This window comes from Tympanuchus pallidicinctus, unplaced genomic scaffold, assembly GCF_026119805.1.
Source record: "Tympanuchus pallidicinctus isolate F22 unplaced genomic scaffold, pur_lepc_1.0 scaffold5, whole genome shotgun sequence".
Lineage (NCBI taxonomy): Eukaryota > Metazoa > Chordata > Aves > Galliformes > Phasianidae > Tympanuchus > Tympanuchus pallidicinctus.
In genome coordinates, this window is record NW_026294769.1 from 34144044 (window position 1) to 34212323 (window position 68280).

The window sequence follows — 68280 nt, forward strand, 5'->3', positions numbered from 1 at the left end:
CCTTCTGGAAGTCCCTTATCTCAGCCCGCCTCCACTCCTTGTCCTGCTTCAACTTATCCCTCATATAAGGAGCTCCGAGTGTCCTAAGTCTCTCTTTAACTATGCTCCACCTCCTTATTTCCACCTGATTGATATGTACTCCTACATAAACACTAGACAGAAGTTGCCCATACACCCTCTTCTTCCTTTTCCTTCTGAAGTTCCATGTTTTATGTGAGCTGTTTCTAGAAGGCAATCCAGAAGTTCAGTTGTTCATTTTCAAGTAATTATTTGTAGCAACTTGAAAGAGTACAGAACAGCTTTTCCTTTTCATACAGTAGTAAGTATAAACAACATAGATTAGCTATGTTACTGTTCAATGCAATATGCAATATGAAGAGGTCAGGTTGGTTTGGTTGGACATGTATGTATCTTTATCCAGGGATGGTGACTCTTTGGTTGAAGGCAAGCAGTCAGTATGCAGGGAAGAGCCTTGTGGCAGCACAGCAGGGCTGTGGTTAGAGGGTGAGGTTCACTCCAGGAGTGTGTAGCTCCAGGTCTTGTCATAGTACAGCCCACATGACAAACAGAGGAAGAATCTCAGAAAAAAACACAAAAGAACAAAACAAACGAAAATAGAAAACACCACTACAACAAAACACCATTTATTAACAGTTCAAAAGAAAACTTACTTGATAGCTGGGGAAGGACAGCTAAATCCAAGAATCATACATTTGGTTCCATGTACGTAAAATAATCTCTATCAGATTAAAGAGTATGAGCCTTTATAGTGCAATTGTTCCTTTGCAAAACGTCTGTCTTCTTTCCTACAAATTACCTGTCTAACATGTTTAAACACTGGCAGAAGGAAAAGGAACAGTTTATTCTCAGGGAAATTTTACCTGTGTGGAGATAACTGCAGTTGCTACTACCCCAGCACTGAATTGGCTCTGACAGCAAAAACAAAAATCAGCCCTATTTATCTCAGAGGTTCAGCTTTCCTCTGCTGCAGCTAGAGGGAATCATTGCTGTTTGCCCCCACTCTGAGAGGCTGAGCTGAGCAGCCTGATCTCACCCAGCTGAAGGCAAACCTCTGCATAACTCACTGAGTTGGCTAACAGGCAGGACACAGACTAAAAACACTGCAACTCTAATATGTTGCTTCAGAATGCTGATGTCCACAGAACCCGATTGTTCAATTCCTTTTGTGGATTTTGCACTGGGATCAGCTCAGTGTGCTGTCATAGTCAGATACAGGTAACTGGTTTCTTACCTTCTTTAGGAAAGGTTTCCCTAAATTTCCCAGCTAAGAGCACTATCTAAACAATTGGAGCAGACGGTGTGTCCAAAAATTCATAACCCTGAATGAACTCTCTGCTGTTTCTCCACATCTTGTGGTATCTCCTTACAGTGAAGCAGATAAAGTGACCACAGAATGAAGAATGGAGCACGGACCTGACTGCAAATGCACTGCGTTAGACACAGAGCCATTTGTCTTCTCTTTAACTAAGTGGAAGAAGAATGAAAAAATGTATTTGTTCTGCAAACACCAATTTAAATTTTTAAAAATCCAGAGAGCTGAAAACTAAAGGCTTTGGTTCATGGGACTGTAGCTCAAAATTAATTGCTAACGCTGCTACCACAATAAGATCAGTTAATTGAGCTGCCTGGTTCCTTGAGCACTAGAGGACACAATAATCTGAATTTGCTGTTTGTGTACCACAGCGTACTGAAAATAGAAAATAAAAGTTACACATGGCAAAGTATTGATTAATTGTCTCCAAAAAACAAAAAGACAAAATGGCATTAGCCAATTATACACACCTCTAAAAGACAAACTCGGGGAAAACTGCATTTCCTTCTGTTGCAATTTCATTTGGAACAGCAGGCTGTGCTCCTGAATTAATTTTACAGCTGAGACACAGCTAATCCACAAATAAGCCTGTTACAGTTGGTGGGCATAACGAAAGAAGTGCTTGCCAATAAGCGCACATGACATCTGGAGCTTGAAGGCGTTTTCATGAGGAAAGGCTGTTTGTTAATACATTAAAACTTTGTGACAAAGTCCCACATAAAAATGTATCCACAGAAATTCCATAACTGGTGTAGGTTACTGTGAAAAGCACACATTCAGAGAGCATCTGAAAGTGTGGGAAAAGCTATTTTTATGATTCACACTACTAACATCGCATATAAAAAGCAGAAAACACTGTAAGTGATTCCTTCCATATAGAGGACTGAAATTGAGATAATAATTTACTAATTTTGATTTCAAAGTGCTAATACTGGAATCAGTTCTCAATACTTGAGCGTGGTAGATTTTCCTTTTAATCAGAACTGAATGTAGAACAGAGAGATTCTGGCGTTTTGGAGTCATTATCTGTAGGGATAACCACAAGTTTGCACTGGGACTAGAAAGCTGTCCTTATACGTAACTCAAGATGTTGTTAAAGCTAGAGGGGATGGGTGTAAGAATTTACTCTGGAACACCAGAAGTATTTAATTTCCAAGAAATAAGTGCAGTTCCACATCTGAAAAAGGAAAAGTAGCTCTATTCTAGGGATAGTTCTCTTCAGCATTCTATTAATGACTTCAGTGCCTCCTTAACAAATCTGTTTATGGCACTAAACTGTCTCATCTGGCTGTTCTATTCTATTCTCTCATTGTCTGATAAATACAGTGCAAACTAGGAGAACAAACATACTGTTATCACATATTATGACAGATATCAAACAGCAGACAATATCAAATTATTTTTGAGATCCATAGGCCAATTCAATGCAATGTCCTTAGTGTAGAGATGAGGAAGAAACAAGGAGCCAGTACCAAGGAAATGTGTATCTGTTTCCCAGGTCTTGTACATACCATTCTCCTAATTAAAATGCCATCCAGATAAACAGTTGAGCACATGCTAATTTACATAATGAGTTTAATAGAATGATTCTCATGCTTAAAAATTGTAAGCAGTAGTAGTGAATGTAGTGAAACATTTTGAGATAAATCCAGTATTCAAAGGAAGCAGGAGGTGATTTTAAGAAGTCAGTGATTATTAGTTTCTTCAAGAAGAAGATTTCTGTGTTGGTCAAACTGTGTAGTTATAAATCCTTAGAAAAAAATAATTCTCAATCTGTGTAACTATATTTGAGCCATATGAGAGTGGCTAATTAGAGTCTTGATGAAACTATGTTCCACATCATTTAAGAAAAAATATAAAAAGATACCAGTATCATGAAATTTAATGACAAGAAGGAAATTCCCATCTTATATGAAAACGAATTGCCAATACCTGTCTGTAATAAGGCTTTTAATGTGAATAAATTGGCAGTTTAATATTAATTATTTAATTATGCTCTATACCGTTAAACACAACAGCATGTAAGTGAAAAATTAGAACTTGAAGTGTGCTGACTTTTGACCAATAGTCTGCAAAATGCAGTGCTCTGCCTAGATGAAACCGTGACCCGACTGTGTAGGATGTTTTGATACTCTATCATAAACAGTTATGACTATTATAATCAGTTCAAGTAGCTGGGCTATCATTTTTGCAATGTCAGAATAGAAGGAGTTCAAACATTATAAGGGCTCTATGTGCACCATAAGCTGGGCTGGACTCAATCTGTTATGGCACCAGTACTTCAGCACATAGAAACTGGAGAGCAATTTGGGATCTGTATTTGTATGCTCCCTATTTAATTCAGAAAGGATATTAGGAACTTCCCAGCTATTTATTGAATCTGAAGGTTTCTAACAAATGCTACCTCATTTCCAAAGGCCAAAAGAAAAGAACAACACTGTCAGAAAAGTGTTCCATGATTTTCTTTAAGTTTACAGTCACCAACATATCGTTTTACTAGCCTTCTATTGAAAAGCCTCAGATTTTTATTGTCTGAAACTTGGAAAAAAGACAAATTATAGTATTTGACACATCATAGAAATAACTGCCTTATCAATGAGATTTAAAAAAAATGCTAGACACATTCAAATTCATTGAATGACTTTATCATAGAATCCAGAGGAACCGTTGTTGCTCTAGTTTCTGTTTTTGCATAAGGAAAAATGGTTTTGCTATTCTCCTTTACTTCCAGTCTCTATTTCAGAGGTCAGCAGTGCTGACTTTTTGCTATCTCAACTGCTTTAAATTGTGATTCTACCCATAATATTTCCTTTCATTTTTTAAAGAAACTGAAGAAAAACAATTACTTTCACTATCAGGATCAAGCTAAATAAAAAGTCTCATTAATAGATCATTTGCCAATTAACTGCCAAAAAGCATTGGTACACATTTTACAATTCCTCAGCTTTAAACTGCAAATGGAGGCACTCTTAAAATTCTGGGTTTCTGCCACCAAAGGGAGCACTAAACCCATCTGGTCATCCAGAGTACCTCAGCGTATCAGGAGACCTCCAACCATCCTTCTGGAAAACTGAAACTATTTGGAGAACATAAAGTTCTTGGAAGAAAAACGGTACAAGCTCATCATACCTTAACAGCTATTTAGACCATTAGATTATCATCATTTAACTCACATCATTTCATTATCACCATTTAGCTTACTAAGAAACACTTGGATATTTAAAAACAAAACAAAACAAAACAAAAACAACAACCATGAATGAAGACAAACTAATACTTAGGAAACATAATTTAATAGCTCCTCCCTCTGTTTTCTGGCTGGAATCTTCTCAGGCATCTCTCAGTTTGCACAAGCAACTACACAACTAAATTCAGCTTCAAGAGTTTCTACGTATCCTTTTCCTTTTCAGGTGAACTCTGTCAGAACTGTTGCATGTAAAGAGCAGACAGTATTGCTACAGGTTATAGAATTTCTTCCCTGAGGAAATCAAGTGCTTTCTCTTCTCTTGCACAGATTTCTCAAACAAACTGTCTTCTCCAAAATACTCTATCTCCAGGATTTATGAAGCCATAAAGTCCACCAGGCTGAACTCCAGAGGTTTTCTCCTCCTTAGACTGCCAGAGCAGTTAGCTACAGATTTTTTTGGAGCACACAGTTATCTCCTTGTCTTCTTATCCACACAACTAAAATGCATCACAGCAACCAAAGCCTTATTGTAGTCATAAAATTAAGTAGCACGCAAATATTGAGGGAGAAAACAGAATGTAGGCAGCAAGTGATTTTTGACATTTATTCTTTGAAGAATTGCATAGGACAGATTTCAAATGGAGAAGGTAAGCGCACAAATTGTGCTTTTCTAAGTCCAAACTAAGCAGTACGTTCTCCTCAGGAAAGCAATTGTAGGATTATGAACATCTCCAAAAACAGATTTAAAGACGGCATCCTGTTTGCTATTCATTATGCTAATCCTTCTGTTTTCTGTATTTAAATTCACATTTTAAATTTTATTCCTGTCAGTCTGATTTGGGAGTTCACTGTATAAGCACAAAAAGTCCATCCAGTGAAGCTATTTGCATACCAGAATTGTAGACTGAGCACAAAACTCAAACGCTGAATTTTGATCTAGAGGAATATAAAATGCATCAGCAAGGAGTGAGATAAGGTTAAATTCAGTTTTGGCCACCACTGAGAAATATCTATAATAAATAAACGTAAGATTATTTGCCTGCAAGAAATTGCACCTCTGACTAATCAGAGTATAGGAATTTTTTAGAATTTAGTTTTGTTTAGAATTAGTACGTAGTTTATTACTCAATGCTGTAACCTTTTACCTGATGAAAGAAAACTGTGTGATATGTTCAATAAGAGATACAGGATCAACATTTCTGTTCAAACATGGTACCACTGCCTGCATATACACACCCTCAAGAGGCAGTACTCAGTGCTTTTCTTATTTTAAATTAATTTGTAGTTTTGCATAACATTGGTTTAATTAGTACAAATGCCAGTAAGTCAAACAACTGTAATGGGTAATTATGCAATTACACATAATTACTTCACTGAGCTGAGTTGTAATGCAAACGTTATTATTATCTCTAAAGCCAGAAGGAAAGCAATGCATACAAGCACTGACCTGGTCTTATGCAGCCATAAGATGGCATAACATGATTGCGTTATGGCCATACATGAAGACAGAGCAAGTAACTGCGTGTCAGTTTAGAAGCATGTGCAGAGAGATTATTTCAATATCTCAGAGGCATAGTGAAATTTTTAAAGAGTCCTGGTGGCTGTTTCTCTCTGTTAGAGTACAGAGACAAAAGGAGAACCAAAATGGTCCCTATCTTGGTGCCCACTTTCATGAAAGAACGCAAGTGCCAAGAATTGGTACCACCTTCTGTCAATAGAAAGTCAATCAAGATTAACTCCCTTTCAGTAATACACTGCTAAATTCAAGCATTTCTCTCTAGCATAAGTGACCTCAGCCTGGCATAATTGCTCTACTCGTCTCAGAAAACATTGCAGTCTAACAACAACAAAAAAAAAGGTACAAATTCCATTGCATTAGAGAATACAGCAAGTTACATTAAATTATTTAAAACTGATACTGTGCTGATATGAAAGATCATTGGAAATGCCTTTTTTTTTATGGTTAAATGTAGGGTTTGCCTTTCTGAGAGGAAAGTTCAGTGTCCCATTTTGGAAAAAAATCAAAGCCTCATTCCACTTAAGAGACAGTTATGAAATGGCCTCTACACAGATTTTTTTTTTTTTTTTTTTTTTAGCCAAATTCCTGTTTATTGAGAAAAGAGGAGCTCATGAGAAAAAAGGTACTGATTTCTAATTTAACAATTACAGCAGTGTAACAGTCTTGGCTGCAACACACATATTGGTTTAAGTCCACAGATTGCACTAGAAGGGAGGAAGACCCTGGAGATCTTTATTGAAATAGCCCATACAATAAGATTTGAGGTGATGGCTAAACAGAAGTGGGAACTGCTGTTTTCTTCCTGGTCTAACTTGAGAACGTGCATCTTCAGTATGAAGATGGAATAACAGGACCACAAGCTTAACTTAATACAAATGGAGGAATTGCAGTCTTCTGGCTCTGCGTGGAGTTATTCCCTTTGCTTCCAAACCAGAGCACTAGCCGTTAGAAGGGGGAAATAAATGATGCTACAACACCACACTGAACGTAAGAAAATAGAACCCTGGATCTGGTCCCTTCTGCCAGCTCAGGCTGCAGGTGGTAACTGAAATAAGATCTGAGAGTGATGAACAATAACTTCTTCAGCTCTCTTAGATCATCCTGGAAGAGCTTGCTACGGTTCTTAGTTTGCATCTCTCTGTGAATACAGTGAGGAAGAAAACTGATGTTTTTCCTCTTCATCTTCCACACCAAATCACAATTCAATACAACATAGTGCCTTTAAAATATAGCGTCTCAAAGTCTTCAAAATATTCCTGTCAGATTACTTTGGATCAATCTAACTCCACTCAAAGTTCCCAGTTATAATTCTCTCCTATAAAGTACATGTAAAAATTACCGAAGCCCACTGAAGAATGGATTTTAAAACGCGTCGAAGTAACATCATGTAATAACAAAGCACAACCACTGGGTGGAGAAATAAGCCCCTCAGAAACACCACTGGCGCTGCCATGCCAATTCCAAGAGCTCGGCATGGAAAACAGAATGCAATCTTTCAGTGAAGCAGAAAAAACTGAGTGGAGGACTCTGATATCTCTTTTCAGAATTTCAGTTTACTACTAAAGAATTTGATTTCATGGTTTATGGATAAACAGGGACACATACGATTACATATCCAAGCTTGATTATCGGTGGAATCTACTGCTGCCTTTCTTCATTTTCATTTCCTACTTAGGTAAGGACAAAGAGAGAAGTAGCTGAACATTATTTCTTGCTGGGCAAACCAACAGCATCTAATGCAGCTTATAAAATGCACATTGTAAGTGACAAATATCTTAAAGTGAAAACAATTTCATGAAATATAGCAGGAAAAAAAAATGTTGCATAGAAATTAATGCAGCTGAGCTCCAGCTGGCTTTGTTGTGCTTAATGTCTAATATTTTACTGATAATGATCAGTTAAGCTGGCAGGAAAAGAAGGCTATTTCAGATTAGGAGGATTCATAAGAATATTAGATAAATGTTCCTTGGCTGACTCTAGGAAAAGTCCACTGGAATCAATGTAAATATTCATACTGATCATTGGATAAGGTCTGTTTCAGATCTTAATGAATTGGTTCATTTTATTGCAACAGAGCTTTGGATAAAAGACTTCTATATCTTTTTAATAACTGAACAGAAGACTCAAACTAATCCTTGGCTTAGATAAAACTGAAATACATACTGATTTGTGTTTTAGCCCTGTCCTCGTTATATATTTTGCTTTTGACTAAAGACAGGCATAGCTAATTCTGATCTGTGATTCTCAAGATAAGAAGCTACCTCTTGATGAATTCCTCTTTCCATCTGAGCATATACAGAATATATGCTTAACATAGCACAAGGCAAAGATCATCAGTAGAGCAGGTCATACAGATTTTGCAGAACACGAGTTACAGTCATGAGCTAATCAGCCTAAATATACCTCTCTTAGGCCCTGCAGTATTATTCCCATATGGCAATACACAAGTGGCTATTCCGGCAGACTCAAGCTCTCAGAACTGGCTGCTTGTATTCTACACAACACAAAGTGTGTCAGTGTTGCCTCCGAACATGAAAATAACTTCATTAAACTTATCTGAGATTAAAAGCTTCACTGGAATATTAAATACAAAGGGCAAAACTCAGCAACTATTTCTTTACCTTCTGTTCACATTCCGCATGGGTCTCCAGTTCTTTCTGCAGCAATGAAAACAAAATGTGTTGCTTTCCAGCTGCCTACGTAGCTTAGACTTCAACAAATTTTGGTACTTTTTCTTGAAAGGAAAAAATTATTCAGTCTATGAAAAAAAATGTAAAACTTTAAGAGAACAAATCATCTAGATGCATCTAGCTAATTAAGTGCCCAAGCCTCATTTACAGTCAATATTTTTCTAAACAACACATACAACACTAAGGAGAGATGTTTTATACTAATTTAAATGTAATCATCAGCAGTGATATATTTAGAGGAGGAACATGTACTCAATTACAATTGAATTGGTGTTAATCTAGGATAAGAAAGCATTGCGGATCATTTTAGGCAAGTTTAATTTACCACAGAAAAGTAACTTTAAATTTCCACCCTTCAGAGCAGACACAGGGAAAGCACCAGACCTCTCAAAGAGGTATGCAGGCTCTACAACAGAACTTCCTGAACTTAAGGCTTTTCTGTGCACTTGGATGAACTCTGTCTTTCAGGTAGAGAAGTTGCACACACAGCAAAAAGTATTCTCACAAGCAAAAAATAATTCAGGAATGGTCTCTGTAGAAGATATTTTCAAATATATAAGCTTAATATTAAACCAGTTCATTCTTCTTCCCTCTTACTCTTTATTGCAACTTCTAAAATTCCTTGGCACATGTGCAAAGTTCTAGTACTTCTGAGATACTCGTAGGTGCTGTTTTCCATGATACTGTCAGCCAGTTTGTTGGGTGAAGCTCATGAGAGCCCTACTGCAGTGATGTTAAATTAACCAACTGAAGAGAATGCAGGGAAATATAAAACAGAGAAGTCAAATCAAAGGAGAAAGGAATTATTTTCACAGTAGAATCACTCACGTTGGAAGTCCAACTCCTGTCTCCACACAGGGCCACTCAAAAAAAAATAAAATCAGACCCCATGACAGAGCACTGTCCAAACACTCCTTGAACTCCCTGGGGAGCATGTTCCAGTGCCTGACTCCCATCTGGTGAAGAACTTTTTTCTGATATCCAACCTGAAGTCAGTGACAATCAACAAAGGCAGAGCGAGAGAAGTATGCAGGTTCAAAATCCAGGATATCTGAACATGTTTATAGGAAAATGTGGATCCATACACTGAAAGGAACGCTACTTTCCTTGAAGGATCTGTCTTCATTGCTAGACAATGCTTTATCGCTACAGGTAGTACCCAAAAATTTCAACACAAGTCTTCAAAACCAAAAATTGGTGTACTGCAGAAATACACATAGATGTATTGCTTCCTAATCATGAAAAAGTGAGTGGTTAACATAATTTGTTGAAAGTTTCAAGATCAACATTGCATTTATCAGCAAATTCGCTCTGTCATTCTGAAAACTGATGAGAACTATCAGGTAAAATACATGTTCTTCATCACTTCTGGGTTACAAAGATTTCAAGGAACACAAGTTCTATGTTCATTTATTAATACAATACAGATGTGTAAGAAGTCTAAATCAGAATGAACTGGAAATCAAAGTAGTTTAAATCTTCTTGGTGACTAGCATTAAAAGTGTCAAAACCTGACACAATTCTTTAATATGATAAATGAGTCATAGAATTAATAAGTCTGCATCCAGAGCCCTCTAAACTTTATTCAAATTAAATCTTATCTAGAGACAGTGAAATTAATGACAAGAACAATGTCTTCTGACAATAGCTAAATACTAACTTGGCAAGTAAAACAGCAGTAACTATTGCTGCCCCTGCTTCCCTTGTGAGCATGCTTATACATGCCTTATTTTAGTCTATGGAAATCACCATACATTAGTTAATGTAAATTAGGACTGCGTTATTTTTGGCTGATAAATTTCTGTCCTTCCTCTCAAAATCATGAACATAATGATATAAAAAAAAAAAAAATCACTGAATATATTAAATCAAAAAAGTATAATTCCCACTTTACTCAGGTTTAACACCAAGTCCCAGATTCACACTCTGACCTTGATTATCTTTTAATAAACAAATGAATCAGATTTTCTTTCCCCATGAGGTCCTTGATTTTCAAACCTGAATGGAGAAGTAGACTTCTGAATATCTTTATTGCAATCAACTGAGATAATGTTTACAAAAAGTGACCCTGAAGACTCACAGGAGAATGGAAGCAGTATGGAATGTTTCTATTTCCAACACTGAAGTCCTCAAGAAAAGAGAAAAAAGCTAATAAAAATCTAAACAGCAAGAAAAAGATCCTAGGACTCTTCCTGTTGTTAATTCAATACTTCTTAGAAACATTATTTTCCTTCTTTGTGCAGCTTCATTTCTCTGCATTTGCAGGATGATTTGCCAGTCGCTCTGGTGGTCAATGACATTTGATGTAGTTATTTTAAAAGTTAATTTATGAATGTTGTTATTGAAAAACAGAACATCCTTTGAAGACTCTTCGGACATTGTTTCAAATGAGCACTGTTCTCTAAAAAGTTCTTGGCCAAGCAAAGCAAATCTCTGATGACCCTCACCCTTTCGTTGCTATCAGATGATAACAAAGGTCTACAAAGAAGATGACAGTGCTCTACTTCCTCTCAGTGGTCCTTTCCTTTTGTGACCTTAATGCAAATTATATACTGAAGCAGGAGAGGAAGCTTTACGAAGTGGTATTATATACCACACAGAGTACAGGGAACAAAACATTTGCTGAAAGAAAAAAAAATTATTTCGATTTCAGTGACCAACCCTATTGAGATTGTAGACAGAAATAATAAACAAACAACACACAGCTTCAGTTCTGTTAACATAGCTGAAACTCCTCATCTACATGATGTGCACCAGGTGAAAGAGGCAAGATTTGAAGAATGTAAAACTGATGCTACTTATCATACATAATAAGGAACACAATCTCGTGAGTCCTACTAGAGAAAGGCAAATCTCCCAATTGTGGGAACTTTCTCCTGGAGTCACTTCAGTGCACCTTCCCTATACCTCTGCAAAAGTTCTGAATCCAGAAGATAGAGAGCAAGTAGGGAGTGTATCATGTCAGATCAGCAGAATGAAACCGTGCTCTTTACAATAGAGCCCTTAAGTTACTGCTAACAATGTAAAGAAAATACCTTGTTATCAGACTTGTTGTGATGCATTAAGGGTCCAAAGGCTGTTTGTTTCCTTGTCTGAGAAAGAATCCCCCCATGCTGTCTGACACCAACACCTCACTTGCCTCAGCCAACAATGCTTCCTCTCACTGTTCATTTCCCTCCTGATAGAAAAATCTCCAAGGCCTGGGGAGATTCTCACTGTGAAAGCTGATGTCCTTGCCTCCAGAAGCAACTCTCAGACTTGAATGTTTACTAATTTAATCAAGCAAGATATGTAACCGTGCTTACTGTCCACAGTGCACTGGGGAAAGCACTCTTATGACTCTATTTTGCTAACACAAACACGTTCTTTGATACCACTATGAAGTTGCATTTTAGAGGCTCTGTGAAGACTCATACTTGATAGAGACTGAAATGCCTGAAGTAATTCCTCAGCAGACTCTGATCTGCAGATTCTTTTGAACAATTTCAAGGCTTGAAGAAACAAAAAACAAAAAGATCTTATTTTCCTTCAGCATCAATGACACTGACAAGTAAGGAACGGATGGCAGTGATTTGCTTTAAGTGAGAATTCACTGCCACTAGGTATGATACTTAGCATGATAAGTGCTATGATGTTAAAATCAAAGAACACGTCCCTTGCTTCCAGGCATGCATATTCTACCAGAAGACTTACTTGTGAATGTATAATTTCCCACAAGTTTGTCCTTGCAGATACATAGATTTTTAAAGTTACTTTCAAAAAGTTTTGCTTTCAGTATATTCTGAAACTTGAGCCTGTTGCCCAAATGTTACACTGCCAGCATTCATCATATAGCAAAACAGTGAGAAGTGACAGAGCCATTTAAGTACAGCAGTACTGAGGGATGACAGATGTTATTTGCCTGGATTTACAAACATTTACTGCTAGTAAAAGAAGAGGCCGTATTTCAAGCCAAGAATATGTTTATTGTGGGATAAAACTATTATACATATGTGTATATATATGCAAAACAAAACATGCATTGCAATTGCTTATCATCTACTGACCAATGCCCGACCAGCCCCCAAGCAGTGGCAGCTCCCCATCTCACCCCATCAACTCTCCCCTAGTTTTATAGTTTTTCCATATGGTGTCACATGGAATGGGATGTTCCTTTGGCTGTCCTGGTTCTACCCCCTCCCAGCTCCTTGTGGATCCCCAGCTCCTCACTGTAGGGACAGCACTGTGCAGCACTGCTCTCTGACTTTCCTGGAAGCTGTCCTAAATAACAGCTACTCAGGTGTGAACTGAAGGTCATAAATAACAGTCTTAATTGAACATGTCAATTATTTTAAAAATCCATCATAGTTCTCTGTGTCTCTTTCAAACCATGCAAACCATTTCATGGCTGAAACAGAAACAAAATACTCTGTATTACTCTCAGTTATGAAACCTGGGAATAAAAGAATAGCAATATATACACTTGCAGGATTCTTACTGCCATCATTTTAAATACTGGAGATTACTCTTTTCTCAGTAACATTATTACATGCATCTCAGTGCTGCATGACCAGATATATAGTGTTACAATTTGTGATACATCTGCTATCAAAATATATAGAGTTTAATAAGTATATAAATGATTCTTAGATAATAAAATGAGAAGCACATATAGAAGCTATTTTCACAACTCACTGGCAAGTTTTCTGCTTTTGGGGTAACTTCTACTCTGTGTAGGAGAGGGAGTGGGAAGGATGGAAAAAAAAGAGAACAAATTTTCTTGTTCAACTTATTCAAACCATGAGAAAAGACAAATCTGCTAGCATTGAATCCTGTTCTATGAATAACTCGATTCATATCGTGTGTACCTTAAAGCCACACAATAAAACAGAAAATGCGTCAATCTGATCAGGCCACAAGTACACTCAGATCATTTTTGTCTGAATTTTTATCAGTCTGTGAAATGCACTTACCAGATCTGCAGCTATCTCTGCACAGCTCCACTCCAGATGCAGGGTCACACCATCAACAGTTTTTTAGCACAAAGTCATCACACCTGCAGGACACTCCAGTAACTGAACTCAGCCTACTTTGTGACAGCCAGGCTTATTCTCCCTTCTCTCCTGGAGGAGAGGAATGCTAAGCTGACTCTGAATTATTTGTTTCCCCACACCCTTTTCTTTCGGGTGGGACACAGACTCTTGGCTTCATAAGGTTACTCGTAAGGCAGCTAAACCTTACCAGCTGTGGTGATTTGAGCACTCTCCAGAGGAGATGAAGACCTGTGTTTATTACGAAAGTCTCATGTAAAGAACCACAATTTTTTTTCCTCAAACACATTTCCTATGAATTACTCAACCTCAGTGTTCCAGGGTGGCTTAGTAAAATCTCTTTGCTCACAAAGTGAACTGTCTTGAATCAACCTGAATGGTTCCTTCTCTCTCCTCTTTGGCACACAGATACTTTGACTCAGTTAATCTCTATAAAATGAAGCCTGCCTTACCACAGAAAATCTGCTCTCTCCTACTTCCTTACCAGATGTTATGGTAGACATTGTTATCTTCTCAGATTAGAGCTACTACTTCATAAGAAGAGCTTGGCAGTACCCAGCCACTCACTTTGAAGGAATTCTGTAGAATTTATATGGGGCAATGAAAGACAAAGATGCACTTGTGTTGGTTTGATAATTCACCTGGCTGTGTTAACTTCACTTTTACACCTTTTGCTGGGCAGCACAGCAAATACAATAGAAATGACGAGACTTTCTATGTTCCTTGTCAGCTACCTCTCTTTCGAAAAATTCCAATTAGCTGTTCTACCAGCTGTGTATTTTTAAGATCAAAGTATCCTATGGAAGGCCATCAACATCGATTAAATTCACAGGCAATTTACCAATAAAAAGAGTTCATTCCAAACATATCTTATGCTCCACCTTCTTTCTTGGCAATGTACTTGGCAGGGTAATGAATTTTTGAGTCTGGAAGATTTCTGACTTCTTTTCAGGCAAACCAACCATTTGAAATATCTTGAACTTGAAGCCCAAATACTCCTTAGTCCCCAGCTCCATGAAAGCCAAGCACTTTTATTGTAGTGGGAATTACACAGTTATTGGGAATATATTCTGGGAAACCACCATGAGGGGAAATTAACATTCTCTGGCTGATCCTAGTTGTTCCATTTTTCACTTTCATGATGTGAAAATCTGCTCTTGAATAAACCATTCATCAACCTCTTACATATTAATGTTAAGTATCAAGCTATGAGCTGTTTCAAACAACCTAGCAAAATGCTACAGAGGTAGATGGGTTGTTTTCATGCTCAGTAACATATTTAAATGTAAAGTAGTTAAATAAAAATGGAAGTCAGAAAACTGAAATTGCTCTTCATTTGAGCAAAGTTCATTAAGGACATATTGGACATACTGTGAGGGAATGTTTACCAGAAGGAAGAATTTGGACAACCAGCTAAATACAATTAGTAGGAAAATGTGGTACAGTTTGATTTATACACGAATATCCCAAAGTGGAGAGGTTATTCATGGCTGCTAACCTGGTTAGCAGGTTTCAATGAGTATCGAAGGGATTTTCTTTCATTCTTTGGGAAAAAAAAAAAAATTACAAGTTTGACCATATAAATGAATCAGTAGCATCTAAATTTAATGGATGTTTTAAAACCCTGATGAAAATTTATATACAAATGATGAGACAACTTAACTGGGGAAGGATCTCTCTTACTGTTGTCACGACACCAATTTACTCTGTGTTTGGAATTCAGAAGAGTTGTGACAAAGTCAGAAAAATCTCTGCAGTGTTAATATCTTTCCCAAAAACACATCACCTGTAAATAGCAAACCTGAGCAAAAAAAAAAAAAAAAACAACAAAAAACTGAAAATGTCAAAATATTTTGGAAGTTCTTTTCATATCTGAAATATACTTCCATTCTGACACAAATGCACTGTTTCTCCTTGAGATCTGCTTTTTTTCTTCAGTGATTTTTAGTTTAGTTTTTTTTAGCTGGGTACTGCCAAGCTCTTACCTTTTCTATACAGACATCACCAGAATTTCATGGGAAAAAATGGACAAAACCTGTACTTAACTGAGATAGATTACATAAATACAGTTCTTCAGTGCTGAATAAACCCAATTTAACATGTTGTAAATCCAGCTTAATAACTTGACCAGAACCTTCCAATGATTAAAAGTCAGCTGAGAGCTTACCAAACCGGAAAACAATGTATCTTCCACAACTCAGATGCAGAATGTTTGTCCTTTTCCAGACTTCCAAGACCCTCCCTGTCTCCTTTAGTTATATTCACTATGGAAACTTTCACTGGGAAGATTCTTAGGCTGCACAGTGATATAACGAAGGGAAAAAAACATTTTTATAATGTATGCCAAAATATGGCTGTGTTATGTCAGACAGCACGGTCTGTACAAGAAAAATATATTTCCTTCACTTGTTTTTCTGGTTGGTTTTTTTTGTTGTTTTTTTTTGTTTGTTTGTTTTTCTTAAATCCTAACCTATAGATACCAAAAAAATGGCAGCAGCAAAACTTGCATTTGGGCCAGCATAGCAGTCTTCCTGCAAAGAGTGAGTTGCAAAGAGCAAGAGCACAGATGTAGGTATGGAGTTGATACTGGAAAGAAGCAGAACAAACCAGCCTCTATTCAGCAGGAGTGGGCTGGACCAGGCTAAAAAGTAAAATAGATGCCAACAGTATGTCTTCTGGGAAGTCACTATGTCTTGTGGTTTGGTTAACACTTTGGTTTATGGATTTGTGATATAGGATTTTTGTGAGAGTGCTGTTTTTCAGGATTTGCCATGCGAGCACTGTGGGAGCATAAAGCATGGCAAGGTGACCAGCTGGCAGAGCAAGTAAATCCACCAGTAAAGTCCACATTGGGAGCAGACTTTGCAATGTCACTGCTGCAAGGTGCAAACTGCCATACAGTTCTACTACCACAGATATTCTGGCTCAGGACAGTGACTATTGTAGGAAAAAAAAAAAGAGGAAAAATCCATTGCACTCAAGACTGGACCTTAATATCACACATACAGGTAAGAACTGAAGCGAATAAAATATGTTGGGAAGAGCAATTAAAGATATGTCACCTGCATCAGACTTAGCAGAACAACTCCCAGCACCTTCACTCTGGACCAAACAGCAAAAGGCAGTTTACTGCTGGTCAGACAAAAAAAAGCTGCTTGAATCCCAGCGATAGTGAGCTGCAGTGAGTGAACCACGGACTGAGCAGTGATTAAAAAGAAAAGCTTTTTTAAACTGTGGATTTAGCTAGCATTTTTAAAACAACATAGTTGCCTTCATTGTGCATTTCTGTATGACAGCCAGTATGCCGTCTGTGACCACAGCCCATGGAGAAGTTGTCTGTGTTCATGCATGCAGAATTGGAAAAATCACCTGTCAAAAAGATACGATTTCCCTCAAACAGCAGGTGATCAGCATTCAGCAACAACCCTGCCTCGGCATGAAGCCTGGTAGGAAGTAAGAGTGTCATAGCAGAGAAATAAGATAATTGAAAAGCAAAATGTTCCAGCACTCAGGACTCCTTCTGCCAGTCTCTCTGAACTAAACCTCAACAACTGACTGGCAGACGGTGTCTGCCAGTGTCTCTCTGTGAATGGAATAGGTTGGCCCTGACTCTCTTCAGAAAGTGAGACACATCAAACAAAAGACAACAAGACTTATCCTCATTTCAGCTCACAGCTATTAATTTTACGCTGTGACTCCTCTGAATAACAGATGCATAGCCAGAACTATTCCCGGATTCCAAGTGATGGGTGACCAGTTTCCAGCACCTTGACTACTCTAATTACACTGACAAGCCTCCTGAAATCTCTACTGTGCTCCTTCAAGTGAAACAAAAATGCAGATGATCCTTAATAGTGTCTGCTGAGCTGTGAGGAACGAGAGGATTAATTAGTTGCAGTTCATAAGACAATAATATTAAAATCCATGAGTAACTGCAGAGTGCAATTGGCATTAATGATGCAATCACTGCAGCACACAAAGAACAGGATTGGTCTCATCTATTTCACATCTGGAATGAAATGTATTTGTTGTATGTAGATGTTGGGTCACAGGTTGGATGGATCGTATCTCCGCTGCCCTGTGCAGCCACCTGCTTCACCTGTGCATTGCCATACTGGTAGAGGAGCATCACTTTCACATCTCTGGGGCGCTCCAGCCACTTGCAGGTCTGACCTGGAGCATCCTTCCTCTCACTGGGAAGGATTATGTCTCACTCTGCTCTTTGGGCTTGTGAAGTGTCCTGTGGAGGAGAGGTGTACAGTAGACGGAGCAGGTTTAAGCCTTCCCTTCCTCAGCCCACCCTGGCCTTGTGCAGGGTCTCTACCATCAGATGCAATGCAGTCACACAGCTGCTTCCCCACAGTCTGACCAAACTTTGGCACTCACTGGCCATTGCCCAAGGACAAAGGGTTTGCCACCAACTAAAGGGTGCAAAATACTCTTATGATTTCAGAATAATTGAGAAAATCCAAGCCTCACACCTCAATTTGCTGTATTGAACAGTTTTGACATTTTCAACAATGCTTTTGTCCCCCAAACCATTCTTTGATTTGAGCTCTTTCCCATGCACAACAGGAAGCAATTCCCAGCCCCAAACTCACCATCCACTGTAAGACCAATCTACTGCAAGAGATAAATACAGAGGGGGAGCAGAATACCGCAATCATGGAGAGCATGTGCACAGATTTCCAGTCATCACTGACAGATTGACAGTGCTCAGTCCAGGACTACAAGCTCTGCCTTGCTGTCCTCAGCTCAGCCAGATGAGCTCCCCTTGAGCAGTCCCTCAGCCCTTTAATCCAAACAAAGAAGGAATTCACACTTGCTTTCAGTACTAGGTCTTAGCTGAACTATGCATGTGTAATGAAGTCACATTATATGTTAGTGTGCAATTTCTGACTTTCACAGAATCACAGAATCACAGAATCGTAGGGGTTGGAAGGGAACTCCAGAGATCATCAAGTCCAACCCCCTTTCCAAAGCAGGTTCCCTACACCGGGTCACCCAAGTAGGTGTCCAGGCAGGTCTTGAATATCTCCAGAGAAGACTTTCCAGACTTTCTGCATCATAGAATCACAGAATCCTTAGAGTTGGAAGGAACTTTTAAAGATCACCTACTCTAACTCCCCTACAATGAACAGGAACATCCTCAGACTGGGTTGCTCAGAGCATGATCTAGCTTGACCTTGAATGTCTCCAGGGTTGAGGCACCCACCACCTCCCTGGGCCAAATGTTCCTGGACACCACCTTCACCATCCTCACTGTAAAATCTTTTTCTTTATATCCAAAAGGATGTAAGGACCTAAATATCCAGTCTTTAAGTTTGAAACCATTTCTCCTTGTCCTATTACCACAGACCCTGCTGAAGAGTCTGTTCCCATACCCAGCCTCCCGTCAGCTGGGAGTGATTTTCTGACTTCTCTGGTCAGGATTAGACTTAAACCTTGCTGAGCAACTGAGTTCCCCTAGAAAACTAGCGTCTTTCCTCCAAAAACAATCTGATTTTATCTTTAAAAACAAACTTTTTTTTTCAATTCCAATTATCTACTGACCTTAATTCTTAATATCAGTGAGCCCCTGCAACTGGAGACATTTCATTTACATAAACACTTACTAGCAATAACTTGTGACCAACACAGAAGAACAAATGGGAAAATCCAAAGATCGGCAAGTTTGAAAAGTTTATTGGAGATTGCAGTTGCTGCAGAAAAAGCCACTTAGACAAGAGGGAAACCTTCCCATATAGAGAAGGGAGCAATCCAAGTGCATCATTTCTGATGTCTAAGCATATGGGAAATTCATTGCAAAGACATTATGTTCTTCCTGTTAACTTATAAAAGGAACTGGCATGGGTTCTGTAGTAAGTTTTAAAGCATTACAATTTCTGGCCAAAGCTGAATGCGACCATTTACGCAACTCTTTTACTCTGTACAAAGAGCTGACATAGATTCCAATGTGAATTTGGAAAGATATAGAGTTTTTTATTTTATTCAAGTCAACTAACAGGCATTGTGTAAATATACAGTCACATATTTCCCAGGCTAAAAATGTAGCATCTCACAAGAGTCAATCCTGGCTTCCTCTATAGGGAATGCTGAACTGAAAGTGGCTGTAACTCTCAGCATGGAAACTCTAAAACTTCCTTCCTGGCTTCTCTGTGTAGTTCTATTAGGAGAAAAAAAAGAAAAAAAAAAAAAAAAAAAAGGTATTTGTCATTTAGATTAGTAGCTCAAAACATTATCTCACCTTGATTCTAACCAGTGCCACAGCTCAAAGAACAGTCACAGCGCAAAAATGTCCATTTATGTCTGATTGTTTTAAACAGCTGCATAGTAGAGCTGGGATTTCAAACATCTCTATAGAACCCAAGCACGCAGCCCCTCTGCACAATACAGATTATTGTGGGGTTTTTTTTTTTTGCCTTTAGATAGTGTGACATTTTTAGAATTTGCAATGACATGTCAGTTTGAGCCTCCAAACATGCGACTGTGTTGGTGAATCCTCCAGAGACTTATTCATATATCCAACTTTGTGCACTGACGTCAATGGGACTCCATACAGGAAGGACCAAATGACCTTTGAACATCACTTCCAGTCCTGTTTTGCACTGATCCACCACTGGAAAATTTCAGCATAACCTGAAGTTCTCAAAGCTGGATCCTACGTCACTGAGGTCAGTGACAAGTTGCATTGATGGTGCAGGAATTCCTGCAGGAATAGGTTCCCACTTGGGTCCATGTATCTTAGGAAGCCTTGGAGAAATCACACACTGAAAGTATTTGAACTCCTGCTGCCTTTTCTGATTGCTTCTTCTTGGTCCTTGAAGAGACAGTACTTTTGACCGTAGAGGATGTGTTTTCTGTAATGCCTTGAAAACCTCTACACTAGTCAAGATTCTTGCCCATTACGATATTTCTGGGCCAGGTCTTTGCCATCCTAATGCTGATAGAGAAAACTGGGCATAACAAATAGTGTTTTACAGCAACTTCCTCTCAAATTATACCAAAAAGGCAAAAAACAATCTTCAAATTACCAGATATATTGTGATTTCATTCATGTGGAATGTGGTCAGAACCTGCCTGTTCATCTCCAAGCAGCCTGTGACTCCCAGGAAATACAGGATGTGGCCATTTGGCATCCCTTCTTGGAAATGAGGCATTTCAGTTGATATTTCCATTTTCAGTTGTTATAACAAGTAAAACATCATGAGATCATTCTTTTAAAACTCTACATTGAGTTATTAATTCTAAACATGCAGGATATAAAATACATAAAGACTAGAAAGGGTAATAACTCCACAGAGTTATTTAGTGTGTTCTCTTGAGAATGGAGTACACAGAAGTTGCAATACGCAGAGAGGATTTGTCTGATGTAGTGTTTGCTGTGAATTCATTTATCACAATACACTTAAGTCAGCATGGCAGGAGTCACACATTTATAGCATGTCCATGTTGCAGCACGTGTGCCATCAAAGAGTGCAATAGAAAGAGGAGGAAGATAGTGTAGAAAATGGGATAATAGAAGGGCTTTTCCAAAGAAGTTACATTCATAAATCCATTATAACATTACTGCCAGATTGTTTCATATAAGCAGCTCTAGATATCTGTAAATGTACAGTGCGCAGGTACTGCTTCCAAGGTGATTTCCAGGTTTTCAAGTTCAGTGCTTTTTTCTTCCTGCTCAACCACCTTCATTGAATTCCTACTGCCCTGCGTCACTTTCACTTGAAGGTCATTTTCCAAGGACTCACATTCTTGAGGGTGACATCTCATTGTGCTAAACCTCTCCTGGCAGCATTTTGGATAGCTTTTAAAGCATACAAAAGTATGACTGCCCTTTTCAGAGGGGAAATAAGAACATCCTTCCATAATCGGAAGAGCATTACAGCTGGATTCATTTTTGCCCTTAAATGTTCTCAAGCCAGTGTTGAAAGTTGATCTGTAGGTCTGCAGCTCCTTGACACAAAAGCAACACCTGATACATAACTGTTGGAGAACTGTGAAATCTTTGGCAACGATAGTTCGGAAATTGGGCTTCAGAAGAAGATGGATAATGGGATTGTAGAGAGTGGAAGACTTTGCGAAGACAGCTGGTATAGCAAAGGCTAAAGGAGGAATCTTATCTATCGATCCAAAAGCTGCCCACATGGCAATGATGGCATAAGGGCTCCAAGCAGCAAAAAATCCAATGCACATGGCAATACTCAGCTGGTAGACAAAAAAAAAAAAAAGAGAGAGAGAGAGAAAGCAGTGAATTAAAAAATTGCATGCATGAGAAAAATAGCTGCTGAAATAGTATATGAATAAAACACTACCTGCTTAGTCCTCTCAGTATATCTCAACTGCTCTTCAAACACATATTTGTCTGGCAACTTAATTCTGACCGAGACTTAGTTCTGATTATAACTTCTAGAGTTAAAACATATCAGCTTTTACATTCCATTTCTTCTTCACTAAACTATCACTAAAATACTTATTATACCAAAATAAAATACAGCTTAAAAAAAACCAAAAGATACCATTCTGAGGAAACTTTGGACTGTATTGCAAAGTTGTTTGTATCTACTTTCTAGTTCACAAGCAATGCTAGTTTTCCTGACTAGGGAAAGTCTTCCATAATTTTTTTGTTTGTACTCAACTGGAGTCATGTGCAGACATACAGCAGCCAAAAAGCAGATTAATCATGAAAGTGAATCAAACTAATGAATTTAAATTAACTCTATCTCAAAATTATGTGTGCTACTAAGCTTTATCAAAAAAGCTTGACAAAGGCATTAAAAAAAGTTTTTTGGTATAAATTATCACAGAGATGTGTGAAATGAAACAATAAATATTGGGTTTATAGTAAATACTGGGAAATCTAAAGTACACTGTAAGCTTGTACAGGCAGATGAACATCCAGTGCATCATTGTAAGCCTGTTTTATAAGTGAAGTACATGTACATTTTACAGACAGAAGTAAGAATATTCATGCTTCTGAAGGAGCTTCAGAAGTCCATGTTTGCCGAAAGTACATATTTACAAATGAGGAAGATAGTGGAGAATGTATTCCCTTTAGAGTAATATCAGATATAAAAAAACAGATAAAGGAAGTACTTTTGTTTCAGCTGCTAATTGTGCCACCTGCCTGAGCTGCCCTCTGCAAGTGTGAGTACAGAGCTGCTAACTAACTCCATTAACTGCAAATCTAACACTTTTCTCAGTGAGATTCTGGCTGTAGATTAAAGGTTGCAAAAATTGTAGGTTTTTTGATTGTGAGAGATTGCATGGTTGTACTCAGTGCGAGTCTGAGACGGGCATTGGGAGCTGAACATAATCAGAAGGCACATAAGACTCTTTTAAGGCATAGAAAGCCACTCGAAATGCTATTATTTTCTCCCTGACTTTAGTAGTTTCACAAACTTTATTTTGCAAGAAGAAACGTGTGGCGATTATCAAGAAACATACAACACAAGTTTGATGAGGAATGTCTGTGGTGACTGTTTTGGCTATCAGGCTAAAATCTGTTCGTGAATTTGCATATGTCCATAGGAAATAATTCACTCCAATAGTTCTGTAGAAGAAATTTCCCTTTCATTGGTAGTAATCGCTGGTTCACCTGAATTCCAAAGCTAAATATGGCAGAATTGAGAAACAAGACATTTTGATAGAATAAGACTAGTTAAAAAAAGGCAAAGACATACGATGGGATTAACTTGATTTTTCTTTCTGTACTGCTCTATTTCATTACATTAGCTGAAGGTCTGGTTCTACCTGTGGAAAAGCCAGCACCACGTCGATTTTGTGATTCTGAACTATCCATGGCCAGTATAAAAGGCTGAGACAAAAAGCAGTTTCTGTGGTAAGCAATATGCCTCGGCCCTTTAGAGTCACATTAGGAAGAAATGGATATTAGAATTGATTGGTTCATTTCCCAGATGGCTTATTTATGGTAGCAATTAATCTTCAAGATTGCAATAGGTTTTGCTTTGTTTCTGTGAGAAGGCATTTGGCATGTACTTTTAAGGCGCTCTCAGCCAAGTTCCCCAAAGGCATCAGTACAGCATTTAAAACAAAATGAATATTCATCTTGCATAACTTTGGCTATCCAAAACTTCTGTTCTAAGCCAAAGCCAGTAAAGGTTCTACACAATGTCAAAGGAAAGAGAAAGCAAGTGATATCATACAAAGATATATGTCTAAAATAGAATGTGATGGATGGCTTTCAGGTCTTTGTCACTGTCAAGTTCAAGGATGAACTTAATTTTAAGTGAAGTGCACCTGAACAAAAGGAAACTTATTTGAGATACTTGAGCATATCAACAATGTGTATGCATAGATGCATCCAGAAAGAGACTTTATTACTATTGTCATGCCACATATTGAAATGTCTTGAGTTTAAAGTGCCTGCACAGCACCTGATACTCTCCCCACAGTAAGTATGAGGAGTGGTCTAACCAGTGATGTCAGCATCACTGGTTAGATGGGATGAGATGGTTAGACTGGTGAGATGGAAAAAAAACATCAAGATTTTCATGAGTAGAATAAAAGAGGAGAGTGTTGGTGAGGCGATTATATACAAGAAATACAAGGAAGGATACCTTGATGCTTTTGCAGGCAAATAAACCGACTGTCACCATTGCCACTGCTGACATGCATCACCCACCATCTCACTGTATTCACTTCCACTGTCCAGTCTCCATAAAAGTTCAGCACTGATGAATGTCAGTGGGTGACATTTTTTCCACATGGAAGAATTCAATTCCACATTCAAACTTCTATATCACACACCATTGTGTCAAACTGAGCCTCTGCTGCCATCTGTCACACAGTAACAAAATGTAATGGAATACTGGTGGAAAGGTTCAACCCCTACTGACACATCACCAACATCTGCCCCTGACATACTGGGCCAGCATAATAAAATTGGAGGTATTAGTTTTAGATCAGACCCCATAGATGAGGCAATGAGAAAGCCATTAGAAAAATATTTTTTTCTTTCCTTTCACTTTTACAGTAATTGCTATGTGTGAAACTATTCTTCTGAGAATAGGAAGTCGTTCCTAAGAATTGTTTCTGAAAGGGAGTGTGGAACTGTTTTCAAAATCTGAGATTTGTCCAAATGCATGCTTATAAACAGCAAATTAATTCCTTTGATTCAAATATTTGTATGCCTCAAGGGACTATTACAACCTCTATTTCTTCTTCTGTAACATAATAAACCAGGGAACCAGTGCATTGCTAAAATGGAGCAAGTAGAAAAAGAAATGAGAGATTCACAGGCTAAGTTTTGAAAATTCATGCTGTGAATTTTACTCCTCCCTTTAATCAACAAAGCACCAAATAATAAAAATTAAAATAAAAATGGTAAAATACTGTTACAGTACCATGACTCAAAGAAATAAATCCCCACCTAATTCATATTGATGTCTGTTCCCAAACAAGTCAGTGGGCCTCTTTCCAGTAATCACCCTTCTCTCAGGAACTTGGAACAGACTTTTGGCTGGGCTGTTTTCAAGCAGCCTGGCATTATTTTGTTCACCTTTTGTTTTGTATTTAAGACAGTTTACGATATCTGCTCAACTTCACAGTACTGAGTTGTGCAATATGATGGCAATTCTTCAGCTGTCTTGCTAAAATGCGATTAAAAACATTCTTAATTCTATCCAATTGCCCAAATTATTTTGGTTGCTTTCTATTTTTTAAGTGAGTCTAATCTTCAGCACACAGCTTACAAAAAAGTACATGTAAGTGATAACCCCTCTCCTGTACTCAGGCTAGCACATATTGGCTACAACTCTCAGTAAAAACAATGTGCTAATATAGCATCAGTTTTTATTTAAAATACATACAGCAGCTATGTATCTTCAGTAAAATCCATAGTTCTTGCTTCATAAAACAACTTGGTCACTATGTGGATGGGCCAGTATACAGAATCACAGATACATGCATACAGAATTATGATGAATGAAATACTGAATAAACACAGCCTCCTTTTGCACTGCCCTAGGGCCATTGAAAGCACAAGGGTGAGGAAAATCTGGTTTCTGCGGGGGAGTTAGTGCTAGATTTGGGGCCAGATCCCCTCATGGTGGCTTACACCTGCAGAGCCCATCTAACTCTGGATGCTGCCCTCACCATTTTTCATTAAAATACAAAAGAATATAGAGATGTCACTATATCATTCTTTTAGTGTCCTCTTAGAATACCAGGGAGCTGCACACCCCAGAGCAAGGTACAATAAAGTGTGCCATAGAGAAACAACTACTTATCCAAAGTTTCTGAGAAGCATGAAAAGGACGGAGGATGCTACTCTGAGCCAACTAGCATGGCTGGCACAGAGCACACAGGAGGAAATGCTCCTTGCCCTTTGAGCCAGCCTTTCAGAACCCCAGGCCTGCCAGCTCATCCCTCAGCCACTGCTAAGATGCTTCCTGCTCCTCACAGTGTAGTACAGGCTCTAAAGAGTATAAAGAGTAGTACAGGCTCTACACTTCACCTCTCCCCTCTGCTCACTGAATTTATGTTAGGGTAAGGTAGCACAGAGCCTCAACTCAACATCTGGGTCCTTGAAGACTACACGTGTCACACACATCCAGCCTGGCAGACCAACTAGGCTAACCTCCTTTAGTAGCACCTTCTTCAAAAGCCTGCAAGAGCAGAAGCCTTCAATTGAAAATGGCAAATTGTCTCACTGAGCATTCAGAAAGAAAAAAACAAACATACCAGAGCCCAGATACAAATATGCAAGAGACAGAAGATAATGAGCTAAGCACCAGGCAAAGCAAGAATGGTTCCTGAATGTCAGTCTTGTGGCTAATTAGGATTGCTGCAATAGCCTTGGTTTGGTAGTTCAACCTTGCTCCAGTTCTCAACAGTAAGGGAAATATCAGCCCTAACTTCCAATCTGGCAGGATTTCTCTATACGCAAAAATAATAAAACTAGCCAGCTAAACACTCTGCAGACTGGCAGTTTGTTGACCTGTAAAGCCAAAGTATATTGCAATTTTACCATGCAAAATATCCTGAAGTTACAACGGTAGAATCTGAAAAGCAGCTGACAAAAACAACTTACACCAGAAGGAAAGGACTTAAAATGGTATTCCAACAAGCAGAAGTTTGATAACCTGGGAGATGATTAGAGGCCACCTCACACCCCTGATCTGCAAAACTTCCAAATTTAAAAATAATAATGAAAAAAATTGCCTAAAATACCTGGCAATTTTGGTGGTCATTTAGATCTGTAAATCCTAGGGGTTTTATACTCCCTATAAATGAATTACTCTACGAGAACAGACAAATGAAATCAGCTTTTCCTGGGAGGTCTATAGTATTCTGGAAGAGTTTCTTTGGTTGGTTGGTTTTGGTTTTTTATCTGAGCCGTGTTCACATAGGCACTTAAAAGCACATGTTTTTGAGCTTTCCACTAGTAATTATAAATTTTTATGCCACACAAAAGTAAAAGCCAATCATAAATGTGATTGTCTATATTACCACAACAGAATCTCAATTTCACCTTCTCTCCAAATGAAACATCTGTATTTCATCACAGCAATCCTTGAACACAAGACACATTTTGCACTGCTTTAGTAGGTTAACCATGTTCTCCTATACTTGTCAGAAAGCTGCCTCCACCTTGAATCAGTATATAGCCAAGAGTGTAATTAATGCAACTGTATGTTTGGAATTAAGACTGTGGCTTCACGCAGGTGCTCTCCCTTCACAGTGGCAAATCCAACGTTCAGAAGCAGCACGCTGACCACTAAACCCTAAATGGCTTTGAAATGCCTGCAACAAATTGTGATGTTGCTGCACCTGAAAACTAAGCATCTATTTAAAGTAAAGAAAATCAAGAGAGGGATTGAACAGCCATAACATGTCTGTAACTTCAGGAGTAGGTTTATCCACTGCAATGAAGCTTTCAAGCCTGGGATCATGTATTCTAAATCATAGGTCATCTTTGAAGAGCAACATTTATCCAGTTTTATTTCCACTGCATTTCACACTAAGTCCATAGGTCTCCTCAGCTGTAACTAGCTGCAGTTTTCAAATTTGTAACAGTGGATGTGCTTCCAGTTTCAGTAGAGTGTAACAACCTCAGTTTTTTTGTGTGGTAAGAAATCCTAATGATAAATAATTCAATTAGGATTTTTTTAAAAGTACTGTAGAAGCCCAATTTAAGCCTTCTTAACCTCCAGGATGTGTATATTTTGTTGTTTCTCTGCCAATCATTGTATTTCCTGTTAAGAACAAAATCAAATACTGTTTCCTCAATAAACAATTTTGAATATGAAACATTGCAAATTTTTCAGCCTTCCAGTCTACCAAATGATATTTCAGTATTTTAAATCTTATGCTTCAAATCCATCACAAATTATAACCTCAAAGGAATAATAGTTACACGCTATAATATCTATCCAAAGACATACATAAAGTCTGAATTAGAACAAAAAATTGAACATGACTTCCCAGGCTAAAGGTCTATCCCTTCATGACTTTAATCTTAGTGTGCTGTGGAGCATTGGGAGATGGTATTTGGACAAATATTTGGTGAGATGTGAAGTTACGCTCCCAGCGTTTTTTCTCATGCAGCATACAGGAGGAACTTGGATGTGTTTCTGAAACTGCTTAATCCCAAGGAACTCCTGAAGAAGTGGTAATTTTCTACGTCTCAGCTTGCATTCATAATGTTTATCAGCTTCATCTGTATGCTTAAGAGCCTGCTTTGTCCAGAAACTGACATACTCATGCACTTGTGAAGAAAGCAGATGAGAACAACGTCCTCTGTATGCATTTTAATTGATATTTATGGTACTCTATAATAATAAAAGCAATTTCAGTAGTTAGCCAACCTTGTAAACTCATGAGCACAAAAACACTAATAGCACTAGACATCTCGCATTTGATTTTCTAAAAATCTTGCTATTGTCATTCTAAAGTAGCACAGAAATAAGCCTAACAGAGAGATCTTTTAACGCTGCAAGTACATAATAATGAATGCTATCTGCATTTTATTGCTCTTTTTTATTAAAAAAAAAAAAAATTCAACTACTACTAAAACCAACAAATACATCAATGTAGGACTGAACTTGATGCTATGACCTAGTTACACTTACATAGCTTAGTGAAGAGGTAGCAGCTAAGTGTACAGAGCAATATAGATTAAAGTAAACTGCAGGAACCTCAGAAATGCTTTCAGTAACAGAGGAACCTATCAACAGCAATTACTTGGAACCTTGAAGCATCAGCTGCCAAGATTTAGGAATCATATATGTGGGCTTAGACTTATTGTAACGGTTTAAGTCTTGCTTTAAGCAACCAGATCACTTTCTGGATTTAGTTTTTCAAGACTAACACACAACACTCAAGCTCTTCAGCTGAAGCTGGATCAGGGGTAGAGGTCAGATCTGACTAAGACTCCTAAGTAACAATTCCTTGATTTCAGAGGCAGTATGGTAAGATCAGAAGAAGAATGGGCTTAAAATTGTCACTAAACTGACAGTAACTACAATTCTTCCAGCTGGAAGATTTACAGTTCAACAAATAATCATTCCAAGTTAACCACAACATTGATGTATTTGGGATGGTTTGCTTTTGCAGAACTTCCTAAGCAAAAAATAATCCTAAAGGAGTCCTCTTTTCTCTTCTCTGCTCTTATGAGTTTGACTTAAATCATCCCTCTATCAAATGTCTCCAAAAGATTATTATTTATGTTAAACTACTTATTTTTTGGATTATTATTTCAGGGTGAGACATCTGCAGATAAGTAGTTTCAGAGCAACCCTTGTCAAAGACTATATAATCTAAAAGTGAAGACCAAAGCAGTACCCAGGATAAAAAAGTAGATAAAAATAAATAACTAAAAAAATTAGAGATGATAAAGAATAAATACTTGTCAGTAGATGACAAGCAATATTCCTAGTGATCCAGCATCATACCAGCATTAACCTATATGATATTTCAGAATGAGTTTGTGTTAACATCACAAAGGAAGTGATGGAGAAGACTGTACTCATTTTTCCAGTTTTTATTAGAAGGAACTCATAAGAATGACAAGTAATGCTGAGCAAAATATGCATGACATTTTTGAGCATTTACAAGCCTATAGAGTAAGCAGAATCTAAGTCTCATTGACGAAGATTAGTCAATTAAGCTATGAAGAGTATTAAAAGTGAAAGAATTAAGGGATTGTATCCTGCAGTTCAGTGAAAGATGTCAGAAAACAAATATGTACTGCAAATTTGGACTTGAGGTGGGGATGTACATAAAAGCTTTAGTAGGAAAATGTTTCGTCTAAGGGTCATTGCAAATAACGAGTAGGTAAGACAAGGGAATACTCCTTGGCTCCTAAATTGCTTGTATTGAGGATATTTAGGTTACAAAACCGTGCCATAGACAGGAGGATATCATTTCCCACAAAGATTAAAACCAAGAAACTCAAAGAGCCAGACCAGGCAGACTAAGATGTCTAGAGCAGCTATTCTGGTAATTCGAAGAGAGATGTCAGAGAGTTCAAACTTGTTAATGTGGAAAAGAGAAAGCAGATGGTCTGTGTAGAAGCACATCTCAAAATATCAACATTCCCCAAAACAGTGAAAATATAAAGGCAAGCAGACTCCAAAAAGAAAGTTGATAAGAAAGAATGCTTAGCATGTAGAAATAATGAGAGAAATTAGAGAAGGGTTCATGGAAATAAAGAAAAGACAAAGATTAGACACAATTAACAGAATCAAGAAGTAACATTCTCTATCCTTTCAAGAAGCATATTGTCTACAGAATGAACTACACCTAATGCAAAGCTACTCATAATACAGTATATTTATTGTTTAGTTTATTTATTTACTTCCTGGAATGCAGTTTGGCAGCAAGAAACAAATATCCAGAGCAAATTCTGTGACTAGATTTAATTTTGCTCTATGAGCCAGTGAAATACAAACCTGAAAAGCCTTTGGTTCAAAAAGTATTTATGAAGATACACTGTTACGTGACTTTTGTCCTGTGTTCAGTTATACAGATATGAATTTGATTTTTTTTCTATTTTTAACAGTCTTTAATGATAATGGATCCCATCAAATGTCTGTAACTGGGCGAACAGAATTCACTCACTCAGAAACATCATGACTTTCATAAACAATGGTGCATGCTTAGCATAAGGTTGAAACTCTCCTCCAGAGAGGGCTCCAACCTTTCTTTCAATCAGAGATGGCATTACCAGGATTTTATTAAATGATATTACTAGATGCACACTTTGCTGTCAACACCTGACAGAGTTCCTACTGACATCGATTTTACAGTATAAATAGATACACTTCTGTGTGAAATGGCTTTTGAAGGTCTACTACAAGAGGGAGCGACTGTAAAGCTTTAATAAAATAGGCTCCAGGGAGATGCAAAATAGTAGAAGCTAAAAAGAGACTGATTATGGGAGACCTCACAAACATGGAGAAAGAAAGTATTTTGGGAATATCAAAAAGACAGCCTGAACACCAAGACCCAGCACTAGAGATTCACTGTTAAGAAATGTTCCTTATGCTTATCACTGATATCTGAAAAGGCAGAGTCTTTTGTACAGTAAAGCACTTACTCTTTCATTTACTGTTTCCAAGTTTCACTCCATGTTCAATCATTTTCAAGGCATTTAAAAGTCCAGATTTTTTAAAGAAATGTTCCAAATAATTTCTCTAAGGAAAAGTATTAAATCTCAGTTTTCACCAACAAGGAAGCTTAAGGTGAACTTAATTATCATCCCCCAGAAGCAGCAGTATTACTTGCGTGTTTAGCAATTCATTGCCATAGAGCGAAACTGCACAAGACAATTTTGCTTTCTGAAGTGAAAATACAGTAAGGACTGAATTTTCCTTCTTTATTTTCTTCTCTGGAATTTTTCATTTTTTGAATGGTGCTGCCCAATTGCAGCAAAAACAGTTTGTCAAAGACTAACTTTTAGATACCTTGACAGTAATGGTTTGCACGTTGTTTATCCTGGTGGGACCAGAGACATGCTGCTCCACTGCTCTCCTGGATTCTTTCACAGTTACCAGAATAAGTGAGTAGGATGTGAGAATTACTCCGCAGGGGAGAACAAAGCAGAAAACAAAAAGAACGACAGTGTAAGACATGGACATGACTTCTACATTGGTGGATTGCCAGTCAATGCAGCAAGCTGTGCCATAGGGCTCCTCTCCATATTCTCCCCAGTGAGCAAGGGGTGAACAGGCAAATATTGCTGCATAGGTCCAAGCACAGGCTATCAATATTTGTCCGTGTTTTCTCCTGAACCTGTTGCCTGGAAGACACAAAACAATCAGTGAAGACCAGCACACAGCAGTACTGTAAGCTCCAGTTAACTGAACAAGTCAAAGGTCGATTGAGAGGATCTTGTATTGCCCACTGGACATTTCCTTTTTTTCTTTTTTCCTTCTCTCAGGAATAATACTCTGTAACCTACAGAATGCTTCTCAAAATATTGTCTGCAAAACAACTAAGCACAAGTAATTGATCCACAGAGTACACCAGCCATTACACTAAAAGAAACTCTCATTCTTTTTTCTATCTGAACAAGATGTCAGGGAGGGTTTTTGTTTTAAACACAAAATTCAAGCATTTTGAAGAGCACAACAGTACAATGAAGCCTTGCTATACAAGTAGAACTCACAGTGGACTGCAAACTTCAGAGTCACAATATGACTGGACCAAGACTAAGATAAGTTTTGGTATTTTTTTGGACACGACTTTCAGAGTCTTTACAAGAAGTGCATATCAGGACTACTTTTTTTTAAATAAGGAAGCAGGACAAAGGTGTAACAGTACCCTCCATTGAAACAGTAGTTTAGAAAAATAAAACTCTCAGCAGAAATGTATTTATTTCCTGACTTAGGGTTAATATTATTAATAATGCATACCTTTGGGAAAAGAAAAAATGAGTTTTTACTATAACAACAGATCTTAAAGATTTGTGTGAATGCTCTAAAGAAGACTTGGTTTCTCAGGTCATGCTTCCAAATTTACACACACACTATTTAAAAAAAAAAAAAAAAAAAAAGGCATGTCTTAAAAAACTATATGGAAACACTGCTGAAATCTGAGCTCTTGAGAAATGTAAAAGATATAAATAAATATATGAAGATATTTACTAAAACAGAAAAATACTTAAATGCAAGTCTGTACTTGAAGATTGACCTATGCTGTGCTGAGAAAGCAAGTGGGTAAATGTGACAATTAGATTGTCTTTAAATCACTATTAGCTCTACATTTCCCTACCTGCAGCTGCTTGCTTCTCAACCACAACAGAGGGCCTCACTGTAACAGATAAGCAAAAAGTATTACCCCTAAAATGTAAGACTTACGGAACATGAGGGATGTGTTGCCAGATGAATGGTGTACCAGAAAAAATTAATCTGTAGCAGTATTTTATTTGATCCAAATTGTTCAGCTGCTAAATCAGCATTTAGAATTCCTATGATCCGAATTCCTCAGATGCTCAAAACCATTAACCAGCTAGCACTTTTAAGTAACTCAGTCTGTCTGCCAAAACTCACTGATCCTTTTAGTCTGACTTTTTATTGATTGTGAAGTTCTGTTAAAAAGTAAGGATGTTATTTGGAATAGAGGTTGGCAGAAAGAGGAATAGCACCAGTTGTTATATCAACATAAATCTAAATGAATAAATATCTAAATGTAGCAATGAACTCTGAAAACATTCATTTACTCAGGCTAGCCCTGCTTTCAGCTCAGAACTCATTTCATGCCACCAAATTGACACCCAGAATTAAAAGAGATTTAGAGTGATTACTTGCACATATAATTATGCAAGATGGGCAATAGCTGTTATAGTTAGATCTTAATGATCAGAGGAAAAACGCATTGTTTGACCAGATGTAAAAGAGCTCTGCTATAAAAGTAGTCTCTAGGATACAAAACTTGGAAATGATCATCTATGTTCACATGAAAAACGGAGATCTTAGACAAAAACAGTAACTTACCATAAGCTGGAAAGCAAATTTTGAGGCAGCACACAACACTCAGTAATGTCAGTGTCGACAGACTGCAGATCCCAAAGAACACCCCACAGAATGCATAGAACAGGCAAATGTGTTTCCCATACAACCACCTAGCAAATAAACATGAAATTGACAGTTAGATGCTATCCTTCTTTTTCAAGCATAATACAAAATTGTAGAAATACATTTACAGCTGTTTTCTTAAAAATAAATAAATAAGCTTGCATTATCAAATTATTTGCTGATTGGTAATCAACTGCAGAAGAGGCTCTCAGTCAAAAAATCTTACAGCCAGCACAGTGGTCACATCTTCCCTTAGTATTATGATTCACACTTAAGCCTTTTTATTTTTAAGAAACAAAGCACTGTTTTAATTATAAAGATTCTGAAAAAAAATATATATATATCAAACTTCTCATCATAGTAGGCCAAGGTTATAAGTTAATACTTCTTTAGGTATTTTTTTAATATTTATGTTTCATCAAACCAACAGATTTTGTTGTGAAGGTTTTCCAGAGGAAGAGGAATTTGATCTGAATCACTGCATCTCCTCATTTTCTACTCAGAAATACACAAGATTTGTGGTATTAGTAATCAAAAGTTTGTGAAGACAGACTCCACTTAGCATAATTAGCAATATATTTACCAAGCTTTAAAGAAGATCACAAAAATCAGATGTGTAACAGTGATTGTTGATTGAATTCATGTGGATAAAGAGGAAAGAAGTGGGAAAGGAATTGGAAAGTTCTAGATTCAGAGTGTTGGCTTAAAATATTTTTAAATTTAGGCATAACAAATACATTCCATTTTATTTTCATGCTACCAAATTTTACTGCACAAATTAAGAGGAGAAAAAAAAAAGCATTTCACCATCACTGCCCATGAAGAATAAATGCAGTATGTAGAGGATGCTTAGAACAAAATCTTTGCAGCCTCTCAACCCTGCAGAAATCCAGATGACAGTAATCTCAAATAGATATGAACATTAACACCAATAGCCCACATATCTGCCACTAACATAGCATACTTCTCTCAGTCTCTCCAGTTAATTTCAACTATTACAAGAGAAGTAGCAGAGTAATTTAGTCTTCCTCGCAGGCACAGACCTCCAAAGCCTGCAGAGGGTGTTAAATATCTCGTGCATAGTGAACAAACCTGTGTGAAAGGCTGGAGGTTACAGCTAGTGGGTACAATGTCAGTGTCATTGCAAGGTCACTGATGGCAAGATTAATAATGAAGTATTCTGCTGGTTTCAACAAATGTTTTTTCTTGTAGGAGACATGAAGGAGAATACTGTTCCCACACAAGGAGCATATTCCTGCAGAGAAACATACAACAAGGATTTAGAATTGACTGTAGAATCTAAAATTGAACTAGCTTGGATATAAGGAAAAAGATTTTTATGGTAAGGGCAGTGAAGTACTGGAACAGCTTGCCCAAAGAGACAGTGGATGCCCCATCCCTGGAGACGTTCAAGGTCAATGTAGCTGCAGATGTCCCTGTTCTTTGCAAGGGAGTCAGACCAAATGATCTTCAAGGGTCCTATCCAATTCAAACAATTCTATGAAACATTTACTTCATCCATCTTTTATTTTCCTGCACAGGAATGATGTATTACCACAGCCAGCATAGTTAGCCATTGTAGTTATTTATTAGATTAACTTGTCTCCTTTATTACGTTTGTGACTGTCTCGTCTTTATATTTCAAATATTTTTAGAAATTCCTTACTATCCTTCCTGTTTTATCTAATCTATCTACAGAGAGGTAACCAATAGTATGAGAGTGGCCATAGGTCTTTAATTGAATTTTATCCACTAAATGACCTGTCAAAAAATGCTTTACTATTAAGTCGGAGATGTTACTCAAGTGATGCTGCTAGTGTTTCCCCAGTTTCAGGTCTACAGTTGTCCATCTGGTAGCCCTTCCTTTCTCTTTTTGAGACCTCTCAGAGGTGCCTGTTATGGCTTCTAGTAGTAACAAATAATACAGCAAGAATTTTGATTAATACATGAAAGAGAAAAATGTAGTTAAGTAATGTTTTTACTAAGTGCAGATGCAACAATTTTCTCTGGGTGTAGCACTTCCAGTAGGAGACTGCCAAGAAACTTAAGAAAGCTACAAATAGACAACAGAGCTACAGCATTAGACAAGAGAGGACAAGCAACTCACTCCTTACCTTTAAAGTACCCACTAAAACCTATGAAATTTAGACAATTTCGGAAGATGAGAGAGCAGTCAGAAAGCAGAATTTCAGGCATGCCTAGTGAACTGAAGGATCCTATCATTAATATAGCGTAAAGTTAAGCCACTGAGAAGAGCCCAAGTGCTTTTGTGGACTTGTTTGTTCTGGCTATGGAAAAAATATCGTTTTACCTGTAGAATGCAGGTAAGCATAGATACAGAAATTGAGTTTAGCAAGTTGCCTAGATACCTACAGCACAAACCATTGGCTCTTTATACATATAAGAGAATATGCCTCATTTAATGACACTTTCATAGGAAAAAGTTAAGTAATTTCCAGAAGTTCTATAGACTATGATATTTTCTTTTAAATGAAATGTCAGACTAGCATGTTAGGCAGTGATTCTGAATTCATCTCCATTGCTGGTCTCTTTAAGCCATTTCTTTTGAATTCTAATTCTGAAACTGTGCAAAAATTTTGCAAATAAATTTATAACAACATTTTTGCTGGTGTCAGCAAACAGATCCAAGTATTCAGTCAGAATCAGGACACTTTCTGTAGTCTTATAAATGCACTGTATCTGTTTTTTAAGCTCTTTGGAGCTTCGACATGGCTGACAGTAGATGCTGGGGGAAAATCTGACAAGTGACTCAGCAATCTGGATGTGGTTGTTTGCCACGGGATTCAGAAAAAGAAAGTTTAAAAGAAAGTTATGAGGAACACCATGTTGCATGAGTAGCTGCGCACATATGAGGGAGGAGGTACATGGTGTGGGTACAGATGAAATCTTAGCTACTTTAACAGGCAGTTATTTGTTGTTGATATCAAAAATTGAAATAAAGCTACATCAGAAAAATTCAAGTATCTCTGGGAGAAGAAATAGAGTATGATATTTCTGCTGGAAAATTACTTTATTGTTAGCTGAACTAGCTCTGCAAACTCAGGAATGCAAACACTTCAAGAACTTCTCCCTCTAAATTGATCTACATTGTTCAGACAATTTCCCCTTGAAGTCAACTGTCAGCACACATCTACAATCTAACAGGAGTAAGGCTTATATTCACTTTTCATTATTGAAAGAACATACCGAAGAACTTGCTAATATTTGAAACCATTAAGATGCCGATATTCATTGACAGCTGATAGGGATTAAAAGTCACAGATTCATTTTTTGTTGGCATATTTGTCTTGTATTTGTCCCGTATTTCAGGGTTGATATTAGTAGCATTTTTTTCTTTCCTATTAAGGCATTCATTTAACTTCTACATATTTTTTCACCATCTTGCAGAGCACCAGACAGTAGCCATGCTTTGTGTCCTTAGCCAAGGGGTCAGTCATTGCTCTCCAGATGTTGGGGTTGCCTTTCCTTTCCTCTGACTCATGGTTTATTGACCAATACCATTAGGATTAGATCTGAATTTGTTTTCCTCAATTGGACCGGGACAATGGAGGAGAGATTTGCTTCCTCTGTAAGAGCAGAGCCCATTTCCCAGAAATCTCACTTTCTAACTCAGTGTCTGTAAACACTGGCCATAAGCCTGATCTTTCTGGCACCTTATTCAGGCCCATAATGACTACAGCTTTTGCTATTTTACTTCAGATACTATAAGGAGTCAGGACACACTGTTCTTTGTTTTGCAACAAGGTGTGGAAAATGAAAACTCTCATTTAGATGCAGTGACAGTTATGCAGATACCAAAAAATGCCAGTCTCAAAATCTAGCATTCCCGTTCAGTTTTATACACCTAACATTGAATACAATTTTTTTTCCTAAAACAAAACAAAGGATAAAAACTTCTTAATTATGTTACTCTGTGCTTTTGCCCCCTTATAGAATACAGAGAAGCTTGTCTCTTGTCAGAAACAAATCTGACTTCCAAAGTTGTTTATTTCTCTTTGTTGCACCAAACATAACAAAAGTTCTATAAACATATGTACCATAAAATCAGGCTTACCGAAGACCACATAACACGTTCCAACAACAATATCAGCTGTTTCTGTTATTTTGGACTGGAATGTTGAATTAGCAAAAGATGGGTCCATCTGAAAACAAAAAAAAACAAAACAAGATATACTATTAGAAATGCAGTAGAAAAGCAAATATCTGCAAGCTCTCTATAGGGCTATAAGCTGTCCTCTGCATAAAGGACAGGAAGAATTTCATTTTATTTTTTGAATTAGCAGTTAATTTACCTAAATAAAGGTTTTGAGGAAGACAGAGCCAGGCTCCTTTCAGTGCCAGGACAAGAGGCAATGGGCACATATACAAGAGGATCTCTCAGAATGTCAGGCAGCACTTCTGTGCTGTGCAAGTGACGAAGCACTGGCACAGGCTGCCCAGAGGCTGTGTGTGGGCTCTGCTCCTCAGAGACCTTCAGCAGCTGCCTGAACATGGGCCCCTGCTCTGGTGTCCCTGATGGAGAGGTGGTTGAGTCTGATGGACTCAGAGGGCACTGCCAGCATCAGCCTGTCTGAAATCACAGATGAAATCACAGCCAAGAACTGATGCCTAGATAAACACATTTCAGTTAATTTGAAGGCCTCATCTATATTTGAGATCATCACAATAACACAGCTGCAAATGGTAAAAAGTGCCTTATATATATGTAAGTACTTGTATAAAGTCTTCAGAAAGGAGGCTGTGTCACAAGTCAGTGGGATCTGTTCAACTTTCCCAACTTTGCAAAGACAGTTATACTGATGAAAAAGAGCTTCTGTCAACTCTATTCATGATGGTCTGAGAGACACACTGGCATAACTCAGAAAAATGCCAGAATTAACATCTTCTGTCATCTGTTATTCCCATATTCCCTTAAGTAGTCTGCTGTGGGGTCAGCCCTGTGACCCAGTCCAGACTTTTCTGCCTATGTGAAGTAGCTCAGTGCCAGAGGGAGGGCACTAACTTCTGTACTGCAATACTCGTGCTAGAGGCAGACTCAGCTCTTAGATGCTCTCACAAACAGGGTTTAACATACCATGTAATTCAGTGGAAAAGACCTAAGACAAACATTTCTAGCACAATATGTAGTTATAGTTATATATATATGTGTGTGTGTTTTCTCACAGGCAGGTTATTCTCCCTATGGTCCCATCAGTTTTTTTCCCACACAACCCCCTATTTCCTCAACTGCCCTAATCCAGGGCACTCCTATTACTGACAACAAAGGGCTACATATTTCTTCACCAGGTATTCCACCATGAGGAATGTTAAGCCTACTGCTAACACCACAGAAGTTTATACTCTAATCCTTTTGCCAATATTTATTCCATTCACTAAGCAGAAACAGGAAGATTTCACGTCATAAGCCTCATTGTTTCCTAGTGGCCAGTGCTGCTGCATGTGACTGCCCTCAAGAGACAGCAACTAAAATAGCAATGGGACGTTCAGCTGCTGCTTCCCTGAGGCAAACTCTTCGCAAGGAAAAGCCAAGCTCCTGACAGACATTACTACTACGTTTCCAATGCTTTATCCTATCAAAGCAATCTTGATATTTAGTAAAAGGAAAAGCAGTCTACCCTATAAAACACAATTCTTCAGCTAATTATGAACTCTTGAAAACTACTGAAACTCTAGGTTTTCCATTGAGCTATGCTCGTTCATCAAAGCTAGATACTCTTAGATTTTATTCATATTGCTTCTATCACAGCAATACAGACAACAAAATCACACACTGAGAAAAAGAGAGTTGTCTTCAAAGTGTGCATCCCTGGCTGGGCTGAGGCAGAGCAACATTTAAGCCACAACACTAACGTAAAGAAGGAATAGAAAGACATTTTAAATAAAATCATACCTCCTTGGGATGAATGAAGCCTTTTAAAGTGTGAAATCCCAAGCTCAAAGTCTCCATAAACCTATCCTCTTAAGCAGTATCCAAGCATCTGCCTTCTTGACAACTTTTACAGTAATTTTGAAATTAGTTACAGTGATTAATTTTGCACATCAGCAGTCAACAGCTCTGAGGGGGTTTCAGAAAGAGGGGCTCTGTGGAAAAAGAAAAAGCATCACTTTCAGAAAATGTGGATGAAGCCATCTTCAAAGAGGAACTGAAGAAAGAACAGATCTGCATGCTAACTGCAAGAACCAGTTGACACTTTCTTACATGCTTTGTATGGCAGAAATGTTATGTGCTGGAAAGCAGCAACAAGATTTACTGGCTTTTTTTTTGTTTGTTTGTTTGTTTTTTGTCTGAGTTTATGATCTACATAATGATAATTTGGAAAAAATACCCAGATTTTTTCCCTCCATCCCTCACCAGCTAGATTGACTTACCACACAACAGTTGTGAATTTAAACACTAAATGAGCTCCATTAAACTTCTGATAGCATGCTAATTACATAAACCAACTAACAACTAAGGCATCTGCATTCAATGAATCAATTTCAATAAAATGGTCCTTAAGTAAACTATTGTCACTGTGCTTAAATGCCATAAATCTTTTGTTTTCTCCCTTCCAATAGTCTTTTCTTGACTTCAAATACTCTATCCTCAATAAATCACATTTTCCCTACATATTCAATGATTTTTTCTCTTCCCCCATGCTATACATATTATCACAAAATGCTAAGCAAAGCATGATAAGTATTCATCAGTTTGCACAGCTCAGCAGGACGAGGTTAAAACCAAAAGATGAAGAGATTTTAATAACTTATCATTAAACATAAATGTATTTGTGGTAACTGGTAGGTATTATTTCATATCACTTAAAACAAGGAGCATACAAAGAGCTTTATCAATAAACATAACAATATTTTGGGTTTTTTTTTTTGTCATGGCTATACCGACAAAGACTTTGGATTTTGTAATGTAACTTTGTAAAAATGCATTACACTTTGCTCGTTTGTGTGAATAAAGATTTCTGGTTGCAAATTTCTATTCACTAATTTTGGTCGCCCCTATGTTGCCATTGCAGCTGCAATCATAATGTGAGCTGGCTATGCATGCATGCATGGATGCACCAAGATTCCATCATTATTCAGCCTTATGGGGAATTCTCTTGGAAATCAACTTGTTTTTCACTCTGATTATAAAAAGCCATCTTTTTGCAGCCCAGGATTAAAATCATACTCATCTCCAACATCATGTCAGTCCACTGTCTATAAATAACATTTGCTGGAAGGGCTAATTAGAAGTCAGAGAGCATTGTGTCATGTGTGCAGTAGATTATCCATGAATGTATGAAGGCTAGATCTGCCAGAAAATACAAGGAAAATCTGATATTACAAATCAATAATATTTTTTTTCTTAAATTGTCCAGTGCCAGCTAATATGCCTCCATTTGTCCTTCTAACAACATTAAAAGCATCCGTATGAATCAAATACATTAAAACAAATAGAGGTCTACAAAGAGAATGACCACCTACATACGTCTGAATGAAGTGTGGCAGAAGGAGAAATCCCTAATTACCAGTACAGAAACACTGCTACTTTTCCAGACACAGAAAGTAAAGAAAATCTGATAATTAGTAAGTAAGAACAAATGAAAATAGAGGCAAAAGCTGTTGTGTACTTCATGATTAGAGTAATCTCTATATTCCCTATTTAAACCAAAATCTAAGTCTTACCATGGACTTCCCTATACTAAGATGTTGTCCTACATTCAGATTTATAAGCGACTTCATAAAAGACCTCTCATAAGAGGTCACAGGGAGTCGTACAACAAGATCACTGTATGATGCAAACAATTGGACTTGACAAAATTAAACCAATCACCCAATCCTCACCAAGTCATTTAGAGGATTAGCTGGGGAAGGATGCAATAATTTGTTTTCACCATTTGTCTAGCTCCAATTTCCAGCACACCAACTTCCACATCATCACAAAATGACCAAAGAGAATTTTCCCTTAACCTCTCCATGGCAATTTAAATAGAATGAAATTAGGATAGACTCTATTCCTATTCCAGAAAACTCATTTCATTGACATAAGCTGAAGCTCTGGCACTCCAGAATTTGGCCTTTCACTACAGTAGGCTAATCCATTATCAAAAATTTCTTGAGATTGACACCATATCCTTGGAGTGCTGTGGCTACCAACCTACATTTTTAATACCACCTAATGCTGCCTTATTATTAACTCTACGCTCTAGGTTTCCTCTGGGAAAATACATCTGATCAAAATCCTTCAACTTTCAAAATCAGCAGAATGCATGAGCTCTTACTTCTTCCAGGATCACCAATGGATATAAAGTATATTAAAACAGGCAATGCAGTGCTATCTGCAGACCATGCAGGAACTGACCCTGTCACTTTGAGGTATTCTGCCATTTCTTTCCGACCTCAAAACGCTTTCTGTCCTTAATTTTACACAAATACAAATAGCCATCTAGCTTGGAAAATGATATGGAATTTGCCACCTGCTTCAAATCAGTAGCTGGTAAGAATCATGAAATTAATTACAGCTGATCAGAGTAGAGGCACAAAGGGGCACACACCGGGCTATTCCCCAAATTCTTTTCACATGGGGGTCCTCAGTGCAGAGGCCTCAGGTCACACTCTCATTCGGATACCAAAGGGATAATACATGCCAAAGGATATACTGTTCCCATGTGTAATTCCTCTTCTTGTAGTGAATTTGTCACTTTTCACATAACGGCGACAAAAGGGAACTGCTAAGCTTAAATGTGAGCATCACAGCTCCCTAATCAACACACACATCTAGATGCAACAGCAACATAGATACATCATAGAGTTCACTGAGTTACACAACGACTGTGTCACAAACCTTAAAATACTTTACCAGCTCACAGACCAAGCTTTGAAGTTGCAAAATACCATCTCTACAAAGCACACATCCCATTTCTTATAAAACAAATTGTTCTTAGCAATACACTTCTCTAGTGCTGTCTGAAATCCTCACCCATTCAGAGGGGTTACATCGAATTTTCCTTTCTGAGTTGCAATGTAACACTATCACAGTAACAAGAAAGTTTACACTTCAAGTTCATTGGAGACACAAGCTCAGAAGCCCCCAAAGTTTCCATTGAACAAAACAATGCTTTGTTTGAGGAATAAAAGTGCAGTCAGTCAGAAAATTTCACAACTGGAATTAACACACAATTAACTAGAAGTTAATTCCTCATCTGCTTTAAATTTGTGTAGCTCACACACTGTAATCAGTGTGTGAATACAGAGATTACACACAGAACAAAGCTGACAATTCAGTGACGAGTTATAGAAGCGCTAATTTTGTCTCTGAAGAGATCATAAAGAAGATTACCTGCTATATCACCGTATCTTTTAAGCTGAACCCTCCTTTCTGAAATTTTAAAAAGAAATTATCAGTACTGTATTGCTTGCTAGAAAAAGACCTGACTACAAATTGAAGGAGTGAAACAATATTGATTTGGAGTCCACAGGACAAAAAGTCTCATTGACCTTAACTAAGGTCTCAGGTATCCAGGTCCATCAGAATTTATTTTCATCCACATTTGGTGAAATCATTGTTATAATGCGCACAAATACATGCTGCTCTGTTAACATTTATGTTTTGGCAAACCAGGGAATACAGGAAGAGAAACAAAAAGCAGGGACTAATGAGAAACGTGACCTCATTACAACAGGCATGAAATGCTATCCTCAAGCGCATTCACTAGAGCAGTATGAAATGCTTCTAACAAAATTTTATGAAACGCTCTAGTGAACAGCCTCAACATGCATCTTCTTTCATTTATTTATTTATTTGTAAATTATGTAGCTTTCTTACTCTTCTGCTTCATAAACAGCGACAAAGAAAAAGGAAATGAAATGATGGAATATGCTGAATTTAATAGCTCATTATATATGGACATCAAGATCTACTCTATTTCATTTTTAAATTACATGCAGAATGCTTTATTTTACTGAAATCATTGAACAACTCGACATGTTTCAGGTTTTCTGTTATTTTGCTGTTGTTTTTCTTTCCCATTACTGCAAAATAAGCTGGAAAAATAAGCTCACAAAATTCATACCTCAAGGCCTGCAGTTCACAGAGGTTACCCATTACATTCCAGAAGGACTTAAACTCAGTGGAAGACTCAATATTTGCAGTATGATTACCTGAGAAGTCTCATCCCTCCCTGCAATAAATGCTTGCAGTAGCAGTGGACTGTTGGTTTTGTTTTGTTGTTTTTTTGTTAATGCCTTTGCTTTAGAGCAGATGGAACAGATCCCGCTATGTTTTGTGCGAGCTCTCCATGACTCTTGGAATCATTTACCTCTGGGTTTGCCACCACCTCAACTGATCAGCTTCTTAAGAACTTACAGATGCATTCTGACTGCCTTCCTTTTCTTCCAGACATTCATAGACTGGATGGGTTAAACAAGATGAGCTGCTCATACCATCTAAATAGTTAATGTGGTAAATTCCTGACAGCATTAAGAAAAATTAAATGAAATTACAGATATTTCCAAAGTATTTCATAGTCACACAGATAGTAAAAATACCTATAATTATTATGAGGAGCCTTAAAAGCAAAATTCAAATCAATCTTTCATTTGCCTATTGAGCACATCTATTGATGTTCCTTATGATTATTCAAATAATGAATTGGTCTGCATTTGCACAAATAGTTTCATTTACTGCAAAGCAGAAATCTGCATCATCTATATTATGTTTATATTTGTACATTATGTTGTTAGTGTAGTATCTCCTACTAACAGTAGTAAACTGACATGACAGGGCAAGGAAAAAGGTCTGATCGAGATGGGCTCTATTTCTTCCCATTTTCACTTTTTCAGGTAAAACTGCCCCTCGAATTATGGTTATTTCTCCTCAGCTCCATAATGTATTCTCCTCATTGCCTTTTTTCTTCTTGCAATCCATTTGTAATGTAGAATTTACTAGGGAAGTCACATCTTCATATTTTTTTCAGTTGGTATTTTCAAAACTTCTTTATGAATCTCAGTTGTTTATGAAGCCAGACGAGAACAGGAGGAATTGAAAAATAAATGCTTTGTTTGTGTATTGCTTCATTATGAATCTGAAGATAAAGCACACAGACAAAAAACATTGCAACAAGACTATAGAAAAAAACATCCATGAATCTACAGCAGGAATACTCCATGCTCATAATAAGGCTTTTTAATAACAGTATTTATATAGGAGTTAATTCCTCATCTGATTTAAATTTTTAGCTCGCATACCGTAACCAGATGGAACCACCAGCCTCCAGGCTAACCTCCTGAATTACAAAGTATAAGCACATTAGCATTTCTGTTTGCAGAAGCTTTGAGATTTGTATCCTTAGTCAGTGTTTTCTGCAGGTTAATTATTCTCAGTATGGATTTTTTTACATCTCTCTTTTCCCATAATTAACTAGAATTTGTCTAGCATTAACTACCAATCACTGACTTGCATTTTCAAACTCTACCACTGAAAAAAACCATCTCATATCAGGAATCTGCTCCCCAGATATATATTTGCAAAGCACAATTAAGTCATGTTCATCACTGTGTTTACATAGATTTCTTAATTATCTTATGAGGGAATTTTTTTAATCCCTCTTGAAGCTTTCTCTGTCTTTTACTCAATTCTTCGGCCTGTATTTCTCTTGCTTGGGACAATGATTCTAAGCACAAAATACCTTCATGAATGCAGTATCTATTTCCCTTTTAGATATGCAAAGCTATTCTTTCTTCTCAGTCACAGTACTGTGATGGGAACTCATTGGTCAAGCATAAATTACCACTATCATTAAGCCCTTTTCTAATATTTTGGGCTGTTTGATGCTACATTTGCTTTTGTAGTTGACTAATCCATCTCAACAGATCTGGAATGAAAGGGAATATAATTAAATTTTATGGATGTCAGATTTTCGTCAGCTCCACTGATGTCCAAGACTCCATTGTGAGCTGACTGTGCTTTCTGCGACAAAGCCTTTAAATTCATCCCATCCAGCCCTGTGAGAAGCTGCTGTCTTTATGTGTTTTAAGACAGAGAAACTGCAATATAGCCTCAACCAAGCTGTATACTAGAGTTTCTGTAATTTATTTTTATACCAAATTTGTTTATGCCACAACCACTTTCCAGTTTTTGGCAGAACGCATTGTGTGCATCACACACAGATCTTCAGAAGGCTGCATAATATGCATAATAAATGGAAATACCAAAAAAAAAAAAAAAAAAAAAAATTCAAAGTGGCTAGAAGATACACCTTTCTGAAGAACATTCAGGCAAAAAAGCATTTTACAACCTTAAAGTACCAGATATATTGCAGAAAAGAAAGAGGTGCAAATACATGAAGAGATGATGAAACATTTCACGGGTCAAAGCTGTATGACTCAACCCCAAAATGGAAAAGGGAAAAAAAAAAAAAAGAGATAAAGATGACTTTATCAAGGCAAAGATAGAACTGGGGGTATTGGTTCAGGCTCAGGAGGCCAAAGAGTTGCCAACAGGAACAGGGAGGTGATCACCATCCCCCTGTACTCAGCTCTGGTGAGGCTGCACCTTGAATGCTTCATTCAATTTTGGTCCCCTACTACAAGAAAGATACTGAGGCCCTGCAGCACATACAGAGAAAGGCAAGGAAGCTGTGAGGGGTCTGGAGCAAAAGTCTTATGGGGAGTGACCAAGGGAACTAGAGTTGTTCAGTCTGGAGAAGGGTCAGGGGAGACTTTATTGCTCTTTATAATTACCTGATGGAGGTTGTGGTGAGGTGGAGGTCACCCTCTTCTCCTGTATAACTAATGATAGGGCAAAAGGGAATGGCTTCAAGTTGTGCCAGGAGAGGTGCAGACTGGATATTTGGAAAAAATTCTTCTCCAGAAGAGTGGTCAGGTGCTGGAATGGGCTGCCCAGGGAGGTAGTAGAGTCACCATTCCTGGAGTTGTTCAAGAAACATTTAGATGTGGTACTGAGACATGGTTTACTGGGGAAATACTGGTGTCATGTGGACAGCTGCACTGGATAATTTTGGAGGCCTTTACCAACTTTGGTGATTCCATGATTCTAAGATTTCATAAAAGATAACAAGCACCACTGCCATTGCATCCTGTGAAATGGAAAAAATGGTTTATTCCTTTTACTCCTTGAATTGAATGAAACTTGAACCCTCCCCTAAACAGATTTAGAGGGCTGGCATAAAAACGTTTTGCAAGAATTTGTTGCCAGAAGAAACCCTGGCATCAATTAAACTGTGTTCGGCCAGCTTTTAGGAGAAAAAAATATATTACTTCATACAATTTGAAATTTTTAATTTAGGTCTATCTGATCTAAATTGTTGCTCCTGTCTCAAAATGATTCCAAAAATGGTATAGTATTTTGTGGTTCTACAATCAAGAGATCAGTGACACTCTGGATTGCTCTTTACATGTCTGTGAAACAAAGAATGAAAGTGAATATACAAATATAACCCTCATATTAGAATTCTGTATCTGCTTTAAGAAGAGATTAAAATGTTGGAAGGCCTTATAAAATAAAGAAAAAAGAACTTTCAAATTGGCAGTTTCAGGTGCCACAAGACACTTTACAGCCAAGCTGACAGCAGACAAAATTCAAAACGTTGGTGGAGAGCTCATATGCTGAAACACCTCATCACAGCTCTGCCCAAAATTTCTAATTCCCACTAAAAGGTCTTTCTTCATCTTAACTTCCCTTTTTCTGCACTGTTTTTTTCTATTAACATTATATAACGTTGTGCTACGAGACAAAAAAACATTATAAAAAAATGTGCCAACATCAAGCAGTTTACAACACCACACATAATGGAACAGCATCACTTGAGATTTAAGAGGAAAAAAGATAACATTTTTTAATTTCATTAAAGCCATTAAAATAAGACTTCAGAATACTTGAAAAGTATTTCACATACATGATTAAAAATACAGAAAGCAAATGGACTTACTAAGAAGTCCTATAAGTACTTAGTACAGGCAAAACAAGACAAAATCACTCATATTTGGAAAATAAATCCATTGCTGATATTGAAAGCCCTAGCAAGAATAAACTCAACCTTGTGCTGAGCAAAGACAATGTATGGTTTGTTTCAGACACATTAAAACTTGCTACAGCCCAAAAGCATAGCTCACAGGGGCTGTGTTACCTGCTAATAAGAAGTGCCCTTGGAACAAGGGAGATGTAAAAAAGTGAATACACATCTCATTGTCTTTTTCCTTGCCATAACAATCAAAGAAACATTTGAGCTATGAATTAAGATAATCTATCCACTCTATAAAGAAGTACAATACTGTATTTTCAAATAAAGAAATAAATGTCTGTGACAGAAACATCATCACTTTGCAAGCCTACAGTAAGATAAAATTCATGTACAAAGGACCATAATATTAATAATTCATAAATTATTTCTGCAGAAATTTTATTCTGCAAGTACCATTCTGAAAGCAAACTAAGGAGAAAGACAGTAGCTACATGTTTAGATGATCAAGCCATTAAACGATGCCCTCTAAAGAGGTGGAAGAAATATTATTCAATCATAATGTCACATAATCTACTGACATGTTTAATTAAATTAAATGAAGAGACACCACTCAAGACAACACTGATTAGTACTCGCTATGGCAGGAAATCTTGGTTCCTGAACAATTTCCTCAGCACACATCACATTACTTTTGCATTCAATAACATTCCTCACAAAAGACAATGGAAAATGAATGGAAATTATCTCCTCTCCCCTGTAAAATGAGAATAGAGCAGAGCAGACTTGCAACTGATATTTTCCCAAGTTGGCAGGTCCCAGATTTACAGATCTCCAAATGCTGTCGTGTTAGGAGTACCTTAAGATAGAAATTGTAACAGAATATTTCCAGCAGCTAGGAAGAATTGTGTATTTCTCAAAGTAGGCCCCAGCATTTCAATCAAAGGAAGAATTAGGGTTATCATTTCTGTACAGACATCAAAAAACATTTTTGTTTCCAACTAACCTACTGATCAAACACTAAGGAAAGGGGAGAGCTTTCCTAGGAATCAGCAAAAATATTTTGGAAGGAGTCATTACCTCAGTACACAAAGTTAAAGCAGACAGAAATGAAGACTTGCAGAGTTGCATGATGAGACTATAAGTGTTTTTGTGACTCATGACAAAGTGTTAAAAAAAATGGTTTAATAACATGGCTGTGCTCCAAAAATTTAGAAAGTTACCATTTTTTTTTAAACATCAAAAACAAAATCTAAAGGTATTTTCGAGGTTATTGTGGCTCTATATTCTTGCCAGTGTTTTGAATGAATCATTGGAGGAAAGGAATCAAATGAAAAATAGGTGAAAGAAAGCATTTGTGGGGAAAATAGATAGATAGATAGATAGATAGATAGATAGATAGATAGATAGATAGATAAATGTATGTTCACCAATGTGCTGAAGGTATCTGTCAAGTAATATGCATTCCTCCTTCCCAAAGGACTCAGTGCTGTATTGTGATACTCACAAATCATTCTTGTTAAAAAGAACTTATACTGCCTTCTCCTCAGGGACCAGAGGAGACCTCCCAGCTTGGCTATAATGCCAACAAAGTTACTGTGACAAGAGCAAGTGAAAACAATAGACAATAAATTGTAGTGCAGAATCATCTGTTCCATGATTTGCTCCAGGGACAACAAGTGATAACAAATGGACTTCTCCAATCCTAGGCAGGTAAAATGGAAAAGGACAAAACCTATGCTGCTTTCTCTCCATTCAGCTGGAGTGGAGGCAAAGCGGATTGCATGAAGCCTGTTTCTCCCCTCTACAGCATCAAAAACCAAACATTAACCTTAATTTCTTTACTGTTTCAATAATATACTTCCATGTTTGAGTCCCCTGCACGTGTTTGCTGTTAATTATATACTTCAGTGCCAGGAGGATTCCTGAATATTATTGTCCTCCTTCGCTCATCACTGTGGCCTTCTTCATGCTACACATTCTTTCTTGCACTTACTTGTGCAAGCCAGAGAAACACCTGTAGTGAAGAAAGAAAAGCTCTTAGCATGAAAATCACTCAGTCTGCTCTCCTCACCAACACCACTCATCTCCTACACGCCTTCCTAGCACCTTGCACCTTCCTAGCACCTTGGCATCTCTGGAGTGGAAGACGTACTTCATCCACTGCTGGGCTGCAGCTGAGACCTTGTGTCTCTGAACACACTCCCAGATCAGTAATAGTGATTGAGACAGCAGAGTGGAGAGGAAAAAAAATATTTTCACAGCTGTCCTTTCAAATACATGTTGAGTGTTCTCAGATCTCACCTTTTATGTCTGATCACAGGCAGATCATCTGCCCTGCAGCCCTAATGCCAGGGCAGCCAGGCAGTCTGTATGGGAAAGCACTTGTACAGAATTTATTAAATGTATATAAAAATAAATGGTTCCACCAAACATTCTATTTTTAAGATTTTCCAGGGGAAAAAAATAAATAGTTTTGCATAAAAATTCTTCTGAGTTAAGCACACTAGCAGGTAAGTGAGAAAAATAGTGTTGAGTCCCTGTTTTCTTTGCTTCACTGGTACATTTGCCTCACTTTGCAGAATGTTCAACTCATATTTGTTTTGTTAGGGGATATCTACAACGTATAAAATGAGGCTCATAAAAATGACTCTAGCCCATTAGCTGCAGATAAGCATTAGTCACCCTGTTGTGGGAACAAGAAACAGAATGCCTATACTTGGAAAAAGTACTGCTGTAACTGGATGGTAAAAAAAAAATTCTTTCCAGTGACACCAGAGTTAATTTGGCAAATTATCAAAATTGTCATATTTCTATAAACCACCTATAATTTCACTGCCTCTTAACACGTATATACACTTTTTTTTTTTTCCATATAAAGTCAGCTTATGCTCAACAAAATAATGGCAGAAATGTTGATGCATACTGTGGCATACATGTATTCCCATCTTTTCTCTTTTTTTTTTGATGAAGAAATTTGAAATAATCTTTCATCTTTGGAAACAAAATGAATTCTCTTAGATCTCCCACCATGTGGGCATGTACAACCATGTGGAAAAAAGAAAAGTTTCGGTGCACAGTAGGTGTTCTGAAATACATCACTGAACTTGTGCTAATAGGTGCATTTTTACCAATTGCTCCACAAACACCAGGCATGTTTCTCTTTCTGATCAGAACCACCAACAAAATAAAGTCAAAACATCAGCTATCCTGGGTCTTTTGGATGCCACACACTTAGAAAATGCCAGGAATAGACACAGCTTTTGGAGATGGAAGGGATCAGGAGCTGCTATATGCACAGATGGAAAATTCTAGCTTTAAAGTTAGTCACCTTCAATCAACTGTTCTTTTTTTCCTTTAGAATGTTCACACTAACTCCACTTAATCCCTTTATCCAGTATAAAATCTTTGTTACATTGGCACTGCTTCTTTATCAGGCACAAATTCAGAAATTGTGTGTGCATGTGGTTTTTTTTTTAGTCTATTTATAAAAGCTGGAATCTCTGCAATCACTAGTGGCTTTGAAAATAGGCAGTTTTATAGATTTTCCACTCTTTCAGCAAGAGCTTTTTCCCTCCATACTTGTTTAAAAGAGATCATTAAAAGAAACAGTGGGTTGTAAACACAAGTACCTCCTGCACTGATCAGATCCCCATCTCTCTGCTGTTAACAGTGCTGATAGATAAACATTGTGTGGAGCTCTGAGAGCAGGCAGCGCCCTTGCCAAAGTGGCATCAAAGCTTATTTTTTTCTGAACAGCAGGGCATTTTAAAGCTGTTTATTAAAAAAAAAAAACAAAACACTGTCTAACTCACAGGATATGTTAGTTATGAGCTGTTCTTTCAATTCTGTTTTCACTATGTCTCAAAAGTTTGTCTCTGCCAACACTACTTGGTGAGGTGAGATTGAACTCTGCTGTTGGCAGCGTCTTCGGCTCTTTATCTAAATGAAATAAATTGGGCCAGCATCCACATCACCTCATTTATTAACCTTGTACAGTAAGAATGAGCTTATTCTGCACACCTCTGCTCTGCCAGAAAGGTCCTTAAATGTAGGAGATGGGAAGCACCATGAGAAAGCCTCACAACTCTCAGCAGGGATCTCATACGTCTGTAAAATCACAGAAGGCATCATTAGAAGATGCTTGCAAGTAAGCAGAAATTAATTAGGAAGCAGGTCCAGCTCAGAGGTCCACCCACAGCCTACAACCAGGGAATCTGTCCATAAATAATGGTTTTCTCTAGAAGCTTCATAATTTTGGAATCTTGTCCGCTGAAAGTAGTGAAAGGAGAATACTGAGAAATGGGAGAGGGGTGGGAATAGTGCTACAAACAAGTTCCTTCTTCTTGTAAGTAATTCTTTCTACAACTTTGATCTTCACTACACCTTCCAGTTCTATAATGTAGTTTTGGGACATGGAAACCAGAATCACAGTCAGAATCACCAAGATATGACTTATGACATATGACTTATATGATATATAAGTGGGATTTGCAGTGAAATAATCAAGTTGGTTTTCATACTATGGTAGCTATTCACACTGTTTCAGAGTCAGTTTTATTCTCATCATTCATCATTTCCAAATGAAACAAGAAAGGTTGTTCTGTCTGTCTGCCTCCCATTCTCCTCCCAGGATTAATCTACCTTTGAAAGGCACGTCCTCTTTCCCTACCAGGAAAACTACACTCTTGTGAAACCATTTTGTGCTTCATTGGTTGGCTCAATACCAGTATGTTATCATAATTACCCAGGGTCACATCTGCTTCCTCTGTATCAGTCTCACAATCCCTTTTTGCATCCTCTCCTTCAGAGGGAGAGGTGTGGTTTACTCCCAAGAAGTGAGGTGTCATCCACACATGGCTGTCACAAGGTTGCTAGCAATACCCAACCTAGCCTTTGTTGTTCTCTACATTAAAATGCATTAGCTCTTTTTAGACAGCTGAAATGTACTAATACTACTGTCCATCATATTCCTTCTCTAAATCAAAATTGCAAAGCTCAACCCCAGCAAAGCCCTTCCTTTAAAATCAGCCTTTCCTGTTCTGCTAAGTTTTCTCCAGAGAACATCTGATTTATCCTTGTGATTTTTCCTCATTTCTGTGGAGCTCATGGCTGCTTTTCAAGAAAGGACTTTCTTCAGGCACAACTTTCCATCTGTCCTTAGTGACAAAGAAATATCCTTCCCTGTCTGTAGGTGGGTCAAAGCTGCTCTCACACTGTGGCTCCTACAGCCCTTTAAAAACTTTGTTTAACAACAAATACTCAGTTTTTCACTTCAAGATCTTTACGCATATAATCAAGGATTTCTGTTATTTCTCATTTACCTCCTCCAGATTCTTGCCAGGAATTATTCTTTCTAACTGCATCCTTTCTATGTCTGCACGGTCTTCAACTGTTTCTTTCAGCTGTCCCTTAATTTACCTTCTTTCCTCCTGACATATTTTATATTTTTTCTTCCAATTCACCATTTCATGTGTTAAAGCCAGGTATGACGATCACATACATATCTATCCCTTCTTTTCTCTCACACTGTGTTATTAAAACCTTTTATTGGCTGTAGTATCTTCATATCATAGGACTCATACCAGGTGTTTGGAGAAAAGTGTAAAAAACTCCAGCTCCATGAGCTTCCCAGGGGCAGCTGTAACAGATCTCCCACTTCTTCACAGCATCAGGCTCAGGGGCTTTTGCTGCCTGAAGACTCTTTCCTATGAGGACTAAACAGTGTGACTTAAGTGATTCCTGACTCAGTGACATAGGGAAATGCTATGGAGTGCTAAAAGGAACACACTGCAGACCTACATTAAATCCCATAATAAATTTTCAGCAAAATGAATCCCTTCAGGATTATATTTCCTCCCAAGTGTTTCTGTAGCTATTTCTTGAAGAATTGCTTTCTCAGTTTTGGAGAAGAGGAGAATGGGTAGGGCCATTATGGTCTCTTTCAACCCAGGCCATTCTATGATTCTATGATAAAAGAGCAAATCGATCACAGAACATCCCTGCTGCAGCCTGCACCTGGCTGAGGCCAAGCACACTTGACACATGACAGGCAAAGTAATGCATACAGAACTGTTTCCCTCCTTATGGTCTGTCTCAGAGCCCTGAGAAAGTTTGCACGGAGCAGCTGTGCACACCTCTCTCATTTCTCACCACCACACAACAGAGATCTTGCTTCTCTATGCAAAACAAAGTTAGAACATATCTGTGTAAAAAAAGTGGTATTATTGTTTTCCTATAAGACAAGTTGCAGAAAAGTGAAGGGAGACACGAGTACTGGCACTTGCATTTTGCTGATCTTTTATCAGATAGTTTAAAAATTCATGCACTGCTTTGCCCTACAGATCCTGATTTGTTCCAATGCTACACACTCTGCAATGACTTGCCTTGCAAGAAAGGCTGGACCTGTCCCCAGGATCCCCATATTTCTGAAATACATGGTAGTTGAACCAGCATAGAATCACTTAGCAATATCACTGGTACAGTCTTGGCATAAAATGTGTATCCAAATCCTTGTGGTTGTTAACTGGGCAATGAACAATTGATCTGATACAAAGACATTGGTTACCTCCACAAGCCACCACTACCCACACATGCTGCACCACGCAGTGCTGCACAGCACCCTAATTGAGAAATCACATACTTTCTGACTACCAGAGAAAGGTAGACACTGGCCTGCAGACCAGTACCAAAACCAGTGATTTATCTGTGCAAAGAATAAAACAATAGGTCAAAGCATCGCCAAGTTTATGAGGCTGAAGAATCAGAATCATTTGATTTGGCAGGGACCCTTAAAGGCCACCCAGCTCCCCTGCAACGAACAGGGACATCTACATAAGGAACAAATCCATATTCCATACCTACACTAATCAAATGTCAGCTTCCCTAACAAATGCTCAAAGGCTCAGAGAAACAATTTTCAAAGCTGTCACAGGCAGCAACGTATTCAAAATCAAAAGACTCAACACCACTGCAAATAGAATAAATTACAGTGACCCTTCCTCCAAATCTCAGGAGCATTCCATTCATGCACTCCAGCCTTCTGCTACCACTTCATTTTGTATAGACCACGGGATTTTCAGAGAGTACATCGCAGATTTTCATTGTTTTGAACCATAAGAAACAACACCCACAGCCCAGCATTTGGCATAAGCTGGACAGATAGCAGCCTACACAAAGTCAAAATAGGGTTTTCCTGCAATTCCCTGAATCCTGGAACTGGCGTTCCAAACGCAGGAATGCAAACAAACAAATAAATAAACCAAAGGATGAAGCAGATGTGCAACACAAAGTATCTGTTTTAAAAGTTCCGTCGCTCCCATACCTGTATCATCGATGCCACGTGTGCCAGCCCTGACTGGCGACAAACGCCCTCCGACCCCTGGAGCCGGCAAGGGTAAGTGTGGAGAAGGTACCGTGGGCTCCGGGTTGGAAGCCGGGCCGCCACCCAGGCACCTCCGCCCCCCGAGGCGCTGACCTCGGGCAGGTAGAGCCGGTCCGCGGCGCTACTGCCGGGCGGAGCGCTGCGGGAGAGTGGGGAGGCAGCGCTCCGCTGCGCTGAGCGGTTTTGGCCGTGTGGCTTGTGCCCGGCTATGGGGATGTTCCGCTCCTAAAGACACATGACGCGACTCTTGCAAGGCAGATCTGTAGCGGTCCCTATCTCGCTGGGAGAAAAAAAAAAAAGAAAGAAAGAAAAAAAAAAAGAAGTAATAAGAGAAAGAAGAAAAAAAAAAGAGAGAGAAAAAGGAGAAGAGGAAAAAAAATGAAAAGAGGGAAAAAACAGAAAGGAAAAAAAAAGAAAAAGAAGAAAAAAGAGAAAAAAGAAGAAGGAAAAAAAAGAAGGAAAAGAAGGAAAAACAGATCTCAACCCTAAATTTCAGAACACTGGGGTAAAAAAAAAAAGAAAAAGAGCAAAACCAAACCAAACCAACCCCCTTATATTCACTGTAAGATGTGTGATGTTCCCCGTGCTTCCTTAAAGGCTATCCCTCAAGATCATCCGCTGCATATGGAGAGGGGAAGAAGCAGCCTATCTGATTGTTATAATCCAAACCCAAGCATGCATGATTCAGACTTTGGCTCTACTCATTGTTAAACAAGGACCCAAATACTCCGTTTTGGCTGCAAAGAAACTGAGGCTGCACACAACCTCTTGCAGGGAGCCGTATTCCACCGAGCACCCAAGCAGCAGTACCTGTAGTCTGCTGAAGACAACCTCTTTGGGATTCCCCATGTTCCACAACTGGCCAACGGGTCAAATACAGCAAAACCATGAAAGTGACACTCACACATCTAGCAGCAGTAAAAACTAGCAGCTATCAGGGGATAATGGAGGGGGTCGTGTCTACCTCATCAACCCCACAGAATCATTTAATTGCATCACAGAACAACTAAGGTTGGAAAAGGCCACTATTATTATCCAGTCCACCCATCAGCCCAACCCCACCATGACCACTAACCATGTTTCTCACTTGCTGCATCCACACAGTTCTGGAACACCTCCAGGGACGGTGACTGCACCACTTTCCTGGGCAGACTGTTCCAACAACTGACAACCCTTTCTGAGAAGAAATTATTCTTAACATCCAACCTGAACCTAATCTGGAGCAACTTAAGTCCATCACCTCCCATCCTATCATTGTTATCTGGGAAAAGAGGTAGAACCTTCACAACACCAAAACCTCTTGTAAGGTCACCCCAGAGCCTCCTCTTCTCCAGACTGAGCAATGCCAATTCTCTCAACTGCTGTTCATAAGGCTTTGCTACAGAGCCTTCACAGCTTGATTGCCTTTCTTTGGAGAATCTTTCTGAGTCTCCTCCAAGCAGAATACACAGATACAAATCTTAAATACCTGCTCCTTTTTAGCCATATATTCCCAAGAAATTTCAAACAACTCCAATTAACTCTACTGCTCTCACACAGATTTCATGGGGAAAAAAATTGCTTATAATATGCATTTATTCCTGTAAAACTCAGATGGTGAAACAGATGAGGATGCTAGCTGGAGCTTTTCTCCACTTCTTTATTTTCTCTCCATTTGGATATGAATTTATTTTAATTAATTCTCACTTCTACAAAGGAAGAAGTCAAGTAGGCTGTTGATGCTACAAAAATAACTAAGGGTTAGCATGCAACTCCCAAATCCAAGCACATCTCCTAGAAGACATCAATCTTTTTTCAAACCAAGTACACACCTGGGAACTGCTCTGATTCTTCCAACTCTGTTAGCTTCCTCCAAAATACAACCATCCTCTGAACCTCACCTTGCAAATACCCAAACACTCTCTTGCAGCTTTTCACAGGACACCAGCACGCTCACCAGTTTTCCTCCATGCTTCCACACATGGTTTTTCCAGAGCCTTTCCGGATTCCTCAGTCTGTAAAACCAGTTCTCCTTAGATTACCAGCATTTGTTCCTTCCAAAGTGAGCTTCTTCCTCAATCTCTGCAACTGTAGTGGCTGATGCTTTGTTTCTCCATATCAGACCTTAGCTGGCAGACAGTAACATCTAGATGCTGAGTTTGGATGTGAACAGCAGTTCTCCATCCCATCATGAAATGATTGAGGCAGGCCAAAGGCAGGAGCGTGTAGGTGGTTTAAGTCATCTGTGCAAGCAGTCGTGAGATACCAGCCAGAAGGGCAGGTGGGCCTCTGATGTGGAGCAGCTGCCTTCACCCTTCACACTCCTTCACAACTTCACAGAGTTCACTTAAAAATCAGTCCTCAGCAGCACGTCCAAATATGTGGGTAGTCCTGCATAGTTCAGTTCTACACTTTCAGTCATGCAGATTTCGTGCTGTTTCACAGAGGATGATTGCACCCATTGAAATAACATCTACCATTGGCTTTGTGAAATGCAGAATTAGGGGGCTGCTGTTTGTATCAGCAGCAATTCAAAGTCAGCGGTAATTCAACTGAATAAAACAGATGTAAGACTCAAATTAAGTGCATAGCATTCAATCCCAGTTTGCTATTTCTTAATCAGCTTTTCACAGTTTTACCTCTTAAAATGTAATTTGAAAGGCCATGTATGTCTTAGGTAATTTACTTGAAAGTAAAATATCTGAAGTCATTTAGACCATATCTAGATATATAGATAATAATATAGATAAATAGACCATATTTAAGGTGAGAACACGTAACAAGCCTTTTTTTTTTTTTTTTTTTTTTTTTTTTTCCTGCAATGTTGCTGAACTTCCGGGCTGAAAATCTAAAGAAAAAAAAGTTAAATGCTGCTTTTTAAAGTCCTTTGGGAGAAAAAGAGATCATGATCGTTTACTAAGTTTTAAACAGTTAACAAATCACTGCTATGGAAACGTATATAACCCAGTGCATTGCTTTGAGAAGTATAGTGACATATATACTACTTACAGACTTTGTAATCGAATTATCATTGTATTTCTACCTTTCAGACCATGAATTATCACAGAGCCAGCATGGTTAGCCATGCAGGAGCTGTGTTTCTGGTAGTTTCATTAAATGAAGTGTAAATTTGGCCTCACTCTTACCAATCCAGATATATATATCAATTTGTATTTCCCTTTTTTAATACAGATTGGTTTTAATGGGAGGTTTTATATTTATTGGCTTTTGTGGGAGGATATCCACACAAAAACCTATAGCTCATCTCTCAAGCATGCTTCATTTTCAGCCTTTAAAGTCCCAAAGAGTGAAGATCCTTTCATTCACTCACACTGCAGACACCATTCTCAACAAGTACGCTGATGCAGACTATTTAAGATAATTTAGTCAAATTACATTCATTTTCAGTCTTTTTGAGGTTACGAAATTGGGATGCATTCCACTATTTAAAAAACTGGGAGGTGAAGAAAGGGTAGGTTTCATAGCCTCAAGCACTAACTTGAAGGTGGTGGTCAACTAAAGCAGTGCAGGGATATCTACTCTGTACCTAGCAAGAACTGTCCCGAGGCCAGAAACTCCTGTGTGCTTCAACCAGCTGAGATTAAATTCTCCTATACTTTCCTTCTGGCCTGGGGGAACTGTTCTTTCTGTCATAGTAACTGAATTACTTAAACTGCTGCTTTCTTTCCTCCTTTTATAACACAGAGGCACTGACACAGTGTGTTAAAGATTTCAGAGGGATGCACGTCATTACCCAGCATGAGAGAACTGATTTGCCAGTGGCCTGTGAGTCCTTATACTCAGGCATAGAAATACATTTCTATTTGGGGCATGCATCAGTAGCACCTGGAACAAATTGTCTAGCATGTTTTTATTACCTTCTAAATCTATCTAATCTTCACTGGAGAGTAACCAGCCTCAGGTGGTGCTCGCTGTTGTCGCAGATCCTCACATTTCTTCTGGATCTTAAATAATTTCAGAAATAATTAGCTGGAAGTTCTGTACCCTTATTCTCAGAAAACGTGTACAGATAGAGAGCTATTTTCTGCACAGGAGAAAACAGAAGACATATTAGATCCCCCAGAGTGGCTCATGTCACAGGACAGTTACTCCACGTTCTGGTGGACTGTAGCTGGGTTTATCTGAACAAGATTATGTTTGTTGCCAGTCTTCCAGACAGCTATGGATAACCTTACTTCCTTGTAAATTAAATGGTATTTTTCCTATGTTTGTAGATAATTACTTATGTAACTGACTTTCCCATTGTCATAACTTGAGGCTCCACTTTCTTGCTGACTTCCACTTCATTCATGCAGTGCTAATAGGATCAAAATCTCCCATCCATGTGTTCTGTAACCTCCAAGAATAAGATGGCATACATCACAAAATGTTTCGTGTTTTAGATTCTGGTGTGATTTCTCTCATTTAGTACATTTACATTTTTCAAATGCTAAAAAGAGGTTTAAAAGGTTTTAAACCAAAGAACTATCCACGTTGCTTCTGCTGTTAAGATGATGTACTGCTGATGATGCCATTTTATTCTCATCATTTACCTCTGTTGGATGCATCAGTGTTCAACAGAAACATTAATGGAACAGCCTTTCATTTACTTGAATGATTTTACCAGTTTTTGCCAGCTGAAGATCCGTCTCCTGCCAAATGCAGCAAATGATGAGACATCTGGCATCTGAAGTGGCAATTTTCAGATTTGAATAACTAGACTGTAACAAACAACAACCCATTACTGAAGAAAGAGCAAAAATAATACTGTGTACTCTGTCTTTGGAAGCATTTCAATGATCTTAAAGTCAGAGATCTGAACTATTACTTCTGGACTTTCTTTCTGTGCCCATGACACTAGGACAAAATGAAAGAGCCATCAGACAAGGATTGGAAGGTTTCTCTGGGGAATATGTGCTAAATATTGCTAAACATTTTTGCAATTGCTGAAGTTAAATATTTTGAATTATTTGGGTGGCCAGTAAATGCTAGATGACATACAAGTAAACAGAACCTACAGTGTCATAGAGAAATACACTGCCTGTGAAGAATAGGTATAGCGAAACTACTTTTCCAGACTAACTGCCAGAGGCTGTAAAGTTCTGTAATTAAAAACAACATTTTTCTGGACAATTGCATTAGTAAATACAAGGAATTTTGTGGATTTTTTGCTTTATCATGTGGAGAAAAATAAGGATTTCTTTTGTTCTCTAAATTTAAGTTCAATAGCTTTCTCATTCTCTCTCTGAACATACAGATCCCAGGCCTGAAAATGAGAGTTTTCTCTCATATCCTTCTTCGGTTTGAAAGCTTTATGTCACCCAATTTAAGGTACCACCTCTTTTCAGGAGACAGTTCTGTGGTTACAGAAGTCACTACAATTATGTGGTGTGACGAGCAAGGGCACATATTGATTATTTACATATTCATTGGTTTATATTTAAGTTACTAGGCCCTTAATTTCATTCTTTGGCTAAAGACTTTATTGGACTCGCACGTATGAACACAATGTGAAATGGGCCTGACTGGTTCTTTGCATATCAGAGGTTGTATACATCCACATGCACATGTTCCTCTCAAGAACACAGAACCAACATGAGTATCATCATTACAGGCAGTCATTCAGTGTGTTAATACTTTTGTTCCACTGTGAAGATCAGAGTGATCTATAGATCCTTTGATTTCACTTTGAGCAATGTTGCATCATACTCTATAAAAAATAACATCTCTACATACAAATACTGAGCTCAGTATAGAACTACTCACAGTACTGTTCTTTCTCAAAAAATATCAACAATTAAAATCAAATATGAAATATGGAACAAGAATTGATTAAAAATAGTTCTGTCTCAGAAATTGCATGTCATTAGCTCTACCTCTATGTTCTTCGCACAATACAATGCAAGTCATGTCTCTTAAGAAAAGAAAAAGGCAACTAGGGATAAAATCATAGTATAATCTAACAATGTATTTATGTACTTTATAATTTATGCTCAGAACAAGTTCTGTTTTGTGTTTTATTACCATTTGTACTCTGCAACAATTTCCTCAACAATCTTATGAGTACTGTAGCTGATCTCTGAGAGAGCCTCTTCTGTCTATGAAGTTGCATCTCTACACAGTGTGAAGAAAAGGAGCATAAGCTAATGAAAGTTTAAAATGCCTGGCTCATTAAGGTGTTCTTAATCTCAGCCTCCTTCTTACACCTTGACCAAAATAAGCGTTGTTAGCATTGCTTTAGCATTTAATGCATGGATTGGAACCCATGAAAGAAAAAAAAAAAAAGAAATTCTATTAAAAAATGAAGAATTACATGCAGAAAAAAAAAATCAAGATGTTAGGAAAACAGAAAAAAAATTGCTGAAGGGAGAGAATTACTGTGGCTGCACATTGCTCCAAGTCTTGAATATTTTAGTCAATTTCATTGAGAGAAATCTCCCTTTGAAAAAAACTGAACCAAAGAAAGGACTTGGAATTTCTTCCCCTTGTTGCTTGAAGAAATATAACAAATTTCAAATTCATTTTGTAGAAACAGGGACTCTGTCAGTGGCATCCAGCGTCACACCACAGTAGTGTGTCAAAGAGTTGTTTCTCCTTGACAGTTGGACCAGATGATCTTAGAGGTCTTTTCCACCCTTTATGATTCCATGATTCATGCATAAAAACAGGACCTTGAAATGACAATACTGACATTTATACTCCTCAGCTGGAAGTCAGTGTCCACTGCAGAGCTTTCAGGGTTGGATCTATTTCTTGTTTATGTGTCTTTGGAAATGCTACACTGATGGACTCATCTATCATGCAGCTGCTGTGTAAGTAACAGCGTGCTGAAATTGTATCATCATTCTTAAGATGCCAGACCTGACTAAATCCTCCTAACAAGAATAATTAGCTATTAACTAACTTAACAGTCTACTGCAACAACTTGGATTTTTGCTAAGATAGTTGGTGCAGGACAATCTTAACAAGCAGAGCCATATATATTTTCAGGAGACAGTTTTATTCAGTAAACTGTTCAAACTAGTTGAGATTATGGAGAGTACGTTCCCCTTGTATTTACCACCAGAGTAGCAACTAAGGGACAAAAGTTGGTGGGCATGGTGATGATTGCATGATGGGTGGACTAGATGATCTCTTCCAACCTTAATGATTCTATAAGCTCTTCAAGCAAGCATAGGTATCTGGACTGCTGTCCCATATGCTCCCAAGCATCCTTAAAGATGGTGTGATTTTGGATACAGCTGGCTCATTACAATATAGGCTGAATATAAGAGCAAGATCTTGAGCTCTTGTTTTCATGCTCTTGTTAAATGCTGCTTGGCACTGCAGTGCTTCTGTCACTTCTGTCACTCAGTGTTCTTAATTACACTGAGATTCAGTGCACTGACAGCTCAAGAAAGCATTACCTCAGATAGATTTAAAACTAACAGACTTTCCATGCACTTAAATTTACAGATTTACGTTGTATATATTATGTTCAAGACAAAAGAAAATAGGCCAAAAAGGCCTCTTTTTCCTCAAATACGCCTCATTTCTATGAATAGCTAACAGTCAAAGTGAGGAGAAAGACAGTGACTTATGTAGCAGAGGCATATCAGCTTGCAAAGACCTTCAATGAAACATCAGATTCTCTGAATTCTAGCTTGCAGAGAAAAAAGTCCTTATCTGGTAGAAAAAAACACAATGAAAACCAATTAAATAAATATTCCCTGTTTCCTTGTGATTTTTAAGGCCTCATTACTGAAAAATTATACATACTATTTCAAAATATATATATATCTAACTAAATGGCACTTCAATACGATCTGCTTTAATTTGCATCTATACAAAAATAAAGCAATTTAATAATGCATATAGCGTAGCTGAGAATAGAGTTCATTCTGAATGCTTAGGGCTCTCTTGACCTATAGATAATCAAAGTGGATTTGAAAAGCAGCCAGAAACAGAACATGAACGTCTGAGGCATCTTCTCCTGTGGTCTGGAGAACAAAACTGATCTTTAAGGACAGATGTAAAGAAGAAAACTTGTATTAGTTGTGATTCCTGAGCCACGTCCCCTGAACTCGACTGATGCATTCAATCCATTCTGTCAGAACAGGAAAACATTCTGAGGTCCTCTCTGCTCCTACTCTTCCTCCCAGGCAGAACCAGAAGTGCTTTGGGCCATCACTGCCCTTTGCCTTCTACAGCAGCTCCCTTTGGTTGCCTATGGCAGTGCAACAGGGGGAGATGCTGCGGGTTTGTTTGTTTGCTTGTTTGTTTTTAATTTGTCTTGTGGCCACAGAACTTTTAGTACACTCAAATCGTTTCTTCAAGTGTAAGCATTTATTTTCTTGGTCATAAGTGGCTGTGACTTTCCCTGCAACCTCCTCAACACGCACAAAGTATGTTCAGAATCCTAGGGCTTCAAAATGCCTAGTGCTTGGGAGACATTTGTTTAAAAACTATCACTACATTATTTCCTTCTGAAAGTAAAATCTGGACACAGGGTAGTGAAAGATGTGGGGCACACTACAGCTATTCTAACTTAAAAAGATGACAACCCAAGGGATCTACATTCAAAAGCATCAGCTGAATTGATTTATACGCTGCTGTGGTGTACAAGCAACACTCTAAAAACATCCATTTTTCACTTTTTCAGCCACTAACAAAGCAATTAGCAGAACTCATTATCCAAGTGACATTTTACAAATTAGTGATTCACTCATGTAAAGTTATAGAAATGCATAGTAAATAAATCTTGATTTAAATGGGATCAGGAAATCACTCCATCCTGGAATATGTTTAATCAGCACTTGTGGTTTGAAGAAACAAAGTACTCAGAGAATGACTATCACAGGAAATGCTAAATTTAAAGATCTTCAGGTTGAACCTCTTGAGTAAAATTGGAAGCCCGGTTTAATATATTTCCTAAATGTATTTGGCAACAATTTTGAAGAGAAATTCTGTCCCAGTTAATCTGAGCATACCTATGGTTTTGCCGCATAGAATTCCATCTCCTCCAAGCAGTTTCTCTGACAGGAGAACTGCTTTCCATCAAGGAGCCATGCTTGCATTTTCCATGAGAAGAATATTGGAAATCTTGATTGTGTGTTTTCACTAGCAGAATAAAAACGTAGATCAGTAAGAAAGCTTTGGCTTATTACTCAGCTTCCTCACAATGCAGAGTTATGATGACCTTAGGTTTAAATAACGAAAGCCAATCAAAACCAGTATTCTTTCATTTTCATCCTGCTATTTTATCCATTCATTTCTAAATCTATCTGGGCATCTTCTTTCAGGTAAGATGGACTGCAGGTGAAGTCTTCAAAGCTACCAAGCTGCTGTCATCTGAACATCAGCAAATGCAAGGGATGCACCCCTTGTCACCTCATGAGACACGAGACTCGGACTCACAGCAATATAGTTGGAGGCTTTCCTACAAGATGACAGCAACGCTGTGCTCCAACTTCAGCTTGAATCACATCCTTCTTTATGCTAATTTAATTGTACATAAAGAAAATCAACACCCAGAAGCGAAGCTGTACAATGGAGCTATACTCAGACAATGACAGAGAACTAAAGGAGGAAACCATGCTACTGAAGAAAACCTCTTTAAAGGCAACTCCTCTTCCTTTAAGAGCTTTCCTCAGCACATCTTCACCCAAAACCAGCCAGCCATTCCCACTCCAACTGGCAGGCCTAACTGTCACCACTGTCACTTGTGGCAACCCTCAGCCCTACAGCTTCCAGGGACATGGCGTGATGGCCCTGGTGGGCAGTGGGGGCTGGGCTGTGGCTCTGCCTGTGGGACAGATAAGATGCCTTGAATTCCAGCCACTGGCATCAGATGTACTCAGTGCATCTTGTCCTCTAGGGGAAGTTGGCAAGAGGCACCCTCATGAGCAACCACAGTGACAGCCCCATCATCCTGCAGCACCCCTGTGAATTGCTTGGGTCTGGTAGGGAGCCAAAGGTGTCTGTACCAGGAGAAGGATGTTTTCATCAGCATAAATGCTTTTGAGAGCAGCCTCCTCCCACTCTCCACCCCAGAAGAATTTGAGGCCAAGGAAGACACTGTCAGTGCAGTCGCCTTGTGCGCACAGTGGAAGTTGCAATGGTGGTCGATGGTTGGGTCTACCTGTACTTCAAGAACCTCAACAGGTGGTCTGAAAAGCAGGAGTCAATACTCCTGTGTCTGAACAGTCAAATTCCCATTGCTGCTACTTCAGGAAAGACTCACAGTGCCAGGAGTTCAGCTAAGCCTTCTGCTTACAACACCAGACAGGCTCCAACAATCACGTCTTCCTTTGAAAGGACAAGGGTTGTACTTTTACGCATGCCAAGAGCAATACGAGAGAAAGGAGTGTTACTCGGGGTCTATAACTTTACTGCCCTTTCTGTGACTGGCCTGCTTATCAGTGGAACTGGAGATGAACAAGGCAGTGAAGGTAGCAACAAGGACCTGTTCTAAATACAATGGCACCACGAACAGCCACATGTCCAGCCATTAGCTCAAAGGCTCCACTAAATTTTGGAGCACCTCAAATCTTATTTTGACTATTATTCTCTGGACTAAAGATACTTTGTTTGTATCCTCTAAGGGTGGCTTGGTAATGGAAGAATTGACTGTCCTCAAACTCATCTAAAAGCACTGCTTTCTCAGACAATGATTGCTACTTTGTAACCATTAGCAGCTCCCAGATTGCTAATCCAGGATGGACAGTTTTTCTATGGCAGCACTGGTTTGGTCAGTAGTGTAGTAAAATTTGCCCTGGAAGACAGCATAGATTTCAAAAACAATGGGAAAAGAGTGGTTGGCCTTACTCAGGACTGCATTCAGAAGTTTTTCTCAGCTGCATGACTTCAATTAATGCAAACTCAGTGTGCAGTTAGCAGTTTGGAAATCTCAGCAATCCTGTGCTGTGGAACTCCTCATAACAGACTTACATAACAAAATCTATTACCTTGACGTGCTATAAAATATATGACTTTGAGCAGTTTACCTCTGCTCAACCCAAATAATAATAATAATGCCTTTAGTGACAGTCACCAATCCCCATGCAGTAGTGTTCAATATATATACACAACAGAAACGGGACTTACACATTATGAAAACATCAGATACATCTTGCATATATTTCTGGAGCAGCAGCATTTCTCTGCATTTATTGAGGCTGGTTTCCATGATGGCACGGGCAGGGGAGAGCAGTCTTCTGTTGCTGTGGACATCCCTGAAAATACTGTTGGCTGTGATTATGTGGTCGCCATGACTTCAGTTACTGCAGTTTCCTGCCCACCTACAAAGCAAATTCGAATTTTTATAAATCTAACCACACATGAAAGAAAGAGTTTCAGGAAGAAACACTCAGAAATAATTTCAGTTATACAGTCAGCCATAACATGTACGGCCCACAGTTTCCTGTTAGAGAAAACATACAACAGGATGAACAGATAAAATATAACTTCACAAATCTGGGACAAATCTCTTCTGGCATATTATAAAAATCCTTGGGTGCTTATTCTTGAGCTATAGGAAAATGGTAAATATCAGGATTGTGTCATTGCTGACATCATTTGAAATACATGGAATGCATGACTATGCTTACCTTCTGACTGCATATGATGCCAAATGTTTGTCTCAACCTCAAAATTGGATTTCTTTGCTAGCAGAACTGGAGTTGGCAGACCCACATATTGCATGCACCAGAAGAAACTGAGCTGTAAGAATAGGAGCAGGCCTGAGAAGTAGCCCTCAGTTAAATATCAGATTCTTTGTGATAAGAGAATTTTCCCTCTGTGCAATGCTATGCATATTTTTAAAGCCACTGTAGTTGATACATCTTACTGTGATTTATCCTTAGCCTTCTCAGTATATGTACACAGTGCTTTTCCCATGAGCTATTAAAGATTTTGGGCAGCACTGGCAGGCAATCTGACTTCATTTGTGATTTTGACAAGATACAACTTACATCATTTATTGGTCTAAAAAAAATGAGAACCAAAAGTCAAAAATAAAAGGGCCAAAAGCCAAAGCATTTTCAGTGTTTGTTTTTTGTTTGCTTGTTTGTTTGTTTTAAGTGCCTGGGACATCTAATTACAAAGTTCCTTTTTGTTTAAGAAAGCTTTGTTGTCATTATATGTACCTGATGGAGAACCTAGCCCAATGTTCCTTTACTAATTAGGAAGATAAACTTCCATTATTTTGAAGATGTAGAAAGAATTCACTTACTATTTTTAATTTGTTAATCAGTTTTCTCCTTTTTCCCCCCTCTTGTTCATCATTCTAAACTTGTCCCTGACTCTGTGTAATCTTACATTTATTAGGCAGAACCTGCCTAATAAATGTAAAGCACTTGGTACAATTTCTAAGTCCATCATACAGATGGACTTAATGTACTTAAGGGAAATTGGTAGAAAATACAAAATGGTATAAAAAAGTCATTTTACCTCTAAATCAGTTAATTATTGCTATGAATTTGTAAAATATGACTTTTTCACATTTATTGCTAGTTAAAGCCTTACTCTATTAAATTGTATGTTTAAAGAAGATTTAAATAACATTAAAGATGTGCTTCCATTACAAGTAATTTAGATTGCAATTTAAAGCAGGCTATTTTTCTTATTTTAATCCATAAGAGTTGAATTAAAAAGTTAAAACAAGGCAATAAGTTCTGAAATTCCATAGCTATATAAACATAGTCATCGCTCTTTGGTTATTTTTTTCTGGTAGGATTTTTGCGTTGCTATTTGTTTTTAAACAAACACAATATACAATTCAAGGAGAATACTCACTGTTACCTCTACCATTTGACAAGGGATTGATGCTCAACAACAGAAAGGACTCTATACCTTGCTCTAATTTCATAGAATCAAACAATCATCAAGGTTGGAAAAGACCTCTAAGATCATCCAATCCAATCACCCATGTACCACCACTATTTTCCACACTGATCCACATACCTCAGCACAACATCTAAACGCTTCCTGAACACCTCTGGGGACAGCAATCCAACCACTTTCCTAGTCAGCTCATTCTAATGCATCACCACTCTTTCTGAGAAGAAGTTGTTACTAACATCCAATCTGAATCTCCCCTGGTGCAACTTAAGTCCATTCCCTCTCATCCTACTGCTAGTTAACACAGAAGAGGCCAATCCC

The 68280-nt window shown here is 38.1% G+C and overlaps 1 protein-coding gene across 1 annotated transcript; it reads right to left on the reverse strand.

Moving 5' to 3' along the window:
* Positions 1 to 21355: 21355 nt before the first annotated feature.
* Positions 21356 to 57386, reverse strand: LOC128091409 (opsin-5-like). The gene is made up of 6 exons (XM_052704512.1): positions 57098 to 57386; positions 37877 to 37964; positions 34894 to 35056; positions 33721 to 33848; positions 31690 to 32024; positions 21356 to 21967 (listed from the first exon to the last, which is right to left on the reverse strand). Exons 2-6 carry the CDS (start codon positions 37962 to 37964, stop codon positions 21356 to 21358), a joined length of 1326 nt encoding a protein of 441 aa, XP_052560472.1. The 5' UTR covers positions 57098 to 57386.
* Between the last annotated feature and the right edge of the window lie 10894 nt (positions 57387 to 68280).

What these genes read in the sequence shown, in the direction of transcription:
- LOC128091409 (XM_052704512.1), bottom strand. Translation starts at nt 37,964, where the DNA reads ATGGACCCATCTTTTGCTAATTCAACATTCCAGTCCAAAATAACAGAA. An exon ending in ACCTCCAGCCTTTCACACAG is followed by an intron (nt 33,849 to 34,893) that starts GTTTGTTCACTA and finishes TTTATTTGCTAG; the next exon opens with GTGGTTGTATGGGAAACACA. An exon ending in AATTTGCTTTCCAGCTTATG is followed by an intron (nt 32,025 to 33,720) that starts GTAAGTTACTGT and finishes TGTGTCTTCCAG; the next exon opens with GCAACAGGTTCAGGAGAAAA.